Genomic DNA, 71,764 nt, shown 5'->3' with positions numbered 1-71,764 from the left:
GAAACGCTTCATACCAAAAACTATGAATTTTTCGAAGATACTGAACTTGCTTATACTACTTACAACCAACATTTACACATTGAAAGATCTCCAGCAAACCCCAAAATGAGATCTTATCGAGACTAATAGGTTAAAGGATACCAAAACAGAGAGAACATTGTGTGAAATGCTGAACAAAACAGGATGCTATATAAATCCACTTTCCTTTCCTCACCTCTTGTGATGAAACCTCACCTTCAACAAGAACTGCATCTTAACCTGTCCAAGATAAGAACCGCCAGTTCAGTCACACTAACTTGCCACATGGACATGCTCTAAAAGAGCACAATTATATAAAAAGCAGATCAATATTGTTGAAGGAAAAATTATTTAGTATATAGTCTGCCCAACTCCCAAGCATTGTTAAATACATATCAATTTAAGAACAACAATAGATAATAAAGTGAATATATAACTATTAAATTATGTTTAGAAATTAGAATATAAAATTGAATAAAAAAGGCACAAATTAAAACAGTAATATAAACTTGATAATGAAATATATATATATATATACACATACACACACACACAACACACATATATATATATATATATTATTAATATTATATAAAATAATGAATTTAATTTTTTTTTTAAATCTTAAACAAAGTGAGATTAAGAAAATCATAAAGTAATTAAATTGGTAATTGAGAAAAATAAAATTCAAATTCGGGTATTCTTGTAAATAAACAAATATAATGGGATATTTATACGTTCCACCATGGCAACACCTACCCCTACCCCACGTGATGGCACAATGCACATTCCAATGTCCCACCACCTGCCCCACTAATAGTCATCTGACTCATCTCACTTTACCCATTATGAAAACTCTCCAGATGCAATCTTTGAGCTTTGAGAGAGCTTCTTCATCCACCATAGCTTGAAAACTCTCCAAGATGCAAGCTTTGAAGAACCTTCTTTGTCCACACGTGATAGCACAACTCATTTCTTGAAAGTGAATATGCAGGTCATTTAGTTTGTTGCCCTTTAAAAAAAAAGAATTCGTGTGAAGGCACTTGCACCCGCGTCACACCCCGCACGAGAGTTGGACACGGGTGCGGCAACCAGATTGCCACACCCATGCCTCCCAGATGAAGAGATCAGGCAGGAGGGAAAGAAAGAAAGGAGAAATGGAAGGCATTCGTAAGAAGAGGTTAGCAAAGAAAGAAGGGGTTGAGAATTGAGTTGGCAATGAGTGGTTAGCAAATTGGGAACCACGCTTTCTGTTAGTGCACTGAAAATGCAACAGTGCGTTGAAAATGTAACAGATATGTAGATTAGAATGTTTATTAAATTTCTATTACTAAGTTTAAATTTCTCTGGCTTATTTTGATTGCTGTTGTGTGGGGAACAGTGGTTGTTGTGGTTGATGGTGGGTTGATATTGGTGTTGTTGCATGGTGTGTGCAGCCAATAGCAAAGAGATAAGATGGGGTCTGAATCTGTTGATGCTGGAGCTTTGACAGTCTATTTGGTGGCCAGTTGAATGCAGCGGTGGTGAATTTTGGTAGTGATGTAGGACAAGAGGGAACAAGCAAAATCAGTTTTAAAACTACTGGGTCAGATCTGGGCAGCGCTGAGATTTTGAGGATTAGGGTCAGGCTTCTATTAGGAAAAGGCTGGAAATAACAAGGATTACTAGGGTTTCTAACCAGTAAAAAGAATAGTGGGCTTTGTGGATGAAACAAAGGGGAAAAACCAAGATATGGGTTGCTGCTCTCAGGCTGTGCACAGTAACCCATGAACAGTGATGGCACTGTTTAAGGGTTATTTTAGAGCTATTTGATAGATGAGTGGCTTAATGGGTTTTAAAGCTTGGGATTTTTGTGGTTTAATGGGTGTCAAATTTGCATCACATCTAGGGTTTCCTTGGCATCACACCTCGGAGAAGGTTGCATCACACAAACCTCTAACAAGCTTCATAGCTCTTCTTAAAATATAAAACCTTATTTATATTCTATAGAAAGCATTACATGTTTTTAATAGAAGACTAACACCTATTCCTAGTAGAACTTGAACTTCTTAAAACCCTAATAAGAGTTGGACTCCTTGGCCTTTTATTACTAAACTCAACTAAATAACTAAACTTAAATAAAACCCAAAATAAGACCTAATGGACCATTAGTACAGCCCATGTCCAGAATTTATTAAATTACAAAATTTCCTGACACTTAAAAATAAATAAAACTGAGATTGACCCACTGCCCGCATCAGGTTGCTTTGGTGGTTATGGAGATTGGTCAGTTTATTTGGTGGTATGTGTCTGTGGTTGTGGATGGTGGGTTGAGCTTGGTGTGGTTGCAAGGTGTGTGGCAGCCAATAGAAAAGAGATAAGATGGGGTTTGAGTATGTTGATGCTGGAATTTGATGGTCCTTTTGGTGACCAGTTGAAGGCAGCAATGGCAAATTATGGTTGATTTGGTGGTTTTGGAGATTGATTGGTCTATTTGGTGGTATGTTTGGAGATTGTGGTTGCTGGCACTTGTTTGGATGCCGCAATAATGCTGGAAAGAAATATCTTTTTGAGTTTTTTTAATTGATTTAATTTTTCAATTTTAGAGAATTATTTAATTTTTTAAGGGTTTTTTTTTTTTTTTCTGCTATTCAATTGATCTGACATTTTAAATGACATGACATATTTTAATTGGCCCTGCCAGCACATATTACAGGCTTAAATGGAATTTTACTGTTACATTATTAACGGGATGGTCAGAAGGATGCCATTAAAAACAGTGTAAAACTGAGTTGAAGGATTAAAATAAATAAAAAAATTTAATTATGGACCAAAATCAAAACTACCACAAACATTAAGGGAGTAATTTACATTAGCAATTCGCCACCATGGATCAGTGTAAATAAAAATGAATTGCTAGTTTGCCAAACCAGTGATGGGGAAATGAGAAATATAAAAGCAGATAACTTACCTGAGCTGTATTGTAAACAATGTACTCATTGTACATCAGCTCAGATGCCTTGACCTTTGATGGCACAGGTTTGCCACAAGGGACAACAATGTCATCTCTCCACTTCACATATTCTGACTCCAGAGGTATATTCTTGCCAAGTCCTTTTGTAGAGTGCTTTCCTTCAGGAGGTTTATCCATATACTGAATGAAAATAGGAAAGATTGTGAGAAGGGTGAAAGTCGCTAGAGAAATAACAAGTTTAATGTATCTGTGTGGGCTGATTTTTTTTCCCCAACAAACCATATTGGAAAAGTTATGGGAGAATGAAAGTGTGTCCAAAAGTATACTGCAGCTATGTACGCTAGGTTATGATATTGCACATGCACATTTGAGTGAGTTCGTTCACATCAAATTATCACTTCACTATGTAAAACACTCTTAAATATTCAAACTTAAAATCATGTATTTTGGACTCACTTTGGCCTTTTTGAGCTCATAGATCTCCCCCAGAGCAACTTCACTAAGAAGCATTAGGCCAACAGGATTTTTCTTATCAGTAAAGCAATACTGAGCACTCTTACTGACAAGGTCAGCAAAGTAAACCCCTTTGCCAAACTGCAAAGCAAAATGAAGAAAGTAAGGCTGGCAGAAAAGTAGGTCAATATATCACATGTGCATGTAAATATAAATACATGTATGCACACAGAGAGAGAGAGAGATAACCATATAGCCAGTAGCTGGGGCTTCAGGAGGGGCTATTCTCAGTCCTTGGCTAATTATTCCCACAAAATTTGTCAACCGAGAACCTGCCAAAAACAAAATGTTTAGAATCTTTAAATTTACTTCTACCTCTAATTTGACTTTCCCAACACTCCAATAGAATCCCACAAACCTCGATCTAGAACAAACTTTCAAGAAAATACTGTCACTCACAAGTCAGAGCAAAGAACTACTATTAATCAGCACTGTAACTTACCATGCCATAGGAGCATTCTGTTTTTAAGCTTCTCTCGGTATGGAGCAAACTTATCAAATTCCCCTTCTCTCTCAAGTGAGAAAACTTCTTCCAGTTCAAGTGACCATTCCTGATGATATTACCAGTTTCCAGAATTAATTTGTCAAAATGAAAAAGAATCCAAGAAATAAACAAGAAGTCATCACCAGCCCAGTGAGCGTCAGTGCCCAAAGTATACCCACCGTATGTGTAGGGGCATGAGTAGTAAGGAGATACTTCTCAATCAGCCGATAATCTTCACTATCATGAGGAAGTGGAGCAACATCACAATGGAGCTTCATATACTTTTCATCTAGGGAGTCATCATTATCAGCATCAAAACCTACTAATCTGGAAGCTATTTCAATATCCTGGAGAGCTTCTAACATTTTAACCTACCATGGAACAAAAACAGCGTACTAAGCATAAGTCCTTGTACTGAATGTGGAAAATGAACGAGTGACTTGCATGTGCATCGCGTTACTCAGGCATCAAGAATAAAAAATTCCTCTGTTCCATAAAATGCATGAACAATAATGAAATTCCATCTCATTGTTTTTTCAACCATTTTGGAGATGGTGCAAAAGAAAATACTCTTTCCTACAGAGCTTCCCAGCTCCCAAAAAAAAAAAAAAAGAGCGATACCCTGTGCACAATGCCCCCCACTTTTGCATGCAGTAAAGTGGTCATCTGTAGGAGATTGTATGTGTTGACAAACAGAGTTAACAGCAAATGCCAAATCAGGTGGGTCTAGGAGAGGTGATTGGTAGGCAGCCTTACCCCCAACTTCTCAACTCAAACTTTTGTCATTAAGGTCAACTCTAGACAGAATGACTATGAATCTGAACTGAATTTTAAAATGATTTCGGAATCTGTCCTATTTCAGACCATCTCATGTCCAACCAATTTGAAATTTTCAGCATAAATTTTCCACTCCATTTTCTTCACCCTGCTTCAAAGTTCAAACCACGGCCAAAAGTGATGCTGAACCAAGAATTCATAACCACTTCGAACCAAGTAATAATTTGGCATTTATTGGTTTTTATCAATACACACTTCCATTCCTAGACCTTCCTTGATTTCCATTTCCATTTCCATTTCTTCATTGTGTGTTTCAAATAAAACAACATCCATCTTTTAATTTCAGGGTACAACCTAGTTTGTGTATACTAGGTTTCAGAGGTCTTCCAAGTCATGAAATATTCTTACAATATTCTTATCTAATACAATTGACATGATAAATGAAGAAAACATGTAAATAGGTAAAGGGAAATGTCTTCCTCTATTATTTACTAATTGCTCATACTATCAAAATCAACTAAAAATATTTGAATATAGAAGATTGACAGAGATTCTTCAGAATGATGCTGTTAGCTTTAACAAGAAAAGGGTAAGAGCTTATTACATCAGATAACATGCCACCTAAAAATAGTAAATTTTTAGATATAAATACAACAGGGTTAGCAAAATAATAATAATAATAATAATAATCCATCATTTATGTGAGTTAAAATCATCTCTAATTAAAGAGACAAGTAGATTGAGAATATGCAAAAAGCCAAAAGCATGATAGATGCTCCATGCTGGATCTTGTACCTTTGACTTAAAATCATCCTCATCTCTAATAATATGTGGATGAATGGAAGGGATCACAGTGAAAAAACGATTGCTGGCATCAACAATCAAGCTTTCCTTGACAGAAGGATTATGAGCATTACTATTTAGTAGATTCTGTATTTCAGTCAATGCCTCAAACCCTGAGGGGAAAAGGAAAATTATAAAGTTAGCAAAATGTTAACATATCCTCTTTTTCTTTTTGTGCATCCTTCTGTACAAGTTAGTTTAAGAACAAAATAGCTACATATCTTAATCGCAAGACAAGATTTTTGACGGTATGTACCCTTTTGGATATTGCTTTTGCTCAGTTTTCCCAATGGCATTTCTGACATATTAATCTCAAATTCCAGCATGGCAGCTCTGTAAGGATTGAGATTTAGCTTTCCAAACATATAAGGTTATGTTTGGTAACAATTTTTGTTTTCTATTTTCAAAAACTTGTTTTTGAGAATATAAAGAAAAAACAATTTTCTTGTATTTTTGAAATAAAAAACATGTTTGGTTAGTTGAAATTAAAAAAAAAAAGTTTTTTGAAGAAAAAAAATAGAAAATATTAAAATATGTTGTTACTAGAATTTAAACTCTAATGCAAACTCATTAAATGAAACAGATTCATTAAATTAAATGCATGTTTTTATTGACTTTTGAAAATTAGAAACTGAAAACAGTCTTTTGCATGTTTTCAGTTTCCTTCACAAATTGAGTTTTGAAAACAGTTTTTGTTTTCTATCTATTTTTGGTTGCCAAACAAGTTTTTTAGTCTCAAAAATAGAAAATTGTTTTTGAAAACAGAAAATAAAAGGAAAAAACAGTTACCAAACATACCCTAAATCTCCAATGAATAAATAATAAAATAATGATCTGCTTATAACCTGTATGTTTCCACATTAAAGAGCATCTTCATCAATTCAACTACAGCAGGAGCAAGTTTGCTCTCTGCATCGTTCTGTCTTTTCTTAGACACCTGTTTGTTAACTCCATAGTCCTACAAATTCCAAATAAATTAATAACTATGAGAAATGACTACTACCAAAGCAAGTACTGGAAAAACATAAAATAAATAAATAAAAATCTTTACAATATCCAATGGGAAAAATCTTCCAGGTTGTTTCTGAAAATTTTGCTTTTTTTCCCATGCCTCCCACGGGTTTCCAGTCTTCTCAAGAAACAAACGTTTGAATTCACGAATTGCATCTGATTTTGACATTTCTTCCAATTTGCTTCCTCCAATTTTTTCATTTCCCACTCGACCCCATTTACGGAACACATAGCAATCTGAACCCTTATCATCTTGGATTATTTGGAGGATGTAATAACTGTACATGGGCAACATATAGAGGAATAACATGCAGAAGTTAAAAGTTAATATAAAAGATTTAAAAGAAGAGAAAATGGCCAATGCAGAAACTTGGAAAGATAACGCAGAAATTTGAGAGTCCAATTTAACAGTGTATATGTCAAACTACAGTAGGATAAGAGGTTGAGGTAAAAATTAGCTCAGCGTGAACCACGCTATTTGAAATTGTCTCAAAGTTCAACACCCCCCCCCACTTTCTCTTCTCTAGTTCCAATGTTTTATAATCACTCAGTGACTTTTCTTTGAGAGATTATATGTTTGCTTGAAAAATTATAGTTTTGGTCACCAACACTATTTATAGTTTCTATTCAATCCCCCCAAGCATATAACGATTTCACTTCCAACTTACCTTTTAATTCTTGTTGGGTTATGGAAATGCTCATTCTCCAAAGTCTTAGAAATAAACATACACTATATATTCAGATAGCAATCCCAAATTACCAATAGAAAATTTCTGGGTCATCCCCTAACTAAACTATGATCCTAACTACATGGAGCTGTAGTACTATGAAATATTGCTGCATTCACACAAAATATCCCAATAAAAATGATGCTGTATATTTCTGCCCAACTTTGCATACATTTGATTTTAAGCCAGGATAAATCATAGCTCTTATTTGAAAAAGAGAGAAATAAAATCATTAAAGAGCTTCAAAAGAAAGATGGAATAAAACAAATGTCAAATTACAATTTTGGTCCCTCTACATTTGTCACAGTTTCAATTTCATCCTGCTACATTTAATTGTGTCAATTTCGTCCTTCAACTTCAAAATCAAGGTCTCTCAACTATTAGTTGTGACAATTTCATCCCTTAAAATTTCAAAATCAAGTCACTTAATTTTGAAAGTTAAGGGACACGCTTAATAGTTGAGGGACAAAATTGAAACTACCCCTAATTGTTGCAGGACCAAAAGTGTAGTCTGACCTAAAATAATATTACCTGTTAACACCAGTTGATAAGTCAGACATACTCAATGTCGTATTATAGATGCTTTTCCCATCCTCAAGTATGTGACCTGTGTCTTGCAGGCCAGAAGATTCATGCACAGCACTTCGCCCTTTTACTTTGACAGTGACCATGCTAGAGGCCTCACCAATGGCTTCAACTTTGTACAAATCAAATGGAAGCTTCTTTTGTCTTTTGATGCAATCAGCCAGATAATCCTCCCGAACAATTGGTAACTTCATCCTCCTGTTAATGATACCATTCCAAGTCAAATGAAAATGAATCAAAGAAGACAAATATTAAAGACCCACAATTTGAGTCAGCTTTACCTTGCCTTCCTCGTCTCAGCATTTTGATCATCCAGCACTCCATTCACAACTAAGCAGTTAGTATCTGCAATTTAAATTGTTAAGCAAAACAACTAAAACAATGTATCATTACATCCATAACTTTGAAGACACAAGACTTTAAACTTAAGGTTCAGTTGAGACACAATACTATTAAGAGTAAGATTCAGTTCATGGATTATATACCTTTCTTGATCTTGGTATGAACAAGTCCACCTGCCCCCTCAATTTTTCTCTTAAATTCCTCCTGCAAAATTCTCCATCATGAGATTAGCTCACTACTAAATTATTTACCACAGATTTTGAAACCACTCTCGACATGATTTCAGTAAAAGTGTATAACATCAACAACAACAACAACAACAAAAAGTGGAATGAAATCCTAGTTGATTGGTTTGGGAAACATTCTTTAGATGTATGGAATCTGGTGCCAGCATGCTTGACATGGATAGTGTGGATGGAACAAAATAGTCTTACGTTTGAGGACCTTGAGAGAACCCTTGATCAATAAAAATCCTTGTTGATTCATACTTTGTTTGATTGGTCTTGAGCATGGGGAATCACAGATCGTATATCCATTTTTAAGCTCCCATGCTCTTTTAAATCTTTTCTTTAATCTTCTTGTAATTTTTTATTTTAGTTCAGCATCGTGAACACAGTATTTTTCGTCATCAATAAAACCTATACTGATTATCAAAAAAAATGGAAGGAAAAAATCATACCATGGATTCCTTAGGTATTCCAGATACAGCAACCCTTAAGTCTCCCAAACTTTCACTCTTTGTTGATTGGGATGGGCTGTTAGTAGCTTGACTTCCAGAAGGATTGTTGGATGATGATGTAGGCAATATCCGAACAGGTTTGGTACCCTTTTGTGATCTAAACCACTGCACACAATTGAGTACTTATGTCACAATTTGGGTACTTTAAAACATGACAAGAATACAAGTTGAATACCTTGCTGAGATATTGATTATTGGTTTCTTCCGGGACTTTCCACTTCCCTTTCAGACGTTCAGGTTCACGAGTAGAGTAAGAACACTTGCTCCATGCTGATAAGAACCCACGGCACCGATACATGCCTCCAGAATAACAAAGAGAACCAGAACAAATTGGGCAGGTCGCAAGTGCTCCAAACATCATCCCATCAGCACTAAATAAGAATTACAACAATCAATATTGTGTCCACGTTAGTAAAAGGGATGAGAGATAGTAATACAAAATAGTGGTAATTATCGCCTTATTAACAAATTACGTATCCTTTTGAACTATTTTCAAATATAAAAAACGGTTTAATAAATGCAAAGTATGACAAACAAAGCAACAGTTTCACTCATTTACGTCGAAACTTATTTATCAGGGTAATAGTCATCTAGAGAACAATAATGATACACTTGGCATACAAGAGGTTAGTGTCAAGACAAAAAATAAAATAAAATAAAATATCTCCTTTGGAGAATTTAGTGATGACATTTCATCAGGAACAGATACACAAATTCATGACAAAATTTGTAGACAATTTGATATATATATATATATACACACACACACACACATATAAGACGCTCAAAGATAGCACAAAAAAAATATATTACCAGCGCTCACGCAAATCAAGTTCTGATCCTGTCAACTCTTGCCCATTGGCTTCAAGCATTTCACGCAACTCTGCTGTTGACACATATTTTTTAAGATCATCTTTCAGAGCCCACAGTTCTTTAGTTTGGGTCTCTAGTTTACTCTCCAAATCAGAAGCTTTTGAATGTTCATTCCTGGAGTCCACAACATTCTCCATACATGCAGCCGTACTTGCTGACATGTCTCCTATAGCCTTGGCAGCCTTTGGCTTCTGATCACCACTAACTTCTTTTTTACGTTTTACGCCAGCTTTGGAAGTTGATTGTTGCAAGAGTTCTTTATTCTCTTGTATCTCAACTTTAGTGCCTGAAAGGACAAGAACAGTGACTCTCATTTCAAAAAAATAAAAAAAAAAAAAAAGGAGTTCTGTGGTTGCTACAGCATTAGAAAACAATCTCCTATAAAATCAAAGTGAACTTCATACCACTCTTTGCAGTAGATGGAACCTTCTTAGTAAGGGCACAGATGACTGCCTGGTCAGAAGCTGAGAGGCTCTCCCATCCAGACAACTTCTCCACTTGAGTAGATGGAGACAGTTCCAAGAAACAGTTGGCATGGTTCCACGTCAGGCCCCTAGCTCCTTGGCCATCAGGCTTGGTGGATATACGAACCTAGGGGTAAAATAATAAAATTATTGACTTAAAAGGAATATTGAAAGCATTATGCATTACTATTCGCAATAATTCAACCATCAAAAAAAAAGGTGAAAACATTCAGTACATAAAAATCTTCGTGACAAATAATCATTGTCACCACCTTTGGCATAGCTATTTTATCTTCAAGTAGCATTTATGCATTACTAGTTACTTTGGCATATATAATCTTATCTTCAGAATTCAGATGCCGATCTAACTCCATGAATTCAACTCTAACATCACTAATATAAATTTTAAAATTTCTTCAAGGACTTCTATAAAATCTTAAAAAGCTCCTTAAATCAGGTTCTTCTTTTTGGACATTAACTACAATTAGACCCAAAAATAATACCTGCTTCATTGTCATTTTTTTTTGCAGTCAACTTCTTCAATTATAAAACCTATATAGCATACCGCATACTTTATAAAATGGTCATGAGAAGTGACCACTTGCAATAGTTTTTGGATTGGTAGCATGGTGGAGCAACTTAGACACATTATTTAAGGACTTTTGAGCGCTATTCACTTGCAAGAAAAAAGGTGCTAAGCCATTAATAACATTACAATAATGTCAGGACAATGAAATGCTATTGGTAAGGACTAATTAAAGAAAAGTAGCAAACATATGCCGATCACCATGTAATAGACACCTATTATGGTAAGTAAGGTAAAATAGGACGCTTTGCTCAAGCCCTTGTCCATCTCACCCATCAAACATCTGCAGATTCCTTGTGCTTCGGTAACAATGCTGACCAATTCAATCTCTGACTCATTTTGGAATACAGAGCAGATTGATAAAAAAGACAATAATTTCATTAATAATTTTTCTCACAAATCTTCTTCTCTAAGTCTTTATCTTATGTTTCAATTTCTAGAAGAAGCAATTATAATTTCCAGATCTTGTTTCCCCCAGAAAATCCCTTGATATCCAGTAAATTCAAATGTCATGCTTGAAAATATCTTCTGAAAATAGAAACATACAGAGAAAATTAACAAACAACCTCTCCTTTCATAATCTTCTGGCTGCAGTGCTTGCAGGTAGCACGAGAAGTTTGTGAAACTTCAATACCATATTGTGCAGTAGGGACAGCACTTGTATCCGGGGTTGAGGGTCCACCACCCTCAACATACTTTCTGATCTTCTGCTGATCTTCCCAACGAAGCAACTCAATGCCTTCAACATCATCAATACTAAGAGCCAAATAACGCATAGCAGTTAAGTTAATTACTGCATCTATCTGATTTACTTGATGGAAATGGTGATAAATAATACAAGCATACATACGATTTTATCTGCTTTGCTTTCTTCAGTATGCAACTAGCATGATTCCACATCTGATTCAGAAAACAAAAAACATATCAAAGTTGTATTGTATACATCCATAAATATGTGGGGTTGATATGGAAAGTAAAAGATTCCAATATAAAGACATGAGCCTTGTAGCTTAGCGGCATAGTATGATCTCCTTTATTAGGAGAACGAGGGTTCAAATCCCCCATCCCATTGTTGTAACCATTGAATTATCAAAGAAATCTGAAAACATACAAACATGAATCATCATAGAAGCCCAGAACTGAACTAGTTATAGAACTTCAAAGTAATTGAGAAAAGCTAATCCTACCACACCATGAAAGATTCTAAATCTAATTTACTTTCTTTCTGATGCGTTCTTTGAGTTGAATGTAGATGGAAAACATAACTAAAAGTTGTAGCAGGTTGTTAAAAAGTCGAGGGATGTGTACCCATGATCAGCTTTGTTTTTTTGATCGTACACCTCTAAACAACGGAACATTATAGATACTATTTTCTTTAACCAAACCAAAATGACTTTGAAAATGAAAATGGGGATCACTTTGAAGTCCAACCTAGGAAGTACGGACACTTCATTTAGGGAGCCGTACCCGGTGTTATACGAGCCGTTTCATGTTATAATTTTTCAGAAATTGCTCGTGTCGCTGTGCTTCCTAGAGTCCAACTTATAAATTTTCCCATATAATGGCATTGGCTTGGTTTGGTACCCAAAAAATAAAGATACCCTCTAAGTGTCATGAATCAATAATTAATCGAAATTGCTTAACACATAGCCAGTGTCAGTGATCATTAAGATAAAAATAAAACAAAAATGAAAACCAGTTCACATATAAAAAATGAAAAGTATAATATATACAAGAACCAAAAATCAAAATTGTAAAAGATGGAAAACAACACAACAGCCAACAGCAATAGAAAGTAGAAAAACGAAAGCAAGGTAGAAGAAATGAGAATGTGGTTGAAAAAATGAGAAGGAAAATTAGTAAAAATAAGAAAAGTCCACGATCAGAAACGAAATAGCATAATATTTAAAGCGAAAACCCTAAATATTTGATAAGGAAGCAAAAGACAGAAAGAAAATGTGAGAAGATGAAAAATGATAATTACGGGCATGAAGCCGTCGAATTGGGTGGCTTGGACCATTTTGCCGAGGCGGAGGACCTCTTTGTCGATGGGAGTCTTGCATGTCTTGCACGACGATCGTGATGACTTCGCGTATTCCGCTTTCCATGCCTTCTGAACTCCTAGGCTCGCCATTCACACTCTCACTTCTCACTCTCTCTCTCTCTCTCTCTCTCGTTTCACAAATGTTCTATTCTATTCTATACTCTTCAATTCCAGGTAGTGGGGCCCACATTATTATTATCTTTTCAAAAAGAAAAACCATTTGGGAGCTTCACACACACACACCGACGCGTGAGTAATTTACGCTTTTTTCCTATCGTTTGCTGTGCCAGCCTTCAAAGCAGTATCACACGCCTTTTTTTTTTCTCTTTGGCCGAATAGCATGATTAGTATCACACGCCTTTATTAAAAACTTTTTTGAGAATCTTATTAAGCCAAAGTTTCAAAAAAAAAAAAACAAATTAAAAGTAAATTTAATCATTTATTTTTACACAATATGTTTCTTGATGTAACTTCAATCATTTTTGCTCATTTATTTTTTATTATTTATTGTAATTTTCAATTTTATTTATTATATTTTTTTAATCCATGTATTATATTAGCATAGTACTTAAAAAAGGAAAAAATGTACGGCGACAGAATCTAGTGTAACGGACCGGGCTGTTCATTGTTTATGGGCTGAAAAATAGACGAGCCTATTGTGTGCAAGACCTGTTGAAGACGGATCCGTAATGAACGGATGGAGTATAGACGGACTGACTGGCCATGGATCGGCCAGAAACTCTTGATAGGAATACTTACGACACACACCATAGAATCCTAAACAGAATCCTAATGCAAGGAGGATTCCAGAGATTACATATATTGATGAAGATCTTCTCTATAAGGAAAAGACTTGTCTACCACGTTTTGGACTCCTAAAGATGATTTCTACAAGGAAAGGACTTCGACTCCAAGTAAAAGATGTCAACTTTCGACTACTATAAAAACCCCAATACCCTCACAAGTCAACGTACTCGTAATTAACCCCTCTCTAACACTCTAGAGTTGTAACAAGTTCTAACTTGACCTTCAGAGGGTATTTGGCCGGCACCACACCGATGCTCCCTATAAGGTCTTCTCCTTCTTTTTTTTGTGCAGGTGTCGTTTCGAGTGTACAAATATCGTATGACTCACTGGTGATATTTTCGGCTTCATCAGTTGGCGTCGTCTATAGGGAAGAAGAGTAATCGGTCGTTGCTTTATCCCTGAGACAAAAGAGTTGCATGGTGCTCATTCGCTTGATGGCAACTACTAACGATATCCAAGAAGAGGAACCACCCACAACCGCCCTCGAGAGACAGTCCGAACTCTTACCGCGGCCATGGAGCATCTCACCAAGCAAAACCACGACTTAGAAGAACAGTTGCGTCAGAAAAACGCAGCACAAAACAACCAAATAAAGGACCAGGAAGGTACCAGTGCCATGCGAAGAGATCGAGAGGGGCCTGAAGGCAGCAATGCCCCAAGTAAGCCAGAACGGCAAAACATGAGCCTCCCATCCCTCGTGAATACGGCTCCACCTCTTATTTTCGCGAAAATGCAGGCAATGAAGGAACAGATGGAGGTCATGATGAATGCCCTTAAGGGACGAGTGTCCAACGATCTTGACAACCTAGTCAACCGAACCGACTCTCTATTCACCGCGCCTGTCAATTCCTTTCCCCTACCGTATAAGTTCTGAATGCCACAGATAGAGAGTTATGATGGAGTCAAGGATCCTCTAGATCACCTGGAGACCTTCAAGAACTTGATACATCTTTAAGGAATACCAGACGAAATCATGTGCAGGGCCTTCCCTACAACGCCGAAGGGTCCCACGAGAATATGGTTCAGTCGACTGACACCAAACTCCATCAGCACTTTCAAAGAGTTAAGTGCACAGTTCACTTCACACTTCATAGGGGGGCACAGGTACAAGAAATCCACGGCATGCTTGATAAGCATCAGGTAAAGAGAGGACGAGACGTTGAGATCCTACATAACTCGCTTCAATAAAGAAACACTTTCGATCGATGAAGCCGTCGACAAGATATTGGTAGCAGCCTTCACAAACGGGTTGCAAAAGGGTAAGTTCTTGTTCTCACTATACAAAAACGACCCCAAGACCATGTCAGAAGTACTCTATAGGGCCACTAAGTACATGAACGTAGAAGACGCACTACTGGCCCGAGAAGAAAAACCCAGGAAGAGAGAGCGACAGGGAGATGCATGACAGGATCAAAGGCAGAAGAGACCAAGGACAGGAGACAGAAGGGACAAAAGGCGTCCTAATAGACCAAGTCCTGATATAGATCAAGGATAAGGGGGCACTGACGTTTCCAGGGAAGTTGAAGAGCGATCCAAACAAGCGACCTAGAGACAAGTATTGCCGCTTCCACCGTTATCACGGTCATGACACGGCTGATTGCTACAATTTAAAGCAACAAATCGAGACCCTCATCAAACAAGGGAAGTTGCAAAAATTCATCAGCAAAGAAAAAATGGAACCTAATCACCAAAAGCAGGCCCCCCGATGGGATAATGAGCGTCCTAAACCCCCCATCGGAGACATAAGGATGATTGTAGGGGGAACCACGACTACTGGCTCCTTCAAAAAAGCTCGAAAGATATACCTTATGATGGTTCAGAACATCCGGCTAGTAGGCTTTGTACCTAAGGTAGCACGGAGGGAAAGCCACATCATTGGGTTCTCCGAAGAAGACACAAGAAGACTCCACCACCCACACGACGACGCACTAGTTGTCAGTGTACGCGTAGGGGACTACAATGTTCACCGAGTGTTGGTCAACAACGGCAGCTCGGCTAATATCCTATACTATCCAGCATTCCAGCAAATGGGGATTGACAGAACGCGATTGATACCAACGAACACTCCGCTGGTCGGTTTTGGAAGAACAAGTGTGTTCCCATTAGGCTCGATCATAGTCTCAGTGACGGTGGGCGATTATCTACGACAGATCACAAAGGACGTAACATTCCTTGTGGTAGACTGCTTGTCTGCTTACAATGGTATTCTCGAACAACCCACACTTAACTCGTGGAAAGCGGCAACATTGACATACCATCTAATGATCAAGTTTCCTATGGATTATTGGATTGGGGAGTTGCAAGGAGACCAGGTGGCCGCCCAATGCTACATTGCCATGCTAGAAATGGAAGATCACCAACAGACCATGTGTATAGAAGAGCAACGGACCATAGTAGAGTCGGTTGAAGAATTAGAAGAGATAGCACTCGATGAATCAAAGCCTAAGCAGACGACTAGGATAGGGACATTAGCCAGCCAGCCAGTACGTTAAGCCCTTATAGCATTCCTCAAGAGGAACCAAGACGTATTCGCATGGAGCCACGAGGACATGCCCGGGATTGATCCCTCAGTCATGGTTCACAAGCTTAACATGAACCCTGCATCCTCACCCGTCCGATAGAAAAAGCAAGTGTTCGCTAAGGAACAAGATAGAGTGATAGCGGAAGAGGTCAGGAAACTACTAGAAGCAGATTTCATTGGAGAAGTATATTACCCAAACTGGTTGGCAAACGTAGTCATGGTCAAGAAGGCTAACGGGAAGTGGCGAATATGCGTCGATTTCACGGACCTCAACAGGGCATGCCTAAAGGACAGTTACCCCCTCCCGCGGATAGATACTCTGGTCGACTCAACGGCCAGACACCAGCTCCTAAGCTTCATGGACGCCTTTTTGGGCTACAATCAAATCGAGATGAAGGAAGCTGATCAAGAGAAAACTTCTTTTGTCACCAACCAAGGACTTTTTTGCTACAAGGTGATGCCATTGGGACTCAAGAACGCGGGGGCGACGTACCAGAGACTAATGAACAAAATGTTCGCACACTAGATTGGAAGGAATGTACAAGTCTACGTTGATGACATGTTGGTCAAGAGCCTGTGCGAAAATGACCACCTAAATGACCTCCAAGAGATGTTCGACACCCTTCGGTTATACAACATGAAGCTAAATCCAAGTAAGTGCGTGTTCGGAGTAACGGCGGGGAAATTCTTGGGATTCATGGTATCGCAAAGAGGTATCGAGGTCAACCCGGAAAAGATACGGCTATCATGGAGTTAGAACCACCGAGGACGGTGAAAAAGGTGCAAAACTTGAATGGCAAAATTGCAGCCTTGAACAGGTTCGTCTCTAGAGCAACGGACAAATGTCTACCATTCTTCTGCACCTTAAAAAAATCATTCGAGTGGACGGACGAGTGTCAAAAGGCATTTGAAGACCTAAAAAAATACCTTGCCTCTCCACCATTGCTCAGCCCATCCAAACCAGGGGAAGAACTCTACATGTACCTAGAAGTTTCGCAAGCAGCGGTAAGCGCGGCCTTAGTAAGAGAAGAGGAAGGATTTCAACGACCCATTTATTTCATAAGTAAGGGTTTCCGAGGGGCAGAAGAAAGGTACCCCAGATGGAAAAGTTGGCCTTCACACTGGTAATTGCAGCCTGAAAACTCAAGCCATACTTTCAGGCCCATACCATCATAGTCTTGACGGATCAGCCCTTAAAAAGAGCCATGAACAGCCCTGAAGTTGCCGGACGAATGGCTCTGTGGGCAATAGAGCTAAGCGAGTTTGACATACAGTACCGCCCACGAACTGCAATAAAGGGGCAAGCAGTGGTAGACTTTATCGCCGAATACACTTAATTGGAAGACAAGGGGGCAGACGCCATCAGAAAATGGAGCATCCACACGGACAGATCTTCAAACAGGCAAGTTGGAGGTACTGGTGTGGTAATCCAAACCCCTGATGGAGATAAAATCGAGTGCATGATTCAGCTGGACTTCCCAACGACCAACAACGAGGCCGAGTATGAAGCGTTGGTGGCAGGATTAGACCTCGCAAAGGCAGCAAGTGCTAAAAACATGGTCGTACATTGCGATTCTCAGGTAATAACAAGTCAGATTAACGGTATCTACAAGTGCAAAAATGGAAGGATGAAAAAGTACCTGGAAGAAGTCAAGAATCGAATTGGCAACCTCAAAGTCAGATTCATCAAAATCCCAAGGGAAGAGAATGAATGTGTCGATCGTCTGGCAAAAGCAACCTCAGCAGAATTTATGATAGTCCCTGATCAGGTATTATCGTTTGTCCAAATTTCCTCAATTATTAACGACGGAACAAAAGTGCAGGAGGTGAATTTTGAAAACAATTGGACTACGCCATTAATAGAATACTTAAAGATGGGCACACTACCAAACGAAAAAGACGCAGCCAGAAAACTGAAAGTCCAAGCCTCGCGATTTGTGCTGATCAATGATGTCTTATACAAAAGGGGATTCTCACGACCGTACCTGAGATGTTTGGGCCACGAGGAAGCAGACTACGTAATGAGAGAAGTCCACGAGGGTATCTGTGGAAACCATTCAAGGGCACAGTCCTTAGCACACAAGCTATCGGGTGGAGAACCATTCAACATCGTTTCAGCTAGCATATGGAAGTGATGTTATCATCCCAGCAGAGGTAGGGCTTACAAGCTATCGGGTGGAGAACTACAATGAGGATAAGAACGAAGAGGCCTTGTGGTTTCAGCTAGACTTAGTGGACGAGGCAGAGCAGAGGGTGGCGCGATACCATAGCCTCATGGCAAAGTACTACAACTCCAATGTCAGACATAGAGACTTCTGGATGAGGGATCTTGTGCTATGTAAGGTAATAGGAGCTACAAGAGATCCTACACAAGGAAAGCTCGGCTCAAACTAGGAAGGACCATATAGGATCTCATCATGGTAAAGGAAAGGGACCTACCACCTTGAAACTCTGGATGGACAGAAACTTCAACACCCATGGAACACAGAGGACCTACGAAAATACTACCAGTAGAGGCAACCCGAAGAGCATTGATGCTCTCCCAGTCCCCAGTTTGTTGCTGAATTTTTTATTTAAATAATTATTTCTGTTATTTAGTTTTACTATCGCTAGCTTTTACTTCGAACAGTTCTTTCTACAAATGCCTATTTAAGCCCAAGGGGGGCAGGTACTTTTTTAGAAAAAATGCATGGTTTCTTTTTAATTTATAAGAGGAATATTCAGACACGACTACGTTTTTTCTACTGAAAAATTCTAAGTCTCATGGAGGACAGATATAATTTAGTCCACAAAATGGATGGACCATCCCAAGAGGGTGATAACTAAGTCCCATGGAGGACGGATATAATTTAGTCCCCAAGATGGACGAATCATCCCAAGAGGATGAAAATTACAAAGTCCCTTGGAGGACGGATATAATTTAGTCCCTAAGATGAACGGATCATCCCAAGAGGATGAAATTTTTAAAGTCCCATAAGGGACGGATATAATTTAGTCCCCAAGATGGACGGACCATCCCAAAAGGGTGATAACTAAGTCCCATGGAGGACAGATATAATTTAGTCCACAAAATGGACGGACCACCCCAAGAGGGTGATAACTAAGTCCCATGGAGGACGAATATAATTTAGTCTTCAAGATGGACGGATCATCCCAAGAGTATGAAAATTACAAAGTCCCTTGGAGGATGGATATAATTTAGTCCCCAAGATAGACGAATCATCCCAAAATGATAAAAATTTCAAAGTCCCATAAGGGACGGATATAATTTAGTCTCCAAGATGGACGGACCATCCCAAGAGGGTGATAACTAAGTCCTATGGAGGACGGATATAATTTAATCCACAAAATGGACGGACCATCCCAAGAGGGTGATAACTCTAGGTCCAAAAAGTGGACGGACCATCCCAAGGGGATGAATTAACAAAGTCCAAAAATGAACAGAAATAAATAAAGATCCGCCAAGTGGACAGTCCATCACATGAGAATAGAAACACTGTCCAAAAGCGGACAGGTAACTGTTGGCCCAATATGGATGGCTCATCCCAACGGGATGAAAGATTCCAAATCCACATGGTCGACAAATATAAATAAAGTCCACAAAGTGGACAGGCCATCCCTTATGGATGAACGTTCTAAATCTGCAAAGTGGACGGACCATAAATTAAACAGATATATCCAAAAAGTGGACAAAGCTCCGCGAACGAAGTATCCAAAGAGTAAACAGATTAATCGAAACAAAGACAAGTATTGATAATAATAATAAAAAGAGCCCGTGAAGGGAAGATGTCTACATGATCCAAAAAGCACACGACGGAGTAATAACATATTGTCCTCTAAATATTCTTACATACATTTAAAATAAAAAAAATAAAAAAAAAAAACACAAGTTATTACAAATTATCAACGGGCGTATCTTTCTCCTCGTTGTGACGGGCCTGATCATCCTTAGGATTGCTTTCAACGACCATCTGGTCAACAGGATCTTCACAGATAGGGGGTTCTCACCAAAAAGATCGTCTGTATCATCTAATTGGACGGGTTGGACGGATGTTTGCTCAGGGGCAGTAATGGCGACAGTTGACAAGTCCATCTCTAGATTCAAGGTTTTCACCTAACGAATGGCATCGTCAAAACCATCGTTATATGCAAGGCTCAGCTCTGTAATTAGGGCGTCGAAGTCACGATACTCCCGTATCGCGACCTCCTTAGCCTGACGGACTTCCTTGTCTTTCTCCTCCAGAGCTTTCTTCAGACGCTCCGTCAACTTGATACATTCATCCCTAACCGTTTCAGCCATTTTTAGTTTCTGCTCTTAGATGACCTTCCAGGTCTTCAACTCGAGCAGCTCGTCCTCCGTCACCTTGGCCTTCTCACATATACGGCCTAGGGTCGTATCATGGTTGAGACACTGTCCCATCATCCCTTTTATCATTATCATGGCCTGGAAGAAAATATAAGTTAAGCTTAAAAGGAAAAAGAGTAGGAGGAAAGGACGAACGATATGACGACGGATGAGTTACCTGTGCAATGCTGAAAAAGGTCGTCTCTCCCATCGCCTCCGTCGAGTAGTTACTCAAGTCCTCATAGTTCTCGGTAGTTATGATGGACGAGAGCCTCTTGAGGGCGTATTTGGAGTCCTCACAGAGTAGAACGGGCGGTTTCTTTTACTGGTGGACGGACCTATCATTAGGCCCTTACCGGCCCCATGCTTCACGGGGGTGACTGTCTTAGCCCCCCCGGCCATCAAGCCAACGACAGGCTCCAAAGGAACCTTGGGCTTTTTGGGTGCACGGTCACCCTTTGACGGTTGCTTCCTTTTAAGTATTTGCTTACTAGAGCCCATCCCCATAGGGTCCGCTCCGGCTTCTTTGTTTTTGGTAGCTTGTAATCTGATAGCTGCTCTCTTTTTAGCGGCGTCCATCTCTGAAGAGGTAGACGGGTGTCAATAAAAAAAAAATATTGAACAAGGAAGAACGACGAACTTACGTTGACGGGTGCGCTCTTCGTACTTAATTGCCACTGGAGTTGGCTCAAGCTCGTCGCAGTACCAATGGATGGTGTTGAGGTTGACAAGTTTGGCCCAAGTTTGTTCCTCTGGTTTAGACTTAGCAAAAAATTTCTCAAGGAAACTGAACTCCTCGAGAGTGACTTGTGGACGCCGTCGGACTGTACAAAAGAAGACAGACATTCAAAACACAATAAGTATTAAATAAACTTATAATAATTGCTATATGACGGGTTCATACCAGATGGGTTTAATACGCCCCAAATCGTGTCGACAGGCATGTGATCTGTTTCCCCTGGATAACACATCCAACTGTCTCCCTCAATGAAAAAATAACGGTTCTTCCAATCTCTATTAGAATCTGGGGTTTCATAGATCACTTTCAAGACGGGGCTCCTAGGAACGAAACTATACATCCCCCTTGATTTATCTATCTCGTCTGGACGGTAGCAATGGAGGAATTCTCGTACCGTCAGCCTTCTCCTACCGTCTTTCATTGCTCTGTACAGGACCTCCATTGCTATGAAGACTCTCCAGGCATTTGGGAATATCTGGCTGACGGATAAGCCTAGGTATTTGAGGAGTACATGGTGCAGGGAACTCAGAGGAAACCTGAGGCCTGCCTTGAGCATTTGTTTGTACACCCCAATACCGTCTACTCCTTCATAGTAACATTTTTCTGACTTGTAGGGCAGACAAATAAGGATGTAGTCTGGGATTTGGTAACGGGCCCTAAGGGTATTAAAATGAGGTTCTTTGGTGGTGGATATAAAGGCATTCACTGTCCATTTTGGAAGCATGATGAACTCCCTAAGTCCATCAACTCCCACGACAGATCTAACTATTTGATCTTCTTCATCAGCGGAACCCTCCTCTATCTCAACCATCTCCATATCCTCATTTGTTGAGGACGGGGAAGATGAAGACGGACTACTTTCACTCAGATCGTCTTGGTCTTTACGACTTGACAGATATACCTCTTCGTAGTCCGCCCCGTCACGGACGACCAACTAATTACTTGACCACTAGACATGGCCTACATGTAATGACAAAACCTAAGACTCTAACGGGTTTGGAAATAGTGACGGGGCATAAAGTCTAAAATATATATATATATATATATATAACACCAAAAAGTAAATGAGAATTAAAAAGAAGATGAATAAAAGATTACTTACCAAGAATATGGAATGAGCAAACGAAATTGTAGATGACAGGTGCAGGAGCTGAACGGAGTGGTCTCTGACAGGTATGACGGACGTGCTCTGACAATTTTTATCAGTAAAAAGTAGAAAAATGAAGGGCGGAAGGCGTGTTATTTATAGAAGAGGTGCACAGAAGACGAAGCGACACCTCGTTCTAAAACAACAGCCATTGAAAGAGTGACACGCGGCACAGGTCATAAATGGGTTCCTGCTAAACCTGTCAGGGTACGAAGATAAGCTCACAGAGTTATGTATCATGGTCACTTACCTGAGACTTTGAACCGTTACCCCATGGGTCCGTTTGCTTGTGAATGACGGACCCATCGGGTGAGGGGGCAACTGAAAGAGGAAAAAATGTACGGCGACAGAACCTAGTGTAACGGACCGGGCTGTTCATTGTTTATGGGCTGAAAAATAGATGAGCCTATTGTGTGCAAGACCTGTTGAAGACGGATCCGTAATGAACAGATGGAGTATAGACGGACTGATTGGCCATGGATCGGCCAGAAACTCTTGATAGGAATACTTGCGACACACACCATAGAATCCTAAACAGAATCCTAATGCAAGGAGGATTCTAGAGATTACGTATATTGATAAAGATCTTCTCTATAAGGAAAAGACTTGTCCACCACGTTTTGGACTCCTAAAGATGATTTCTACAAGGAAAGGACTTCAACTCCAAGTAAAAGAGGTCAACTTTCGACTACTATAAAAACCCCAATACCCTCACAAGTTAAGATACACGTAATTAACCCCTCTCTAGCACTCTAGAGTTGTAACAAGTTCTAACTTGACCTTCGGAGGGTATTTGGCCGGCACCACACTGGTGCTCCCTGTAAGGTCTTCTCCTTTTTTTGTTGTGCAGGTGTCGTTTCGAGTGTGCAAATATCGTATGACTCACTGGTGATATTTTCGGCTTCATCAGTACTACTACGATGAGTTTTTTTAAGTTAGTAAAAATAACATCAATCATGCAAAAAGGGCCTTAAACCATCTCGATGAATAGGTTTAATCAGGAAAAGAACAGATATTTATAGGCCCATCTCACTTACAATAAACCGACTCTTTTTTTTTTTTTTTTTTTTTGAGTTGTGGGTCAAACAATTAATATTATTGTTTACAAAACAAAAATCCTGACAAGAAGAGGAATTAAGAGAAGCAAATTAATATGGCAAAAAAGGTAATAAAATCTAGCGCCTTAACTAAAGAGTGATGGAGAGCGTCAATGATATTGAGGGAGTTCCCTTCAAATACAACAAAAGAAAGGCAATGTTTGGATGGCCAATTTAATGGTTAAGAGGGCATCATGAACTTCACCAATGAGAGGGTCTTGTCACTTGTGGAGGCAACCATAGAGGAGTCGGCAAAATTAACCTTTTTGAAGTCATTTTTGCAAACACCAACAATAGAGAATCCAGGTCTTGTGGCTATGTCAAAGTTGATCTTTATCCAACCTATACAAGGGGCAGCTATTTGGTGGAGATAGGGGGCTTCAAGATGCTCTTTGTTTTGAGTTCTCCAAATATTATCAATAAGAATAATAACAATAAAGTAAATTCTTGACAATCCTCAACTAGAATATTTAGGGAATTAGAAAGATTTATTAGAGTTCAAGTACATAATAAGAAAGTGGTGATGGGTGAAAGGGCAATGAATGAGTAGGTGCTCTAGGGATTTTGTTGGATAGTTACAAAGAACTCAATTGATGTCATTTTGTGGCTGCCTCCTATTCAAAGCCTCTTTTGTGGGTAAAGCATCCCATACAATTTTCCTTAAAAAGGAGTTGAAGTCTCTCATGGATCTTTAACTTCCAAAGATGCTTTCACTCTTGAGAAGTCAGGGGGGATGGTCGCTGGAAACTATCTGATTGGGCAAAAATGGTATGCCGATTTGACAATGAAATTACCTTGGTTACTAGGGGTCCAAGCTAGGGATTTAGGTTGGTTTAAGCTTTTAGCCTAATGGCACTTACCCTTTCCCTTATCTTTTGTCATATACCCTTTCCCTTAGCTTCAGGCATATATTCCTTGGGACATAATAACTTGCAAGAAAGGTACTCATTTTCTCACATAAAGACCAAACAATACAATAAACTATTTTCCAAATAACCAATACTGTTAACGAAATTTTCTTTCTAATTTGTCTTTCTACCAACATACCACCACCTAGGGCTCAAAAAAAAATAAATAAATACCACCACCTACTTGTTTTATCTAGATCAAATCATTGCCACCTAAACCACCATTTATCAAGCTTAACAAGGATAACAGACTAACAGTACAATCGGTAACCTAAAACCTATAGGTCTTAGGAGCGATACTCAAGAATTACCAAGGAAATTGGATTAGAAATTACCAAGGAGTTTGGATGAGAAGATTTTCTCTCAATTTTGGGTTTGTAGCACTTGGGCAATTTTTGGGTAGTTCAATATGGACTAACTTTGGCTTCATATGACTGGAAGTGGATTACACTATTGTTCTAATTTTAATAACCACTAACCCCCCATCTCTCTTCCTTTTTCTTTCTTTTCCATTTTTTTTTTCTGGGATAATTTGATAGATACAATAAGGATGAGGGATTGGAACCACAAATGTCTTGTTGGAAGCATAAAGAAGTGCTAACCAGTCGAGTTACAGAACTCTTTTTTTTTGTTGATACATGATAGAAATTTTACTCTACCCTAATCTAAATGTATATGTATGTGAAGCTCCCTCCTGGAGACTTAAACCCTGACCCTTACTCCTTACACCCCACAAACACCACAAACACTTATACTTATGAAGTGACCATCACACCAAAGATATGCGGTGATGAGTTACAGAACTCTTAGCACCACATCTCACTTCTTAGTACTTATTTTGTATGCTCTTGTTATTGACTACTGGGCCAAAATATCAACACCCGTTTTTGGTCTACAACTACAAGTATACAATGGGACATTGCGCTAGTTAATAATTTTATTTATAATCAGTGTCCAATTTTTGTATTCCAAACTTTCGTTTGGGATTTGAGGGGCTACATGTTGCCATGTCACCTCCTTCCCTAGGTTTGTAATCTTGAGACTTTCTGCTAAGAGTTATTAACTTATTTGTTAAAACAAGTTTAAGTATAATTGTGTTCATAAAAAGTAAGTTTTTAAAAACGCTACACAAGTAAATAAATTTACGATTTTAAAAAATAAAAGTTGTTGGAAACGCACTTGCCATCTCTTCATTGCCTACTTGAGGATTTGAATTCATGTTGACAACTGCACCCAGGGGAAAAATTGAAATGGGACAGGGCATATTAAAAAAAAAATGAGAAACTGAATTTCAAGAATTGATCCCGAAAAGGAGCTGCAATGTTATGTTATGTTATGTTTTATATATATCGCACATATCCACGAGTACATGGACAGTGGGGAAGTAACAGCATTAGAAACTACCTGAAAACATAACTACATACTTGATCAAATTAAGAACATTATCAAAGACAACTTATACAATACACAGACAAGTGACAACCCATAGTGCCCTTCTTTCACTAGATGCCTTGTCTAAAACTCTACTATATTAGCTAATACTACATAAGAAAAAATCTCTCTACATCAGTTTTCTTTACCATTGTTTCGCTAAACACTGCAGTAATAAAATTCTAAAACATTCCCAGAATCATTCACGAAGCTCCCTTCCTAGTCAAGTCTTCAACTCCTGATGCAACCATTACGATAATTTGACACATACCTAAATACTTGTTTCCTTCAACTACATCTCACAACATTCATTCCGGATTCCAACTCCATTTACTCGACAAAGTTTTCATGATAGCTCAACAATCTTCTGTCGCTTTTCTGATTGAGATACATCTTTGCTCATAGAATGGTCTTGGCTAGACTTTGATCTTTTAAGATTCACAGGAAGGCATGCTTCACCATCATCATCATCACTATCATTATCACTGCTATCTTCTGAATCTGTCCCGCTATTGCTAGCAGCCAATGGAATCACAGGGTGACAACCAGCAATTGCAGATTCAGCAGCAGCAACAGCCTCAGGGGTATGAAGATCAGCAATACCAAGCATCAAATCCTTATGTTAAGAAGCACTGAAAAGATCAGTTATGATATCGTTGATTGCAAAGTTAATTAGGCAGAAAGAGAACACTTACCATTTCAATGATTTCAGATTCATTTCCAGTGAGCACTTCAATATCATAGTTCTCAGAATTGTCCTGCATTTTAGTTATAGATATACACAGGTTAGAAGTAAATAGAAAATTTTTAAAAAAAATTTAAAAAAAAAAAAAAGGGAAGAGAAAGCATGAATTAGAGATTAAAGGAGAATCTATGTAATTCAATTAAACATAAAATATCAAAACACAACCTTTGCACCATCTTGAAGCCTTTCATTAGCTTCTGATATCACTCCTAAGAAGTCTTTAACTTTTCCCAAAACTGCAGCAAAGGCAAACAAATTAAGCACAAATTATTAAAGAAGCGTCACTGTCTCATTCCCTTCAGTTTCTTTTTCAAAAAATAAAATCCCCTATTGCAGGTTGTTGCAAAATTCATATTTTCATGAAATATCAAGTACAATGTAGAAAGTGAAAGTTTGGTGCTGAGCAGCTCACCATTCCTATGATTATTTGAATAATGCCTGTAATGTTTTAACTTATCCTTCAAACTGTATAACAACGGTTAACATTCTTAAAGGAATGGGGAGGTAAAGCTTAAAAGCCCAAAAAGGAGCAGGTAGCTGGCTCACCAATTTGTCTGACAGCACTAACAACAATAACAAAACTTAGTCCCAAAATTTTGGGGTCAGCTATGAATCACAACAGACGAATCAAGGTTGGCCACACATATTCTTCTCCATCATTCTATCTATCTAAAATAATACTCTCTACACCTTCTTTATTAACATGTCCTTTTTTACTATGAACAACCCAAAACAACAATCACAAAAAATCAACACATGCATATGACAGTAAAATTTATGCATAATGCTCCATCAAAACTAGAAAGAGATCTAGTGATGAAAACTCTATTAGGACCAATTTGGAATTTGCAAGGAATATCTTCTTTGTTCATCAATTCACCAATTTAAAGAACTTAACAATTATGTTTTGCTTGTAACAAGAGAGACCCCATGTTATCCTCTAGAATCATCTTAACAGTAGTAAACAAAGTTCTAACAAACGTCATACATTATGGAAAATTTAATAAGAATAGTTGTCTTCAATGTAATCATAGCTTTTGGTTAACGCTAAGCCATTACAAACACGTGCGTGTTAAAAAAAAAAAATTACGAGTCTATAAGGATGTTATGTAAACAAATCTCTTACATGTTTTGCTTGTTATTTGTCTTCAACAGATAAGAAAAGAGCCCATTGTATAAGGATATCAAAGGACCAAGAATTATCGGCGCCACAAGTGACAAGCCAAAGCAAATAACTCAATTTATGTCTATCTGTCAAAACAAGCTCATTCCAACTTCACTAAGGCAGAATTTGTTTACATAACAGTAAACTGAGCAAGGGATAACGGTTCCACATTCAAACAAGACAAGTGATTTACAAGGACGATTTGAGTAGAGTATCAAGTAAATAAACAATTACCCAATACTTATTTTCATTTTTTTTAACAAAAACCAATGGCCTAGAAAACCATTTTGGGGCAATAGTGCTGACTTTGCAAAAGCAGATAAATAAAGTGTAAACAAACAAAAGAACGAAACATAATGTAATTCAGTTTCATAATGCATTCTAATAATAAATTCAGAAGAGAAAGATGGGTAGTGGGGTACCTTGACTTTTGGGTACAGGGGCAGTAAGAGGCTTTGCATCAGGAATGGGTATCTGGGGTTGAGGAAACGAGTCTTTTTTGCAAACAAGAAGTGTAGACTCTGCACAAAATATTATACATCATATAAAATAAAAACAGTCCAACACATATAAAAAGGCACCAAAGAGAAAGAGAGAAACCTAAGGCTAAGGGTGAGGTAGAAGGATTGTTGTGCTTGTGCTCCAAGTGAAGAAGGTCTTTGCTTGTATTCCCCATATCTCTCTCTCTCCCTCTATACCATCCAGCACCTAACGGTGTAGTTTCAAAGAAGAGGGTTTTCCTAAGAAGATTTCTTTTATCTATTTTAAAATAAGGGTTCTTCTCAAAAATAAAATAAGGGTCACAACAACAGTGCCCAAACCCATCAACCCGCCCCCGACCCGTTTGATATTATAGTCGATTCTATGGCCAAATGGGCCATATATAAAAATAATAATAAAAAACAGTTTTTTTTTGGGACCGTTTTACTTTTGTTTAACTTCTTAGTTTTTGCTATTATTTAATACATATTCTTAAATTAAATTTAAATTATACTCCATATTTAAACTTTCCATTAAATTTGTGTAATAATTAAAATAAAAATTTCTAATAATATCATAATTATTAAATTTTCATATTTTTAAAAAAATGACAGATTTTCTGCAAAATTGGTTGTAGTCTTAAGTTACAATCTTACTCGATATCTTTTTATTGGAGATGAAAATATATCTTTTTATTTGACAAATATGCCATTAGATTATATCTTCTTCTTATATTCTCCATACTTGCAAAATTTATTAAAAAAAATTAAAGATTAATAGTTATGTCATTAATAAATTGTTTAAAGTATAAGTTTTTGTAGTTTAAAATTATGCATAATCTTATATATCATATAATAAATTATATCCGATTGATACAAAACTTGACATGTGTATTAAGAGCGTAAAGAACATGCAATTCAACTGTTAGATTTTCAAAATATGTAATAATATTTATTTTATTAAGTAAGGTTGTAGCCAATTTTGTAAAACTTTGTCCTTTAAAAAATAAAAACTATTAATAGCTAGCATAATTATCATATTTCATTTTTATATAAATAATAAAAGAGAGGAAAAATCATAGTTTGTTAAATTTTACTGTCGATTGCACGGGTTACTGATTTAAAATCAAGTGTAACTTTTGAGCTGACATCATCATATTGTGTCATGTTAGCTTTTCAGACCTCACACTTTTACAAATTACATATCATTATAATAATTTATATTATTTTAATTGATTTTAATTTCTACTTTATATTTAAATAAAATTTTCTAATAATGTACACAATTATGTTCATTTAGTTTACACTTTTGTTCAAATAATGTATACTCTTTATAGGGGTCTTTTTTGTTATATTGAGCTGGGCTGCCTCTTGCGGTATTAGGCCCAAATGTTCTAAGTAAGGGAGTTGAGACTGATCCAACTGCAACTCAACTTGGTCCGGCTTGTGCGCAAATTATGTCTTGTCTGTCAGGAACATGTTTACGGTAGGCAGAACTATTTTAGATGAGTTATGGCAGGCAGACATGATAATAATTAAAAAAAAAAAAAAAGAATACTTCGGCTTCTTAACTAAAGTAAACAATTAATCCTTAATTTAAAAGAGATAATCACAATAATGATAATTATTTTATTAAAGACAGTAAGTTAATAAGTGGTCAACACTTGCGTTAATCAAGAGAAGAATGAAATCAGAGCAAATCCAGTTCGCAGGACTAAGACCAGAGAAGGAAGAATACTTCTTCTCAACACAATCAACCTCCGAGGGAAAATCCTGCCGTGGAAGTTAATTACTTCGAGGGAAGCGGATCTGAATGGTTGGTGCCCGAAGGAAAACCCCTTTTTCTTGCTTTTAGCAAAAAGCAGGATTTTGAGAGGAAGAGAGGGAAATCAACCTACTAGTGCATGCCTGCCGGTCTAAATTTCTGTTTTTTCCTTTCTTCTTTCTTTGTTTTTAGTTTTTTCTCTTATCTTTTCTTTCTTTTCTTTTACACTTGTTTTCTATTTTGTGATTCCTCAGAGACGATTCTTGCTATCCTCTTTCTGGGCACGGCAAGGGTCTCCTTATATAGTGCCTACCGTGACTGGATTTTACTATTTTAGCCATTAACCACCTTTGTCTGATCTAGGTGTACTTGCCGATCACCATTGGTCCGTATGTGTGCCACTCCCCATTTCTAGACAAAGGAAAGCTGTTTTATTTATTAGTCTGTCATGGCACCCTTTCCTGTCACGATGTGGGTACTCTCTCTCTCTATCCCTCATGGCGTGCACCTAGTAGTTCCAACTCAACCTTGCTTCTTTTGGGTGGTATGTCATCCCAACAGGATGTACCTCCCAAAAGAGCCTGAGCAGGAACCGCAGAATAGGTTTTCCCTTCTCCTTACCGCCGAACCATGCCCTCTTACCTCTGACCTATGATCCCACCATGTCTCATATTGGCTGGGCACAAGCTGGTGGTGCCTGGGCCTTGCATGTGCCTCTCTTTCATGTATGTCCAAAATCTACCTACTGCTCATGCATTCGCTACGATCTGGAGGCTTGCTTGCACAATCTATCGTCCTTCTTTGACCTTTTTATGTGGGTTGCTTTATGATTTCCCACTCCTCTTAGGTGCTGGGCTTTGCTTGATATTGGGCTTTGCCTTCTTTCAGTCTATTTTATGATTTGCCATCATTTCCTGCCATATCACTCTGTCATTCCTGCTGTAATGACTCAATCCTACTGGGTCTCTTCAGGCCTGCCTTTTATTCTTTTCCCAGTGGCTTAGCATGGCCATGGATTTTCTTACTTATGGGCTCTTGTGTCCCTTTTGTTTTCTCTTGGGCGTCCTTGGCCCATTTGCTTTTCTTGGGCTTGCTCGGCCCTTTTCCTAACTCTGTGTTCCCATGAGCTTTTACTAACTTCATTAGGCTTCCTTGCCCTAATTACCTCATACTCATCTTTGGGGTTCGTGAGCTTGCCATCATCTCTTACTCTCTTTGCTTGCATTGCTTTGGTCCTACTGCGATCCATTCTCACTTTTCTACATCATGCACTGCCCATGAGTTGGCTATTTGCTATTTCTCTCTTTCCAGGCTCCTTTGAGCCTATTTGCTTCCTCAAGACCCATTTATTTATTTTATGGACATGTGGTCCATTATTCCTACCGCTCAGGCTTAATGGTTCTTTTTTTCTATCTATTTACCAACTTCTTTTCAGCCTGTGTTGCTGGGCTCCCTCTTTCTTTTTGGCTTCCAAAATGACCATCAACATTCTTTTTTATAAAATGTATACAATTTTGTATATTCAATTAACATAATTTTTCAAAGAATCTATACTATTCTTTATATTCCATATTTACAATTTTTCATTCAATGTACATAATTATGTACATTCAATGTATATCAAATTTCAAAGAATGTAACCAATTTTGTATAACAATTATAAGGACCAGGTTTGAACTCGTAATCCACTGCGTGGATGGACTCAAGCCCAAAACAATAAATTTATAGATAGTGGGTTGAAAAACTGGGTTTTAGTTGATCAAACAAATATTGGAATAGATTCAGATGATAAGAGAATGAAAAGAAATAGAGTTGTATTGAAGAAAAATAGTCTTCGGCAAGGTCTGAGATGCACTATTCTTGTATATTATTTTCAAATTGGGTTACAAATTTGGTTCCTGAATGCTACAGTGTTTCTTCTTCTAATTTCCGATCCCCATCCTATGAAAAATATCTCCCCTTATATAATTCCTTCTAAAGTATATTGATCCTACACTTGTTGATTACCTGAGTCACCACTTGAATGCTTGTCCCATTAGACACCTTCTCTGGTTGTGTATGCCTTTGGCGCAGCCAATTTTGCACTGTTCAGGGATCTCCTTCACATTAATGTAGCTAGGAAGTTAGCTGTAGATCATTAAATGTAGTGATAGCAGCTTTCTTCCTAAGATATTTTAGGACTTCTCCCTGTCTAATGTGTCTGCAATGTCTATTCGTACCGAGAGAATTTCCTAGGAGGTTCTTTGGTGTTGGAAGGCTACTTCTCCTGACCTCGGTTTTAGTTAGTCGAGGAGACATTTATCCTCAACTAATCCCTTTAAGCCCTTATGGCTGAGATCAACTTTTTTATTTGCTAACACAATCTCTCCAGATGGAGGCTCTTCCCCCTTGGATAAGACATTATCCTCGGCTTGGGCCATAGGCCCAATGGACAAATATATAATGAACTTCTGGGCCTAATATCCCTACAACAATGTATACAAATTTTCAAAAAATAGACTTTTACATTCTCAATAATTTGTGAAAAAAAAATTCACACATAAATTGTGTATGTGTGTGTATATATATATTTTTTAATTGTGTATATTGGTTATATAAAATTATGTTTCTTTGAAAATTATGTACTTTTAATGTACAAAATTTTACTTTCTTTAAAAAAGTTATGTACATTGAATGTATATAATTGCTTAAAATTTAAATAAATAAATAAATTGTGCAATTTTTTTTGAAAATTTGGATATTGAACGTACAATTTTATAGTCTTAGTAATTTGTAAAGAAAAAAAATGATCATATATAAAAATAAAAAAAATTGTGTAGGTTGAATATCTAGACTTATTTATATAATTATTTACATAAGAGCATAATGGTAATTTACTTTTTATCTTTCTACTTTTTCATTTGCTATACCAATACACATGAATAAAATGATTTTATATAAGGGCATACAAAAATCAAACATCTCTCCATGGCCTTAGGTAACAAAAGGACAAAGCTTAACCAAGATTATCACTCACAAGAACAAAATAAATTTACCAACAAAAAATACATTCAGAAGCACTCATCTAAACCACCATGACAGAAAAAGTAAAAGTAGAGAGTTTGGAATCCATTTGCTAACGTGAACGGACAGAGACGCTGGTTTAGCTAAAACTCACTGGCTAGGTTTTTCAGTTTTATGCATTAGAGAGTTTGAAAAAATACAGTAAATATATAGTTTTATTCATCAATAGGTGCCCTTATTTATTGTGAGAAACCATAGTAAAGACAGGTTGCTACAGCATCTATTGATTCTATTTCATCATGATAATTGCAAATTTGCAGTGCAATACTCTCTTAAATTCTTTAGACCTTTTCTTCAGCTACTTATGTGCTTATTCACATCAGGTAGCTCTTTTGCAAATATTTACATTACTAATAATAATAGGGTCCAATTAATGCACATCGGGTGCTTTTAGGGTATTTGCTGATAGACCATTTTAATAAACTTTTGATACAATTTTTATGAGGAATATAAAAACATGTCAAACAAGTAGTTACTTTTTGTTACTTTTTTTAACTTTCTCATAAAAAGTTTTTAAAGCTATTTTCTAAAAAACTGTCAAACAAGTAGTTACTTTTTGTTACTTTTTTTCTTTTCTCATAAAAAGATTTTAAAACTATTTTGTAAATCAATGCCTCTAGGGCATCCGTTTACATTTCCATTAAATATATATATATATATTCTTTTGACCTTAAGAAGGTTACAATCGGCTGTCTATAAGAGATGAAACAACAGTGCCAACAAATGGTGTCTTTAACTCCCAAGAAACAATCAAAAACGCTATTAAGCTATAAAGTACTGTCAACAAACCAATTCAAGGTTCACAAGCATGTTCTTACATAGAGTCCCAAGTAGAGAAGTGATACACTTACGAACTCAGATCAGTTCACTGAGTATGGTCATAAATTAGCAGAACAATGCAACAGAGGTCAAGATTGTGTAATTCTCTAACTTTCCTACTTCTTTCCTCACTTATTTCCTTCCCAAAACTTCATGCTTGCTCATCATTATATCATTCTTTTTCATATTGCAGCTCATTCTTCAAATATGTGCATAGATGCAATGACTACTTTGTCAAAAATTGTAATAATTTAATGCACAAGGGGAGCTTGCATGAAAAGGTACTGCAAAGATAATAGTTGTCAGTCACTTTTGAAAACAGACCAATGTTTTAAATATATTTCAAATCTATAGAGTATACCTCAAATGATTTTCCTAATCTTTCAAACTCAAGCATGCTTAGAGCAACTTCACAACTTTGTGAGACAATAGGCTCAGGGTCCTTTGCAAATTCCTCAAGAAGTGCTATACTTTGGTCATCTACAAATGTGCAAAACACAAGAACTTAATTAAATGACCCAAAAGTGACACTAATACTATATCACACTCACAAAGTATATTATCAAAAAACTGGTCCAATATTGGGCTACAAAACGTTTCCTGGCCCAGCTGTACCTACTGCCTCAGCAATAACAATCTATAGATTGCCTCTAGAGTCCCACCAGGAACTGTGTAAAATGGATGAGGTGGGGGGCTTAGCATATTGGCAAGGTGCAGGAGTAGACACCAACAAAAAAGGATTGGTGATAGGAACACTTGTTAAACTGGTTAGCACAATAGTGAGAACAAATGAGGAAGGGTGCTAAAATATGCCATGAGTTTCTAGACACAAGAAGAATAGTGAATCCTGGTGTTTCAAGAAAAGAACTCTAAATTCAAATAAGAAAAAGATATTTCATGAAACAAATTCTAAATCTTAAATAAAGGTCAACAATTTCCACATCTTTCCCGAATCTCATCCGACCTTAATCAATTTTGTACATTTTTAATCATTACTACACATTACTTAACGGTACAAGCATTTCATGTTAACAACCCAGAAAACATCTCTTCTACAACACTGACACACCTCTTTTTATCTTTTTTTTATTTTCCTGAGAGCAGACATACCTTGTTTCTTGATATATATATATATATAACAACTAATCAACTAGATTGAAATCAGGGAAACTTTTTCATGGGAAACACATGCAGGTGTATTCGATACAATGCTCAACCAAAAACAAGCCCTACTTAGTTTCTGAAAAATGTCCAGTTCTTAAAGCACTGTGATAATAGAAGTCACATGGCACACTCACGGATTAATATCAAGTGGTCATACCTGCAATGGAACCAAGAGCTTCAGCAGCTTCATGTCTAACCATGGCGTGCTCATTCAAATCCCTGAGTATATTGGAAAGTGCAGCTGAAGCAGCTTTGTTTTGCAGTTGGCCCAATACATAGGCTACCTGAAAATTACAGTAAATAGCAACATTACCAACTTTTGAAAAATGAAGAAACACCCAGAAGTGGGAGCAGATTCATGTCAGACAAGCTGTAAACAACTCTGTGCCAGACTAGGCATAAATCCCCCCCCCCCCCCCTCTTTTCTCTTTCCTCTATTTAGAAAGAGGAAAAAGTTGAGACAAATGACTTTGGGTACAGCACTTGTCACAAAATCGGTAAATCCTCATAAATAATCTTCATCAATTCTCCTGGAAAAATCATCTAACCAAACTTTTTTTTCCTTAATAAGATGTCCTATTTTAGATTTTAAAAAACTAAACCCAGCAACTCTATTACGGTATTACCTCCCCCATCGATATGTGAAAATATTGACCTCCAAGTTATTATCATAAATGACTAGTTAAGAATCCTCAGCAATGCTTAAATTTTCAAAGGAGCATAGACCTAAACTGTTAATTACAATTTTCACATCATCTTCAATAAGAAGCTTCTCATAGCCATTTTAACTAGCTAAGATTAACACATTTCTTAAAGCCATACTGTAAAAGAAAACCATATGAAAATTAACCATACAGATGTAAGAAACACTGACATTGCCAGAAACCAAATGTAACTATTAACATTTTCATTACACAAATCAAATCAATAAAAATACTAAAAAGATAAGAGGATACTAAACAAACCTCATGTTTCAATAGAGCACTTTTTGAATGCAAAGAATCAATTATTGCAGAAACAGCATCATCTCCACCATGATTTCGAAGTGCGAAGAGAGCTGCATACCTCTCATACATGCCTTTTTCTTCATCCAGAAGTACCTCCCTGAAGTTAATTAGAGCCAATTCATAAACCTAGCACAATAGGCACAAGTAAAAATACATCTAGCCATAGCCAACAACGAAATAAACCTTAGTTGATCTACGGAAGAACAAGAAGAAGCTGGTGCAGCAGGATCAACTGACATAAAAGGTGATCTTCCTTCCGTGGAAGATTCACCATTTCCGCCATCACCCCTTAATTGCTCAATTCGGTTGAGAGCCAATTCACATGTTTCCCGCACCTCCTGAGCTGGGTCCGAGACCAAACTATTCTTCAAAACAAGAACATTACTCTCCAACCCAATTGCACCCAATGCTTCCGCCGCCTACACAATTATAATAAGATTACACACTTTAGAAATAACTTAGGTATAGTTCTTAAGGTACTGCACATTAATTCCCCGGTTAAAATTTGATGTAGCTATGTGTTTGAATTTAATTGGGGACTCAAAATTCTAAAAGGAAAGAGTTGGAATTTACTTCATGGCGAACAATGGGATGCAAAGAGAGATCATTGAGTAGTGCCATCAAAGCCGGGATAGCTTCGGCATCTTGCATTTGACCCAATGCAAATGCAGCCTCATGTGCTAACAAATTTGATGAATCTCTTGTAGCTGTAAAACGGGTTTAAAGTTCAAACCCACATACATAGCTATGGTGTAAAACCAATACAATTCTATACATTAGCATAAAAATAAATAAACAAATAACTCTAAGTTCATATCATATCAAACACTAAGTAAATAAAGAAATTGAAGCAAACCCATGTACCAAAATCTCAAAAGAACACAAATTTTAGCATTTGAGACGCTAACCTCGGATAAGGGCGTTGCGAGGGGCGGGGCCTTTAAGGTTACGGAGAGAGAAGAGGACTCTGAACCGCTCCGAAATCGGCTGGGTCGGGTCGCCCAACCGTTCACAGAGGAATTTCTCCATTTCGGGTGAGCATCCGAATCCGTTGTTGTTGCTAACTTCGTCTACAGAACCCATGAATTCGCTTCGCAGACCCTCTCGTCCCGACTCGCACCAAGTTTCTGGAATTGAATGCTCTGGAAACAAATTAAAACCCTCCAAAAGCAAAACCCCCTAATTTATTAACTATTTGGAAAAATTACAAAATTTAGACCTTGTTTTTTCAATTTTTTGAATTTAGTCCACAACCTTATTGACATGGTCAAATAGAATAATAATATATATATATATATATATATTTAATGTAAACATCAACAGCTAATTACAACACAGTGTCAGATTTAAAAAACAAACCCAAATTAAAATTTTCACACGAAATCAGCTTTTAGGTTGATACATCACATTTTTTCATCAAAAGAGTGGCGACATAAACTAATAGCTTGTTTGAATGGATGATGAATATAAGATAGTAGAGTAAAGGGAAGGAGAGTAAGGGCATGTTTGGTAGACTGTAATAGGCATCGTAATGTAATAGTTATTCCTATGATTTAGTTATTCTTTAGGGTACGTTTGGTACACTGAATAAAGATTACGACAGGAATTGTAATCTTTATTACTAGTAATAAAGTGTGTTGTAATATAATAACTAAACATATTCATTAGTTTGGTTGTAACTTATAACATTAGAATGAAACTTAACATTTATTTTAGGAAATACCTTACTCATACAATTATATCTCCTTAAAAATTGTTATTTTTAAATTTAATAGAGATATGTGCTATTTTTTATGATTTTTTTTTTTTTATAATTGTTAGATGTATATGGAAAGTTTGTTTATTTGGAAATATATTAAGTATAAAAATTATTACACTTACTAAAGAATAACTAATACCACCTTTTAAAGAGGAATAGTTATTCCTCATTTTGAAGAATAGCTATTCATAAGGAATGACTATTCCTTGTAATAAAAATATAACCAAACTAAAGAATAACTAAATCATAGGAATAATTATTACATTACAACGCCTATCATAGTCTACCAAACATGCCCTTAGAGTATGTTTGGTACACTGAATGAGAATTACGACAGGAATTGTAATCCTTATTACTAGGAATAAAATGTGTTGTAATGTGATAACTAAACTTATTTATTAGTTTGGTTGTGAGTTATAACATTAGAATGAAACTTAATATTTATTTTAGGAAATTTTTTACTCATACAATTATATTTCCTTAAAAATTGTTATTTTTAAATTTAAAAGAGATATGTGTTATTTTTTATGATTTTTTATTTTTTTTAATTGTTAGATGTATATGGAAAGTTTGTTTACTTGGAAACATATTAAGTTTTGAAATTATTGTACTTATTAAGGAATAGCTAATACAATCTTTTAAAGATGAATAGTTATTTCTCATTTTGAAGAATAGTTATTCATAAAGAATGATTATTCATTGTAATAAAAATATAACCAAATTAAAGAATAATTAAATTATAGGAATAACTATTACATTACAGCTCCTATTACAGTCTACCAAATATGCCCTTAGTTTGGTTATGTTTTTATTACAAGGAATAATAATTCCTTATGAATAGCTATTCTTCAAAATAAGGAATAAATATTCCTCTTTAAAAGGTTGCATTAGTTATTTCTTAGTAAGTGTAATAATTTCAAAACTTAATATTTTCTCAAATAAACAAACTTTTCATATACATCTAACAATTATAAAAATAAAAAATCATAAAAAATAACATATATCTCTCTTAAATTTAAAAATAACAATTTTTAAGGAGATATAATTGTATGAGTAAGAAATTTCCTAAAATAAATGTTAGGTTTCATTCTAATATTATAACTCATAACCAAACTAATGAATAGATTTAGTTATTACATTACAACACATTTTATTCATAGTAATAAAGATTACAATTCCTGTTGTAATCCTCATTCAGTGTAACAAACGTACCTAAAATAAATGTTAGGTTTCATTCTAATATTATAACTCATAACCAAACTAATGAATAGATTTAGTTATTACATTACAACACATTTTATTCATAGTAATAAAGATTACAATTCCTGTTGTAATCCTCATTCAGTGTAACAAACGTACCCTAAGGGTACGTTTGTTACACTGAATGAGGATTACAACAGGAATTGTAATCTTTATTACTATGAATAAAATGTGTTGTAATGTAATAACTAAATCTATTCATTAGTTTGGTTATGAGTTATAATATTAGAATGAAACAATTCCTGTTGTAATCCTCATTCAGTGTAACAAACGTACCTTAGGGTACGTTTGTTACACTGAATGAGGATTACAACAGGAATTGTAATCTTTATTACTATGAATAAAATGTGTTGTAATGTAATAACTAAATCTATTCATTAGTTTGGTTATGAGTTATAATATTAGAATGAAACCTAACATTTATTTTAGGAAATTTCTTACTCATACAATTATATCTCCTTAAAAATTGTTATTTTTAAATTTAAGAGAGATATATGTTATTTTTTATGATTTTTTATTTTTATAATTGTTAGATGTATATGGAAAGTTTGTTTATTTGGAAATTTATTAAGTTTTGAAATTATTGCTCTTACTAAGGAATAGCTAATACAACCTTTTATAGATGAATAGTTATTCCTCATTTTGAAGAATAGACATTCATAAGGAATGATTATTCCTTGTAATAAAAACATAACCAAACTAAATAATAACAAAACCATAAGAATAACTCTTACATTACAATGCCTATTACAGTCTACCAAACATACCCTAAGTTTTTTTTTTTTTTTTTTTAAAGTAGGGAGGAAGAGTAAGTTAAATTACCTTATTTGGATGTTTTTTAAGGGAGGAGAAGGAGGGATTTGAAGGGGTTCTAACTACTTCTAACCCCTCATTTTTAATTCCTCCAAAAGAGAGAGATCTGAAGGGAGAGTAGAGCATAGAAATGTTTGACCAAATTAGTTACCAAATTTACCCTTATCATATTAACAAAATTACAAACTATGAAAATGCTAATTATTCCTCTCTCCCTTACTTAATTTTAAAAACATCCAAACAAGGTGGAGGATAACTATTCACATCTACTCTCCTCTTTACTGCTCTCCTCCCATCTACTCTCATCTCCCTCTAAACTTTCAAACATAGCATAAATTGATACTATCACTAAAAATATTAAAGATCAAATTGACATTACAGACTTAAAAGATAAGGACAAACTTGATAATTTATCCTATTTATTTTGAGTAATGCTAAAGATACAAATTTTTTTACAAATTGTTGATGTGGTGAGTAATTATTGGTAAATGAAAAAGTAATATTAATTGTAGGCATAAATGAAAACTAATAAAAAGTTGGTCAGATCAACATTTTGTAAAAATGTTGTAAAATAGTTTTTGGTTGTAGCATTACTCATTTATTTTTATTGAGTAACATTAACCATAAGTCAATTGTTAGTAAACCATTTTATAAAAATTTTGATACAATTTTTATGAAAAAAAAAAAAAAAACTGTTAATTAGTACTATGTCATACTCAATTTTGGTGAATGGAGAGCTTATGGGAGATATTAGGCCATCAAGATGACTAAGACAAGGGGACCCTTTGTCTCCTTATCTTTTCTTGTTATGCTCGGAAGGGTTGAATAAGATGCTTCAAAAGGCAATTTCTGATGATTGTCTAAAAGGCTTCTCTTTATGTAAAAGGGGTCCAAAAATCTCATATTTATTTTTTGCAAATGATAACCTGTTGTTTTGCAGAGCTTCTTTGTTAGATTTATAGGTAGTTCAAAATATTCTATCTTTGTATGAAAACGCCTTAGGCCAACAACTTAACCATGAGAAGACGACCATCTTTTTCAGCAAGGCAGTGAATGAAGAAACAAGGCCTTAATCTCCAATTATTTAAAAGTACCTGAGGTGAAAGAATACAAAAAATACCTTGGCTTACCAGAGAAAAAAAAAAAAAACTTAACCATATGAAAGAAAGAGTGTGGTGTAAACTCCAAGGTTGGAAAGAGAAGCTTTTGTCCCAAGCAGGTAGAGAGATTTTGCTCAAAGCGATGGTGCAAGAGATTCCCACATTTGCCCTGAGCTGTTTCGAATTACCTGTGGACCTTTGTGATGAGATAGAAGCGTTAATCCAAAAATTATTTTGGGGGCAAAAGGGTGAACAAAGGAAAATTCATTGGAAAAAATGGGAGGTTCTATGTAAGCCTAAATCTAAAGGTGGGTTGGGTTTCAAAGATTTGGGGAAATTTAATGATGCAATGTTAGTGAAATAGGTTTGGAGATTACTAAAGGACCAAAACTCCCTATTTTTTCAGGTTTTCAAAGCAAAATATTTTCCTACAGGGTCGATTTTTGCAGCTTCAGCAGCCAGGGGTTCCTATGCTTGGCAAAGCATCCTTAAAGCATGAAAGTTGATTTTGATGGGTATGCAGTGGAGACTAGGGGATGGGAAAAGTATAGATATTTACAATGATAACTGGCTGCCAAGGAAGGGGTCTGTCAAAATTGTTTCTCCACATGTGCCTATTCTACAAAGAGCACTGGTAGCTGCCCTTATCAATTCAGACACAAGGACTTGGGACCAGAACTTGCTGAATCAACACTTCTTGAGTTTTGAGGCAAACATTATCAAAGCCATCCCACTGTGTTGGACTAATTAGAACAACTGTCTAATGTGGCCGGCCTGCAAAAATGGTGAGTACTCAGTTAAAATAGGTTATTAGCTTCTTTGTAAGGTTGAAAACATTAGTGCTACATCAAGCTCAACACACATCGAATTAGGAACAGATCTGGAAATGTATTTGGAAGCTCTACATTCCAAATAAAATAAAAATTTTCCTATGGCGAATCTATTCAAACGCATTACCTACAAAGGAAAATTTGAAGAAGAGAAAGATCCTAGATGATGCAAAATGCAAGTGCATGTCTCTCGGTCTAGGAGAATACATTCCATGCTATTTGGGGTTGGAGATGCTCCATCACATTTGGACTCCCTGTTTTAGCTGGATCCGAATAGAGCATCCTCGTGTTCAAGTTGTACAGGAGCTAATTCACTTGGTTGGGCAATGAATTCACAGGTTATTAGCTTCTTTGTAAGGTTGAAAACATTAGTGCTTCATCAAGCCTAGACACACTGAATCAGGAACAGTTCTGGAAATGTATTTGGAAGCTCTTCATTCCGAATAAAATAAAAATTTTCCTATGGCAAGTCTATTCAAACGCATTACCTACAAAGGAAAATTTGAAGAAGAGAAAGATCCTAGATGATGCAAAATGCAATGCATATCTCTCGGTCTAGGAGAATACATTCCATGCTATTTGCGGTTGTGAGATGCTCCATCACATTTGGGTCCCTTGTTTTAGATGGATTCGAATAGAGCATCCTCGTGTTCAAGATGTACAAGAGCTAATTCACGTGGTTGGGCGGCTAATTCACAGTTTAGAGTTGTTTGCGGTGGTGGCTTGGTTTATTTGGAACCATAGGAACTGTTTTAAGGTTGAAAGAGAAGGGGTTGGCCACGGACAACATTTTTGAAGCGACAAGAACATACCTCTCGGATTTTCAACTGAAGATTTCAAAGACCACAACAAAGCCATCCATGGGAAATATAAAATGGAGACCCCTGCGAGTGCAACATATAAAACAAATTATGATGGTGCAATGTTCACTGAACTGGGGGAGGCAGGTATTGGGGTTGAAGTTCGTGATGCTACGGGAGAGGTGATTGCTGCATTATCTGAAAAAATTCACCTACTTGGGCTCGGTGGAACTACTGGAGGCAGTAGCTGCAAGAAGAGTTGCAAAATTTACTATTGAGTTGGGTATATCTTTTTCTGAATTTGAAGGTGATTCTGAGGTTGTGTGCTGTGCGTTAAGGGCAGCGAAATGGGGTCATCCCTCACTTGGCCAGATTGTCAAAGACACTTTGTCTATTGTTGGTTTGCTTAGAACTTTTTCTTTTTCTCATACTAGGCAACAAGGAAATTGTATAGCCTATGCTTTGGCCAAGAGAGCAATAATTTCTTTTCCTTTACTAGTGTGGATGAAGTATGTTCCATCCGACATTCATTAGCTTGTTATATTGGATTCTCCAACATCTTAATAAAATTGCGAGGTGTTGATTCTCTTTTTTTTTTTTTTTTTTTTTTTTCTGTGAAAAAAAATTTATTGTTTTCATTTCTTTTCTTTGCATTCGTTAAATTCTTTCCATTTTTATTTTATTTAAATTACTGTGTGCTAATATAAACAAAGAGGGATTAGGACCTCAAGCGAAAAACCAGCAACATCTTTTCTCTTCCTGTGGGACGCACCTATCAAAAATTCCATTTCCCGAATCTACCCTATAGCCGCAAACGCAATACATACATATTTACCTCGTGACGTGTCAGTTTAATTGTAATGTAATGTATATCTCTGGACTCTAGTTATACTGATATGAATCCACCCTCCCAAAACTCTTCAAAAAAATTCAGATCTGAATTTATCTCTCTCTCTCTCTGTATATATATATAACAGCAATTACGAGATCGAATAGCTCCGTTACGAGTATTCAAAGAAACAGAAAGAGTCGGCCATAGAAACTGTGATCCTTTCTCTCTCTCTCTCTCTCTCTCTCTCTAACTCTCAAGTCTCAACCATGAATGCCAGAAGGTTAGCTCTATTTCTATTTCTAACTCTTTATTATTAATCTGATTAAGTAAGGTTTATGCATAATAGATCTGATCATCTGCTTAGACTTTTCATGTCTGTACAAATTACGTGTGTGAAATTTGCTGTGATTTCTTGGAAATGTTATCTCTGTTTAGTCCTTGAAACGCAAACAGCGATCAGTGTGGTTTTTCAATTGGATTGGCTTTCTATGGTTTTCTGGTTGTGTATTTTGCTTTTCTTGGTTGTCTTGTCTTTTACTATTATCAATCTTAGCTCTTAGGGTTTTGGAGTTGGCTTCAGAGCATTATTATGACTTAGAAAACTAATTCAGTGATTGGATTACTTTTTTATGCTGATTATAGGATTATTTTGGTGAAATTCTGTTATAGTTGTTCACTTGTTTGTTTCCGAATAGTATTACTATTAACAATAAACCCGAAGGGATTGTTGTAGTGATTCTTAGGCCTCGTGTGATCCATGAGGTTTCTGCTTGGTAGTTACCCGGTGTGTGGGAATGGGGGCTGCACAATCGGGGAATTAGTTTGGTACTCTTAAGATCTCTAGATACCCACATAAAAAGAGTTTATTGATAAAGTTCGATGAAATTTCAGTTGCTTGATTGGTGTTTAGTTTAGAGTATAGACCGCGATGTTAAATAGTTTAGGTAATTCCATCTAGATGTTGTTGGTGTTGGGTAGGCTTGTTAAATCACACGTTTACCGACATGGTGTCATTATGATCTAGGTGGGTACTCTCTCAGCTTGTTTATGGGAGCATATTGACTGCAATGGATGATTATGCAATCCCTGTAATGCAATGTGACCAACTAGACTACTGATAAAGGGACGAATAATTGAAAAAATAATAAAATAAAAATCGATGGCACCTCATAAGCTGAGCTATCAAACCGCAGCACAAACATGTCTCACTTAAACGGATCTAACTTTTCCTTGTAGCCAAACAACCCAAATCATTAAATCTCCATACCCATCTGCCAGCCTTCTCAGCTCCACTTGGCCACTATGAACCCTGCCTCTCTCTCTTCAATGCACGGTAAATACAAAAGTAACAAAACCACACCTCTATCTCTCTCTCTCTCTCTCTGAAACCTCCCTTTCTCTCTCTAAATCATCTTTCTTGGTGGACCTAGGGATGCGAGCGAAATGGTGCAGGTGGCATTGTTGTGTTTTTATTATTATTATTATTATTATTATTATTGGGGTTTGACAGCTCAACTGATTTGGTGGCAATGTTGTTTTTATTTATTGATTATTATTTGTCGCTTTATCATTGGTCTAGTTGATCACATTGCAGGATTGCGTATTCACCCCATTGTGGGTGATATGCTTCCTCATGTTTATCTGGTGTGTTTATATTTAGAAATGGGGGAATGTATCTATGTTGGTCACATTGTGGCAAATTTTTTTTGGATTGAACTTATTATGAATAGTGAATCAGATTTGGGCCATGCCTCTTGTCACACACTGAAACCAACAATCCAGGATCAGTTGGAGGGAACTTTACATCGTTAGCCTCTGCCAGAATGTCAAGCTAGCAAGAATATGAGCCTCCAACAGATCAACATACCATTACTTGAGGTGGTGTGCACTGTTAGAATAAAACACACAAGTTCCTACCTAAGAGCACCTCTACACCACACACACGCGCACTCTCTCTCTCTCTCTGAGAGAGAGAGAGAGAGAGAGAGAGAGAGAGAGAGAGCTCTGTGGTGTGTTCTGATGGGGTCTGATATTAACACCCTTATAAAAAAATGGTTAAAAAACAGTCGGGATATTTACTACCCGATTAAATCCACTAGGAGTTAATAACCAGCAAACTGCCACGAAGTAAGACAACTCAAGGTTTTCCTTTTAATAATAGAACTCAAGGGTCTCACTTTGGGTTGGGTCAAGCTGGGCGGCCAAGCCCACTGATTAGTGCTCAATTGGGCTGGGTCAGCCTGACTCTTAACAACTATGATGCATCTTGAACACTTACGTTATCTGGGTATATAAAATGTAACATGATCTTTTTGACAATATGCTCTGATGCAGCAATGAGCTAAAGGTTAAGTTACCATCTGTCGAGTGATTTTAAGTTCTGAAAACTTCTAACTTTATATCTTCAATGCCAGTATCTGCAAGCAAGTGTCTTATGGTTTTAAAGGCCTTGATATTGGTTTCTAGTTTTTTAAATAGTTTTTAAGTTGTCTTTAATTTTACAAGTTATTGTTGATTTTGTAAGGAGGGGCAGGTTTATAATTTTCTACAACTACTGCCAGTAAGGGCGTATTGGTAGTTGAGTAAAGTCTAAAATTTTCTAAGGGATTCTAATTTTCATGTCTTTATTTATTTGAGTCAAGTTAGTCTTTATTTGGGTTTTATTAGGTCTTTGGTTCACTACTTTAGTTTATGAGTTATAATGCTACTTGTACAAGAAAGAGTCATCAATCAGTACACTCAAATCACTCAATATACAAAATTAAAGCCGTCCTCCCCATGACTAACCCCAAGGTTATAACTTTTCCTATCCTAAAGTCCACCAAAAACATAGGTAGGCAGATGTCTGAACTTTTCCTATGTTTTCCATTTATATGTTTTTTGAAATTCCATAGAGCATGCTAAAGGCTGCAGTCATCACCATTAAAATATATCTTGACCATATGGAGAAGAATATTCTCTGGGGATTATAGGCTGCTTCTTAAAGGTATAGTGGCTTTAGTGATATGAATTAAGTTTTGTTGGCCATTCACAAGCAAAAGTTTCCAACTAGACGGTCACTAGTTGATGGATGAGTGACTTTTTCTCAGAAAATATTTTAGCACTAATGGTAGTCAAATGAACTGTGTTCTAAACATGTTAGAAGCATGGGACCTGAACATCAAGGTCCTTGACATTGAGGAAATGGGCAAGAGCTCAATATTTTAGTTTTATGTTGGGATACTGATTCCTTAAAATTACCTAGCAAAAATTAATCCAATTTCTCCTTAGCTCACTGAGGTTGGTCAAGTTGCAGATGCCTTTCTCAGGATTTTTCAAGACTTAGTCTTATAATAGACATGAAGTCCCTGATAAAATATAAAAAAATAGAACAGTGAACAGAAAGTCACAAGTTGAAATTTTAAACAATGCTTATAAGTTTTGCAAAAAAATCAACTGTTAATTTTAAAGGTAGCATACATTGTTGGCTTAGACACAAATATATTGTATGATCAAACTCATGTTGATGATCCATCAACTATATTATTCATTTTTTTTCTCTCTAATACTGGGCCAGCTGTATATTATTATTCGATTAATGCTTCAATTATATAATGCTCAGGGCATTTAGTTCCAGAAATATGGGTGGGGATGAGGTCTTAGGTTCAGGATCCATTCTTGTGCAACTTAACCCAAAAAAAAAAAAAAAAAGTGAAAGAAATCCTAGAAATTGATTTTTTTTTTTTTAAATCAATTTGTATCACAATATATTCTCAAATTTAACTCGAAGGTTACTTTAAATGCTGTGCTACATGAATTGTATTGGATAATGCCTTTTAACCTTGAATTCATAATATAAATCTGGACTATCATTATACGATCACAAATATATGGTTCATACTCCAAACTATGCTCTCTCTCTCTCTCTGTCTCTCTCAAAATTTGGTATATGTCAAGATATAAGGCATTACTGGCAACCAAAGGGTCAAATGTGTATTGTAGGTGTAAACCCTATTTTGCTTTTACTTTGGTTGTTTATATTCTTGTATGTGAAAAAACAGCGTGTATCAGGGTGTTCAAGGTTTGTTTGATACATCTCGAAGAGCGTCTGTTTTCTAAATGACATGTTTCCTTAAAACTTCTTAGGACTTTAAATAATATTTAATAACATATTCAATGAGAAGTATTGGTGCTTGATGAATACAAAATAGTTATGGCTCTCTGACAGATGAATTCATGCTACATGGATCTCAATACAATTTCGTAGTATCTCAAAGTGCTGGGTAAATGGGTACTTTTTATATATTTTCCTCCTAGCGAATTTCTGATCTCTATCGATTTTTTCCATGTAAGAAAACTTATATGGTTGAAGTATATCATCTGTTTATTTTGGCCCTGATGATAAGATCCGTTTGTGTGCAGAGACTACCGTAACAATAAAGCCGCTCTTTTTGATGGAATTGAGGAGGGTGGCATCAGGGCCTCGTCATCTTACTCTTCCCATGAAATTGATGAGCATGATAATGAAAGAGCAGTAGATGGATTGCAAGATAGAGTCATTTTGCTGAAGAGAGTAAGTTTTTATTGGCCCTTAAGCTGAATTATCTGAGTGTAGTTGTGGGAGTTCCTGACTGGCCTGCATGTGCTTTGTTATATGGTCAAAGAATGGACTAGAGCTTTTTTGTTGTTTCTTTCAGTCTGTTTATGAGGAGATGGAAAGGGGGGTAAAATGGAAATTTGGAATTGTTCTTGTAACTCCAAAAATTTGGTGGTGGTCCTCCATCTTTGCATTAAACCCAATGGAGCATCTTCCAAAAAAAATTACTCTTCTAGATAGTCTCAGGATGCTATTAAACTATTATTGGAGGATGCCTTCTCCAGTCGTTGACTTCAATATCTTACTGAACATCTGTAATTTTTAAATCTCCAGCAACTATTTAGAATTGAAGCTTAAGTGAGAATTAACAGAACAATGTTTAACTCTATACATTCTTGGGTCCTATAGATTTCATGCTTTGTAAGCTTGAATATCATCCAAGCAAGTTTGAATGCATGTTTTGAGAAACAGACATTCGATTTTAATGCATGTTACTTTCAGCTGTCAGGTGATATAAATGAAGAGGTGGAAAGTCATAATCGAATGCTGGACAGAATGGTATGTGTGTGGCATTTGTAGGTCCATCTTCACTTTGATTTTTCTATTTCTAGTCTCTCTTTCTCTGTGTATGATGTGGCATTCTTTCTTTCAGGGCAACGATATGGATTCATCAAGGGGAGTCTTGTCTGGAACCATGGATCGTTTCAAAACGGTAATTAAAATAAATAACATCTTCCTATTCCAATAAATACCAATCTCTCTACAGTTTATCATCTTTTCTTCTCCTTTGTGGTCTTTTCAATATGGTCAATTTATGTTAGGATAAACACCTGTTGCTTCATGGCTGTTCTGATGAGCTTATTTTACATTTTAGGTATTTGAGACCAAGTCAAGCCGGAGAATGTTTACACTTGTGGCATCATTTGTTGTCATTTTCCTTGTCATATACTATCTCACTAGGTAATCGATCTGTGATGGATTTGATACAAGCTTCTAGCTTTATGTTAGAACTGGGAAGACTCATTTTCACTTCATTGCTGTGATCAATGTTACTTCCTGCCTGTAAGATATTCTGGCATGTCCATGTAAAGATATTTTCATGTATCAAATGTGTCTTGAACCAATGGGATGGTTAGCAGTTAATATGTGTTTGCATCATAATCTTTCTACATCTTCTTTGTTTCTTCTCTTGCATGTTTTGATCGGAATTGACGGTGGTTTTAATCTTTTACTGTTACCAATTACCATAACATGCTCATCTACAAAGTTGAGTGAACCTTTCTGATTATTGTGAAATGAGTAGCTGACAAAATTAGCAGGCTCTTGAAGCTTTGGCTTGGTAGAATTATCCTTGGTATTATAGTGATTCTGGAGGGTGGAATTCGTTTGTTCTGCCTCTCTGGAACCTGTTTTTTTTTACCAGTACATTCACAGTTATGATGTGGCTGCTCCTTTGTTTGAAATCCTTGATTTGAGCAAAAGAGCTCCAAAACCTACTGCTATATGACTTTGTGGAGAAATCAAATATCAAAGACTTTGCCTTTAAAAAAGAACTAGAAATGAGAGGAAAAACTATGTTTCTCCTCTTGCCTTAAGTGATGAACATGATGCATAAGTCCCTAAGTTAAAATTTTGAGTTTTTGACTAGCAAGTGTGTTTGGATTTTGGATTAGCTTTTGGTAAAAAAAGACTTCGAAAACCTGCTACACATAAGCAAATAAGTTAAGAGGTTAACATTATATTTGTCTTGCCAGAACTCGGAGGTACTTTTGGGTTTATTGATTGGAGCAATTGAAAGTTGCAATACCTCTATATTGCAAGCTGGTGGAATTCTTGGCAAAACCTTCCTTAAGACCAAAGTCAGGAAGTAGGAGTAGGACAAATTGGAATGGTATCTGGATCCATCGGTTCATCCCTATTCGATGTTTGTATCAAAATGTAATAGTTGATATCTCCCTGACACTTGTAAAGGGTCCAAGTCCAAGATGATAGAAAATAATACATGGAGAACGGACCAGCTGCTTTGTTTTTTACTGGTTCTGCGTGACAAATGTCCCAAGTCTACTTGGCAATTACATATTAATCGTAGACATCTGGGAAAATCTTGATCAGTCATTCTCATTGCTCAATAAACTCCATACTCCTAATGCGTCTGAGAGTTTTCTTCTTGACATGGGTCATGTGGCAAAATTTCTGAGTCCCAACAAACTGCATTGATTATTGCTTCGCATAATAGAGTAGTAATTTAAAAAAATGAGTTGGCTATGACTAATTACTTACTATTATATTTTTTTTCAAATTAAAGAAGAAAAGCAAAAAAACTAACAAGCTTACTATAAATAATTTATCTATTGGCGGAGAAATCTAAGTTATATCCTACAACTAATTACTTAGAGCATTAGCATTTGGGTATGCAAAAAAAAATTTATTTTACATCCTCAAACACTACTTTATCTATTTTACCAATTCATTTTATAACTCACCTTACATCATAGTTTTTATTTTTACATACAATTCAATAAAATAATATAAACTACCTAATAAAATAATATAAAGCATTATTCTCTCTCTTTTTCCTTTTCACACACAATCACAACATTCTTTTTTTTTTTTTTGAACTTCAAAAAACCAGCAAGAGCTGAAACAAACATACAAGGATCTGCAGAAGTAGAAACAAATAAAACTAAGCACAGCCATACATTAGTGAGCAGAGCCCAAAAAAGGAAGAGAGAACAACATATCATCACGCAGAATTTGCAGAATGCATTGGGGAGGGGTTCCTTTCCAAACTTTAGTTTGGCCAGAAAGTTTTGCTTCTCTAGCCAATGAGTGAGCAGCTTTGTTGCCGTCGCGTTTCAGGTGGTGGAAGGTGCAGTGACTAAATAAGCATGAAGCCGACATGATGTCCTCAAGGATGTGCCAAGCTCGCCCCCAGACTCATGAGAGGATAAGGCAAGGATAATGGACAACGCATCAGATTCAAAAATGGCTTGACTTATCTGCAACTCCAGCGCAAAAAGCACCCCATTGAGGAGCGCGAAAGCTTCAGTAACTTCAGCATTGAGGCTCATGGGGAGGACTTTGCTAAGGGCCCCAATCACAGTCCTAGAGGAGTCCCTAATGATAACACCAATGCCGGAGCAACCACCCCCCTCATTCGTCGCTCCATTAACATTAATCTTATGGAACCCAGGTGGCGGTGTAGCCCAAAGAAGGCTCGCATGGGAGAGGGGAGGAAGATGATCTTGCCGAGCAACGTTAAAGTCAAACAAGGCCCTTCTCGCAGACTCCCAGACCTGAGATGGTGGGATAGCTGCATCATTGTGAAAGGCCTGATTCCTATTTCCCCAGATAGACTAAGCCACCATAAAAAATAAGTCTAAGTCATGAAGCTTTCCCAAATCAATAAACTTGGCAGCAATGTTCATAATGTCATCATTAGTGGAGGTCAAGTTCAAAGGGCAGTCCAGCCAGGCAGCCCAAGTACATTTAGCGTGAGTACAAAGGAAGAGAGCATGTTGGATGGATTCTAATTCCTTGTCGCAAAGCAGACAGAACTCAGATGAGTTTAGGCCTCTACACCGGAGAGCAAGCATAGTTGGAAGACCATTATTACATACACGCCAAGCGAAGATCCAGACTTTTGGAGGAACGTTAAGGTGCCAAATTTTTTTCCAGAAAGGGGGTTGGGAATGCACAGTGGTACTTTCACCCATGCAGTCAGCCTCAGCAATTCTCATTGCAATATAATAAGCACTCTTCACAGAGAAAGAACCCCTTTTGTTGCCCAGCCAAATGAGCTAATCATCAGGGAGGTTATAGCTGATAGGAATCTTGAGAATTGAATCGGCTTCAAAAGGCAGGAAGATAGACCTCACCAAATCGGATTTCCACCACTTTGTGTCCTCATCAATGAGAGAGGCGACCATAGGGAAATTGCCAAACTCCACCGGAGGCGAGATCACCTTAAAGGTGGTCGGTGTTGGAAGCCATCTATCATCCCAAATGTGGATCCGCCTACCGTTCTCCACTCTCCATCTAGTGCCTTCCTTAAGAATCCCCAGACTATTATGAATGCTTCGCCAAGCATAGCTAGGATTGCTTCCCATCTTTGCGCTTAGTATATCATCAAAGGGAAAATATTTAGCTTTGAAAACTCGAGCAACTAAAGAGTTTGGATTTGTGAGGATCCTCCACCCTTGTTTTGCAACTATTCATGGGTTGCAATTTTTTTTAAGTTTACAAACCTGGATAGATTGGCTTTTGGGGTAGCTTGGGTTCTAAAATAGCAATTTGGGGTCCCCAGTGCTAGTGCTCGTATAATTTATTCACTGGCGGAGAAATCTAAGTTTATACCCAATAACAAAAATAATTCCTAAACAACAAAAATAATTCCTAAACATTAAGTTTTAAAAAATTGCAATATGATTTATTTAATGCACCAGCCGGGAATCGAACCCGGGTCTGTACCGTGGCAGGGTACTATATATTTTACCACTAGACCACTGGTGCTTGTTAGTATTGTCTTGGATTTTAAAATACTTATAGAGATTAATGTTATTGACAAAAATACGTTCCAACGACGCACTCACGTGATTATAAAATTCCCAAGCGAAAGCATATGGACATTGACATCTCTCAACGTATCATTAATATTCACAAAACGTAAGTCACAAATTTTTTTCTTCAATATTTTATAGGAAAAAGTTAACCGATATTTTAAGAGTATTGGTTTGTGATATAATTTTTGAAAGTTTTTATGAAAAAAAAAAGTTTGTGATATAATTTTTGAAAGTTTTTATGAAAAAAAAATAAATTTTTTTATTTTTTTATATTTTTCATAAAAATGTGTCAAAAATTTTCTAAAATGGTTTATTAACAATTGTCTTAAAGTCCATCAAAATGGTCCTAAGGTCTATCAGAAATTGAAAAAAAAAAAAAACAATTGTCCTAAGGTCCATAAAAAATTGGAAAAAAAAAAAATTTTGTCCTAAGGTCCATCAAAAATTGAAATTTTTTTTTCCTAAGTTCCATAAAAAATTGAAAAAAAAAAAATTGTCCTAAGGTCCATAAAAAAAAAAAAGTCCTAAAATATCCATTAATATGACCCATGACCCCATTTTATAATTATAAGGGAAAGAAAATTATTTGTATTAAAACATTTATTTTGATCAAAATGGGTCCAAGCCTGGTTTTTGATCCGTTCAGCCCGTCGCTTGAGGACTAATGAAGACAAATGAGAAAAACATGGTCAAAGGCTCATAATGAAAATCCATGCAACCGCTCCGTAAAGTGAGTTTTCAATCGTTCAAGGACTAAGTCCACAATTATTTTGTGTACTTTTAGTATACCACAGACACGCACACAAAAAAAAAAAAGAAAAAAAAAAGAAGAAAGTCCACAGTTATATATGATGTGCAAGCATGCATGCATGGCATGACAAATGCTGTATAACCGTTATTCCAAGACAAGGTCAAGGCTTATTGCTGTAATCTTACCTGCTCTTATATCCTGGATAGTGCTCTGTCCCTTTCGTTAATTAGCTTAGGTTCGAATATTTAAAGAAGAACAATAAAAAAAGAAAAGAAATAGAAAGCTTAGGTTTAGCCCCGGCTAAAAGCATAGCTTCAGGGATGGAGCCAAGACTTTATGAACCAAATTATATATGAAGATTTTTAAATGTAAACTAGTATTTAGTTAGTATTAACAAAATATTAAATAGAAAATGCTAAAGTTTTAACCAATTATATTTAAAGTTTACAAATTAATGAGACAATAAACTAATCGTGATGTGGCATAATTAATATTTATTTAGTATTAATATAGTATCAACTAGGAAAATTCTAAATCAGCAACTAATTATGCTATTTAGCATTGCCAATAAGGAAGAAAAAGATCCAAACCTTTAACCTTGAAGTCTCAAATAATGAACAAACAAAGTCAAACAACTTAATGAACAACACAAGTTGTTTGATTAAAACCAAGTAATTAACAAATATATTTTGAAGTTTACAAAAGTAAAAAACAATACATACCCAGACACACTCGATCTCATGGTGCATGCATCACAGAAATGGAATGCCTACTCTATTGTTGGGTTTTTTTTTTTTTTTTTTTTTAATAAATTTTTTAAGGGGCCAAGTATAACTATCATNTAAATTTTTTTTTTTTATATTTTTCATAAAAATGTGTCAAAAATTTTCTAAAATGGTTTATTAACAATTGTCTTAAAGTCCATCAAAATGGTCCTAAGGTCTATCAGAAATTGAAAAAAAAAAAAAACAATTGTCCTAAGGTCCATAAAAAATTGGAAAAAAAAAAAATTTTGTCCTAAGGTCCATCAAAAATTGAAATTTTTTTTTCCTAAGTTCCATAAAAAATTGAAAAAAAAAAAATTGTCCTAAGGTCCATAAAAAAAAAAAAGTCCTAAAATATCCATTAATATGACCCATGACCCCATTTTATAATTATAAGGGAAAGAAAATTATTTGTATTAAAACATTTATTTTGATCAAAATGGGTCCAAGCCTGGTTTTTGATCCGTTCAGCCCGTCGCTTGAGGACTAATGAAGACAAATGAGAAAAACATGGTCAAAGGCTCATAATGAAAATCCATGCAACCGCTCCGTAAAGTGAGTTTTCAATCGTTCAAGGACTAAGTCCACAATTATTTTGTGTACTTTTAGTATACCACAGACACGCACACAAAAAAAAAAAAAGAAAAAAAAAAAGAAGAAAGTCCACAGTTATATATGATGTGCAAGCATGCATGCATGGCATGACAAATGCTGTATAACCGTTATTCCAAGACAAGGTCAAGGCTTATTGCTGTAATCTTACCTGCTCTTATATCCTGGATAGTGCTCTGTCCCTTTCGTTAATTAGCTTAGGTTCGAATATTTAAAGAAGAACAATAAAAAAAGAAAAGAAATAGAAAGCTTAGGTTTAGCCCCGGCTAAAAGCATAGCTTCAGGGATGGAGCCAAGACTTTATGAACCAAATTATATATGAAGATTTTTAAATAGTTTTTAAGGGGCCAAGTATAACTATCATTAAAAATTGTACACACACACACACACATATATATATATATATATATTCATATTAAACTTGTTAATAAACACATTATATTTTTTTGAGAGAGCTTCAACTTATGATGTTCGCTCCTAATGACAACTCTCTATCATCAGACCAAGACATCAATCAGTTTTTAGTGCAGATGGAAATTGAATCTCAGATCTTTTATACAACTATCAGAGATTTTACCAGTTAAGCTAACTGTAATCCACTTCATAAACACATTATTATATGTAAGCTTGACATGTCTAATGTTAAAGTCTAAACTTGTGCTTAATTTTGACTTGTTTGCTAGTGAAATGAATATAAATAAGTTTTTTTCCCCCCTAAATCTAGGTTGGATTTGTTTTTTCCAAAACAATCTAAGTTCAAATTGTTTATAAAATTGGTTCATTTATTATAAGAGTCTAATATGTAATAGTTAGCTTGAAACTTGGAAGAACACATATATAATTAGCTGGTTTAATTAACTTTTTCTTTTGATGGAGACATACCATATATAGGCTTGGTCTTTGCTCTAGGTTTGGCCACGGCCACCTTTCACTCATTTGCACGCAGCTTGCAAGTGATTTAAATTATAGCTTTCATGCATGTCATTTTATACGTCCTCAATCCTTGAGTTGAGAGTTTCATAAAAAGTAGAACAGACATATTTAGGTTCTGTTGGGTACATGTGTTTAAATATATGTTTTTATTTTTTAAATAACATTACATATATTTCTATACACTTTTTTACTTATACTTATTTTCAAAAAATATAAACAATGTTACTAGAATAACGTTACCAAATGGACCCTTATTTGCTCCAACTCTCACTTCCGATTGAGATACGCTCACAAAATTATGCTAGGCTCTACATGCAATTGTTCAATTATGCGCACAGTGCTTGCAATAATTTAGAAGGGCAGAGCTCATGAACACGTGTCTGTATTTTAATGTGTCCAATTTATTAATGCTCTGGACACAAGTTATGTCTAATTTAAATAGCCTTGACTGAAATATAGGGTATTGTTCAAGTCATAGATAATGTATATTACTTTATGGGTCATGCTAATAGGTGCCTTTAAGGTAATAGTTAACAATCCATTTTAGGAAATTTTTGATATCACTTTTATGAGAAATTGAAAAAAGCTGTCAAAATATTAATTTCTTTTATTATCTTTTCTCATAAAAAAAAAAATGATTGTTAATCATTACCCTAAGGACATCTATTAGCATTTTCCTTACTTTATACATTCTTCAATCAATAATAATTTCGTATTCATCTCTCTCTCTCTCTCTATATATAACCAAAATCTTTGAAACTCTCACAATTTTCTACATTAGCACAATATTTAAATAAAATTATCATTTTATTTAAATAAAATTATTTTTGTTTAATCCAAATTTAACAAGGAGTAAAACTCTATCTCTCTAACAAGTTTAACTTAAACTTAAACTCATCATTATCATTACCGAAACATCTGAAACTCTTACAATTTTTCATGTCAGTACAATATTTAAATAAAATTATCATTTTATTTAAATAAAATTATTTTTGTTTAGTACAAACTTAACAAGGAGTGAAAACTATATCTTTCTAACAAGTCTAACTTAATCTCAAACTTATCATTATCATTTTTTTTAAACAAATTATTTTTATTTAATCCAAACTTAATAAGGAGTGAAACTCTATCTCTCTAACAAGTCCAATTTAAACTCAAACTCAAACATTGATAATTTATTTCCAAATTTGCGAAGTTAATCATGAATACTATAAAAGTAAAGCAAACTCCAATTTTATTTTTATTTTTTAAAGCCGAGTAGAGGTATGAGCTTTTCTTATATTATTTTCTTATCCTCTACTTTGTTAAAAAAAAAAGAAAAAAAGTTTATTTTATGGTTTTTCATGTATTTTTTAAATAGTAATTTTCGTACATGATCGAACCACCAAACTCTCTTTAGCTGTTTTTTACAAGATAAAAAAACTTACAATAATTGAAATTATTCTTTCAAATGTAACCATCTTTCTCTTATATTTTTTTATTATTTAGTTATATATATATATATATATATTTTTTGTTTTGTTTCAATAATTTCTATTCAGTAAGAGAAATCCTGTACATGTTGTGAGGTCTTGATGCCAATATAATTGAGAAGTTCTACGCCATTAGGTATTGAGCAAACGATTCTTAAAAAAAGATATTGAGCAAACCAATGTCATCATCTTTCTCTATACTTTATATAGGACTCAACACTTACAAAGTTATTATAACGACACTTTTCTTTAGAATTATATATAACTGCCAGTCTTAGCATCGCCTGATCTACTTGAGTACCAATATTTCATATTTCAAACGTAAATTATGTGGATAGATTAAAAAAAAAAAAAAAAACTTCATTAATTTGTCTATCAATTGTGATATCTATTCGACACAAGAATATATATACTCATGAATCTAATTTTTTTTTGAATAAGAAGTCCTAAATTTTCTAACCTCTTTTGTGTGTGTTTGAGGATTTTTAGAGGAATATAATGAAAAGGAATGATGAATTTCCATAATTCCCATGTTTATGAGTTTTGTTCAAAAGAGTGTGGGGTCATTTCTTTATTTTTTTCAAACAGTAAATTGCATTTTTCTTTCCTCAATTTGGGGGCATACACGATTTTAGTTACTCAATATTTTTAGTGTTAAGTTCTTTTAGTTTTGTAAGTGTAACAATTTAGTTATGCGATCAGCTTTCCATCCTAAGGGGCATCTACATTAGCTAACTGCTAGCCGCATTGCAAAATTTGGAAAGGAAGTTGACAGCAGAATTAAATTGATGCACTTCTAAAATTTGAAAGGCTAAAGTAGAACACTTGAAAATTGAAGAACCAAAATTGCACATGCTTCATATTTAAGAGACGAAATTACAAAAAATGCACTTTACCTAAAAAGAAGAAAAATAGAGGAAAAACAAACTAAATGGGAAATTGGGAATGAAATGAAAAGGAAAGAATAAAATCATATGCTCCTTTTGTTTGAATGTTTTAGATAAAGAGAGGAATAGAAAAAATTTGACCCTTTTGTACTTCTCTTTTATTTGTATCAGTTGGGGAGATAACACATTGGCAGGATTTCATTACTCAACTAACCACACTAGTCACACATGAACATTCAAACAAATCTCTTTCTTTATGTGTGAATCTTTTACTAAGTCAATAATAGCACTTTGGTTAATCACCTTGAATAAAAGCTTTTTGTTAAGGATCCAAATCCAAGGGTTATACATTGCCATTTCTAATAAAGTGCCATTTACTCAACTATGAGCGATGTGAACATGAGAATTTTTCTTACACAACTTTGGGAGTCACTCACGCCTTGTTGGGAAGGTAACACACATTGGAGAGATTCTAATTCATGGGTTAATAATAATATAATTTATAGGAACACCCCTTTATCCAAAAGCTTAAGTCAATGAGTTTCTGCCTTATATTAGTCACTTATTCTTATCATCCAATATGGGACTTCACTAAACTAACTATACTACCCACATGTGCTAAGAGCTTTGTAACTCAATTGGTTAACACCTCCCTGTGTGTTCATGAAATTCAGGGTTCAATTTCTCCTATGTTATAATTATCGAATTTAGAATAATTTTTTTTTTAAAAAAAATCACACTACTCACACTTGAATATTCAAATTAAACAATATCTTTTACCAAAATTGACCTCTTCAAACACCACCACATCCCCCCCNTTTTTGTTTTGTTTCAATAATTTCTATGCAGTGAATCATTTGATTTTTTAATATTTTTTAGTTTTTCAAAAATTTTAATATCTGAATTTTTGAGTTATTTTTTTTGCAGTATCTAAAACTGTCTGATAAATTTTTTGTAAGCTATTGCATATTTAAGCAATGACTTCTTCATCAAATTGTAACACAAATTGAAGTTATAAAAGAGTGGATCATACAATGGTGTAGTTTCTTAAATTTTTTATAAAATTATTTTAATCTATCTCATAAATATGTAGGTTTTCGTGCATAGCACGGGTTAGCAACTAGTAGTTTATAATAAAGAAAGAAAAGTGTGCCTTGTATACACAATACCAATTTATTTTTTTGAGAAGAATATAATACCAATTTGGTTCAATTAAATTAATTTTCTAATCTTGTCTATAGTGTAAATAAACAAGACCATACCATGCCACCTTAACAAGGGTGAGGTTTGGGTCCCATGCCCAGTTGCACTGGACCTAAGCCTCACCCCTTAACAAAGTAGATAAGGATGCTAGCCATTTTAGTACTGTGTGCTAGGTAGTTGGGAAGCCGATCAATTTATAATCTGTATTAATTTCATGAGCTTGATGGAATTGGACTGTTTTCCTTGTCATGTTTGAAAATGGTGAGGCTATAAAAACAGCTGAGCGTTGTAAAAACATCAAGCAGAGAAGCCTTGACTTTACAAAAATTAACTGCAAACGAAAATTAATCTTTGCCGAACTTCCTCCATTAATTATATATAGTTAGACAAATTCAAGATATATTGAACGTGAGCTTCAACTGCAACTCGCTGAACTCCACTGTAAGATGTGTCATCCTTGATTTTTCAGGCTTTTCAATGTTTTATTTCATTTAATTAGACATTTGATTTTTTTTTTTGATCCTTACCTTGTCCAAAAGGGAAAAACAAATTTGAATAAATAAGAAATTAGTAAAGCTGGTGTAAACATAGGTTAAATAAAATAACTATCATTAAAAATTGTACATATTTCTCAATGGGCCATTTTTATGCTTGATTGCAAATGCTATATTATGGACAATACATCTTATGCACTTGTTGGACACAGAAATTTGTGCAACCATCTGATATCACTTGTGATCAGTAAGAGAAATACCCCCCCCCAAAACAAAAAAAGAAATGTGATTTCAATTAATGAAAAGAACCCGGCCAGTATTTTACCCACTGAACAGAATGTTGATAGGGTAATGAAGCTGGACACCATTCACCCATTTGACTTTAAAAGTCTTCCAAATTGGGGAAGAATGATGAATTTCCACCATTTTCTTTCATTCCATTCTCCCAATTTTCACCCTTCCAAAGTTATAAAAAAGAAAGGAAATGATAAAATGCAATTGTTTTTATATGCATGCCTGAGTCTAAATTGTGTAGAATTCAAAGATTCCCCTTATTAAATGAGTAAAATGTTTATTTTTATCTTTCAACTTATAAAAGATACCCAAAAAAAAAAAGTATGATCATATATGATAGTCAAGTCACGCGTTTCTTTCTTTCATTCATTTATTTGGCTTAAACATCCAAGCAATGAAAATTAAAATAACCCTCTATTTGATTTCATTCTCTCTTAATTTATGCATTAATTTGGTTGGACTCATTTTTAAACTCCCGAACACACTCAATTTAGTGCAAAATAGTCATGGAATAATCCCTAGATAGCTTTGTTTGCACCCTTTTGATCCCTTAATTTAAGAGTCTTGTCCATTGGTTGAAGAGAACTAACTACGACTTCCATGAAATCATACCTTTCAATTGGCATGCTTTCAAGACACAAGAATTCAAGATGCATGCATGTCCGTTGGTTTATCTCATGGGGCATGCCTTTTGACACCGTGAGAGTGTCTTTTTACCCTGGTTTTCACAACATTCATTTCCATTGACTGTGTGGGTTTACAAATTACAGCTAGTTATCTTTCCACACTCATAGAAGCCCTGAAAAAGAAAAATGCCGAAAGATGCACATGTATTACCTAGTGGTACTAAAGCTCTGAATTACATTTACGTTTAAAAAAAATCAAAGGCAGTTAGCTTCTGTGAAGACTTTAATTTCCATGAATTTATAGGCTTTTGAAAGATGAATAATACTTTTAATAAGGGAACACAAGATAGTGACAATGAAATCCCAGTAGAGAGCAATACAAATGCATGCCGTATTAATTGATCTCAGGCTCTGGAGTCTGGATACCATTAAAGGGTTTTCAAGACTGTTAAAAAGAAAAGCTCTTTTAGTGGAAATCCTATTATTAAATTTAATTTGTAAGTAGAGTTAGATCTAAAATTATCCCTATAAATTTTAGTTTCAAACCCAGGAATTAATGTCCATAAGCATGCAGTCACACACACACACACACACACACATATATATATATAATGGGTTCCTCTTTTGAAAGAGAAGTGACCATATATAATGAATGACCAAACAGTTTGTACTAGAGAACTGACAACATAAATGCGTCCATTTAAAGGAATTGTTTTCGAGACTAATTAAGTTAATGCTCATGAAGCTTGTCACAAATAGTTTGAATTTTCACAGAGAATCGATCTAGTTCACATTTTGAGACATGAGCAAAGAATTATATATAGGCTTCCTTGGCGGATTGATCTTCAAGTTAGCATTAGCCCCGTTTCTTATGCTAGCTATAGCTATGAAGCTAAGTTTTCTAGAAGATCACTGAATATAACATGGGAAAATAGCTGACAAGTAATTCAAGTAAGCCCAATAATTTCTTGCTAAAAATGGTAATAAACTAACAATAGTACTCTAGTAAGTGTAACTTGTTCGAGATCATGAAAGATTTCAATCCATTAGGCATGAAACTGTATACAAGTATTATTTAGCTTGACATAAGAAAAACATGTATTAGGGAAAAAGGGATAATTAAGAAAAAAAGAAAAGAAAAAAGAAAAAAAGAAGGGTGGTAGAGAGAAGACTTATATATATAAGAACATATTATATATGTAGAACCCTAAATTAATTTAGGGCTTTAACATTAGGAAGGAAAAACAGTACCTTGGATATAATATTTATGGCTAGGAAAAAGAGTACTTGCATAATTTTGGCTTGAAATCCAAGTGGGAGTATTTCTTTGCACCTCCTTGCATGCCTTCCAATCAATTGCCAAAATGGTAAGCCTCAAATCACATAGTAACATATATATTTAGAGTGGAGAAATACGATTAATAACTTCTCCCCCATTTTCCGAGGAATGAAAATTCTGAAATATATGTAAGGTATATTCCAGAGCTGTACAACGCAAGATATAATATACTCCATAAAAGCTCTTTATCGAATCTCAATAAAATACTATGGATAATGACCAAGTCGAAGCTCCAAGTCCAATTCATCATCTTCTTCACTGCCATCTTCTCTTCTTTTCTCTCTATCATGTTCCACTACTACATGGGTTGGTCCAACTTGCAAGCTTAGACTTCTTCGCCAGTCCTCTTCAAACAGATTTGGATGCAGTGGATTATTTTGTACATGATCAGTATGTTGTGTATTTGGGGGTCTCATATGCCATGCAGATACCGGAAAAGTTACTTGAGAACTTACTTGTACCTCAGGAGCTGTGGAATTATAATGTGGTGGATAGCTTTGAATTGATGTGTATGATCTAAGATTCACATAGTTTTCATCAGCTTTGCTTGAGACTGAAGGAACTGAACTAGGCCTTGTTTTGACTCTATCCTTCCTATGAATATTCATGTGACCACCCAAGGCTTGTGCTGTAGTGAACCCTCTCTTGCAATACACACACTCATAGGATCTGCCAGTGCCCATATCATCAATTTGCACAGACCGATCACTTTCTTCACTTGAGCTCTTTGAGTCTTCTTGGCAATTGTATTCCATGGTGAAAATTTTTCAAAAAACAAAGAGTTGTTTAATTTTTTTTTTTGAGGAGGATATGAGAAAGAAAATCAAGAGGTTCTTATAGAGAAGAAGAGGGGAGGAGGGTATGAGAGAAGAGACAAAGAAAGGACATAGGCATTACCTATGAGTGTTAGAGTGTAGAAGTTGTGAGGAAGAAAAGTCTTTAGAAGTTTGCTGAGAGAGCCATTCGGTTAGCCGGCTATAGATTCGTCTGTAGCAGACAGTTTTTATTATATGCATTTTTTTTTCAATGCTTTGTCTCTCATTAGAGCTCTAGTAGCTTTCATCTAGGTTTCTTAACACGGTCTTTAGGTTTGGCATCTCTCTCTCTCTTTCTACGTTTATTTATAATATATTTACCACACAATAAAGACAAATATTAACATTAGGTAAACCTGTTCACATTGGGGACTAACACTTCTATGGTTATGAAAACCACCAATTACAGTGAGTGTCACCTTGGCGTATGGAGTACTTCAAAAACTGTCATGAGAAGCAATGAAAATAATCTAAAAGCATTCTTCTAGCATTTTTTTACAGCTTTCACCTCCTTCCAAATAATTGATTCTAGACAAGTGGTGTTCATTAATTACAAAGTGGTCAAAGTAAAATTTTGAATACGAATAAAGAACTCCCATAACTAGCATCATCTATGATTACATTTGATCAAGATTCAAGTGAGCTACAAGACTCGGCAATAGTAAATAAACTTTTGTGTATCTTTTGAGTGATACACTAAGAGTATTGCAAATTTTTACCACACAAAATGAATCACAAAAAAGTAGTTTAGATTTTTATTTATTATATTGTTGGACTGACACTAATCATATTGCACTGTCACATCAATTTGTAAATATTTTTATAGTAAAACTAGTATGTAACTAGGCATGGAAATAAACTGAGTTGTTTATGAACCACCTGAACTTGACTTTAGAAAACTTGTTTATGTTCATTTATAGCAAACGAGTCAGGTTCAAACATAATAATTAATGTATTAGTGAATAAGCTTGTGAGTATAAGACTCAATTTATATATATATATATATATATACACACACGCGCGTGTGTGTTTAAACATTAAATTATAATTATATAGACTTGATGTCGAATTGTGTAAGCTTGTAAATAAGTTACTAAGCATATCAAATTAGAATTTATAATTTAGTAATAGAAATTATAAGTTTATTAATGAAATTTATGTATAATTTTAAAAAAATACAAGGTTGGTAAATCTAATTTTATAGGTTTATAAACAAAAATCATTTTGACTAATTCAAATAATATAATTTCAACTATAAATTTTTTATTAATTATTAGTTTAGATTTGTTAATGGATAAAAAAATTTAGTTATATTGTTTATTATATTTGGAAAAAGAATAAGTTAATTAAATAACTCGTTAACAAATTAATTTGAGTTTGTCTAAGAATAAAATAAATTAAGATTGAATATATAATCTAGTTTATTGACAAGCATGAGTTTGGCTCTTGGCCAAAATAAATTGAAATGAATAATTCTAAACTTATAATACTTGGCTTAGTTTGACTTGTATATGATAATGCTAATAGTAGTTTTAGCTTTTTTTTTTTTTTTTTTTTTTTGGGTTCCTCTCTTTTATCCCCAAGTTTTAAAATGCATCTATGTGGTGACCCAAAACTTGGTCAAAATTTCATTAAAGCCACGTACGTAGATGTCCACTTTGTTATGAAAAGAGGTTGACACAAATGGGAGCCTATGTTTTTGTGTTGAGGCAACAATGGAACAAAATAGTTGCAGATAATCACCACAAATGATGTTATAGTTTAGAGCTTAGCTTATCGCATTATGAGGAAATAGGAAAGATGTAGGAACCTTCCTACATGATCTACTATGAGCCAGACACCAGTACGTTAGCTTATACTTGTCCTTAGCTTTTTGAACCATGATTAATGGAAACACATCATCTTTATGTCTATCACAGTCAACATCAAAAATCATAATCATGAGTGTGTTGCCGATAATTCATTTTGCCTTGGAGCTTGTAGTTTTGTTAGCGTCAAAATACAGAAAAGAGATTGGAAAATCTGGAATCCAACAAGGCAACAACTCTGCTTATAACCAACCCAAAAAAAAGAAAAAAGAAAAAAGAAAAAAGGCCAATAATGTGACATAGATTTTTTTTAATAAATAAAAAATGGGGCTTTGGGATATCCCTATTACAGCGCTTTTAAGAGTGCTGTAATAGGGTTCCCTCAGAAGTAAAAGTGTAACGTTTATTACAGATCTTTTAAAACCATTGTAATATAGTCTACTTATAAAGGAAAAGAGTAGAGTCTATGCATAAAGGAAAATAGTAACCCCTATTACAACACTTTCAAAAGTGTTGTAATAGGGTCTGCTTAAAAGGAAAAGAGTAACACCTATTACAGTGCTCTTAAAAGCGCTGAGATAGGGTTTACTCTTTTCCTTCTTTGTAAACCTTGTTATAGCGCTTGCAATAGGGTTTAACTCTCTTCCTTCTAGGTAAACCCTATAGCAGCAGTTTTAGAACTGTCGTAATAGGCTATTTACCAAAATAATAATAATAATAATAATAATAATAATAAAAAATTGAAAATTTAGCCATATAGCGGCACTTGTGAAACGCTGTAATAGGTCCACCTATACTAGCAGTTTTGATAACGTGGGCTTTGACCTGCTGTAATAAGTCGACCTAGAAAACTGCCGCTATAGGAGACCTATAGCAGCAGTTTTGAAAGCCCTGCCTTTGACCTGCTGTAATAGGTTGACCTATTATGGCGGTTTTGGAAAGTGTTGGGAAAAAAATGCTGGTGTAGGACGAGTTTTTGTAGTGGATTTAGCCAAAAAAAAGAAAAAAAAAGGTTTTTGGTGTGGAGTCATTGATCCCATGCCATGTGACGACAATAAATAATATCATATGTACAACCAGGGCTATCATCATAAGCACAACACATTTGTTAAAGCATCACTCTTTGATAATATGAAACAATACTTTGTGCTTGATGTTGATCTTGGCTTTAACAATAACAAGGAAACAGTGTCGTTTGTGTTGGTTTTAAGTGCTAAATCATAGCATTTGAATAACTAAGAAATTAGTCTACTAGTCTTTTTTGACATGTCTAATCACTAGCTTAATTCAACTGTCACGTAAATGTTACACAATATTTTCAAGGTTTAAAAAAACCATTTGTTCAGTTCATTGCCTAGTGTCTTAAATGATGCATATATATATGGTAGGATTGGGGTTCCTTTAGCATGCGCATTGCTGGTGATTAATTGACTGCATAGTTTTGAATATAAAAGAAATCTTATACATTAAGATGTCATATATATATATATATATTAAAACCGAAGCCTTCACCATTTGTTGACTTGCTTCACAATTTTTTACATCATCACTCATATTATTTATTTATTTATTTATGTTTTATTTTTCTTTTTATTTTACGTTTTATATATTAGTAAAAACTTTCATAATACAAGAATATGTTATTAATAGATACAATGAAACGAAAATGGGCAATAAGATATGGTCAAAAAAATTGACAGAAATCAGATTACAATTAGTAATGGGTATAGTACTCCTATTTTCTTAGATGCATGTTTATAATCCTTCATAAAAAGTAAAACAGCAAGAATTATACATACAAAACTCATTAATCCTCAGTGGCAACAGAGTATGCGTACAATGGACGAAAAATCAGATTACAATGAAACCAACCAGAATTGAATAAAATGATTAATGGGTATATATACTTTTCCAAATCAAAACCAAATCCTATTCAAGAGTTGTATAAATCTTGGTCACAAAGGATTTGTGAGCTAGAATGCACAAATACGGGTATGATACATAGGACGATAACTTGAAAAATTAGGATAAGGGGAATACATATATTAATAACTTATTAATTATATTTTAATTTTTAATATTAAATATATTAATGTTAGGCATTTATTTTTTATATGTTGTTAATGGTATATCATTTTAAAAGCAATAATGAATAATAAAGTGAATATTTTTTAAAGATAGTTTCAACCTATATAGCAATAAATTTTACTAATTGAGTTAACTAGAACTTACAATAATAAAGTGAATCTATAGCCATTATATGATGTTTAAAATATAAACCAAGATCCAAAGTGTAAATAAAAGATAATTAGATAATTAATTAGTGTTCAACATTGAAACTAATTTGTAAGAAAAAAAAAATCCTTACAAGTTTGGACTATCTCTCACTGTCAAGAGGTTGGATGTCAAGAGGTTGGATTACAATCTTATCCAAGCTGTATCACGGGCATATCTTCGACATATCAACACTATTTTCTTCAAAAAAAAAAAATTTACGAATATCACATCTCACACACATGCAAAGGAATCTAGTTTTTTTTTTTTTTTTTTTGATTTCCCACAATGTTTCCTCAAAGCTTTCAACCAGATACTAGTTTGATATGTATCAAATACGGATACTTTGAAAAAAAAAAAAAAAAGAGTACCTGTGTATTCTAGTTAATTTGTGAGTCAAAAATAGAGTATCTATGTATCCTAGTTAATTTGTGAGTCATTGACGTTGTAATTGTTTCTCTTCAATGAATTTTCATTGAGACTGCTTTTGTCCTGTAATGATTTTTCCATTAGAAATGTTTTCCTTTAATTTTCTACTTTGTGACCATTTTCTGCGTCACCAAATTTTTTTATTATTATTATTGCTTTGTTAATATCAGAGTTCCATTGGGGATGGCCCCCAAATTTTTTTTTTTAAATATTTTGTATACTGATAAAAAAAACTTTTTATATAAATATAGGGACTCAATTTGGATTGACCCTGAATATGAATGGGTTTTCAGCCCAATCTAGCCCAAACAATAAATTTATAGAGAGTGGGTTAAAGGTTTAGGCGCTGGCCTTCGTTCACCAAGCATGAACTTTCATTTATAAAAAGATACTTGGAGTTTCTATACAACTGGGAGGATGCTCCTCGTGTTAGGATTGGTGCCCTTAAATCCTATTGTAAGATGCTATGTATAATATTAAGTATGACATTGTGTTTGACATTATGTATGACTTAATATTATGCTTTGCTATCCGATGGGCCGAGGCTATCAGGCCCACGGGCCCCACATATATTTTTGTCCTTATCTTCTTATCCTATAATTTCTAAGTTGATAAAAATTTTAATTGATTATAATCAAATTCTTCATCTAATCATTTATTATTAATTTATCTATAATTTCTAATATTAATATTACAATCCAAATTATTCTTCTAATCCTTTTACTATTAATATTAATTTCTAAAAAATCATATCATCATAAATTGCTTTTCATTTAGATGCATAAGGAAAAAAAAATTAAAAATACTACGATTCTTTTTCCAGACCCAATCATTATCATATTCTCATATTATTATTCTTCATAATAATAATTGTACAAGATTTTTTTTCTTCCTTTTATAATATTAATTGTTAATAAATAAACCAAGATTAAATTATATATTATACTTAACACCTTTCCGGTGTATTGCACGGGTTAACGACTAGTTATACATATTTTCGGAGTTTTTGTAGGTTTTATTTATTAATTGTGCTCCTTCTAGAACCAAATGGATAAAATAGAATTTTTAAGTACAATGCAAAATGAACAGTGATGTTTGACTTGTAAATGTATATAGCAATAGTTTCTTATTAGCTTTAACCTTTGATGGAATATTAACATACTAAGTATTTTACTTATATAAAAGTAATGTGTTTGACTATATGGTACTTTAATTTAAATTCTTTTCGCTTTACAGAAAAATTTCAGAAGAAAGATTCCTTGTTACTTATTTTTGTTGCTTGTATTTTTTTTTAAGTCCAAGACCAAATCTCCTTTTCTCATCAGTCTCGCGCACATAAACACATAAGCACTTAGAGATTATAAAATGTTAAAAAGAAGAAAAATAAAATGTTATAGAGAGAGAAAGAAAGGAAGTAATTAAGCATTTACACAATTTACATCAACAGAAGAAGGTCCTTACTTGTTACCTCTTTCTATATTGAGTTATTTGTGATAGTGGACTAAGTATATGGTAAATATAGGAATTCATTAAGCTTAATATGGTAACTCTCAAAGCACGATAGCTTGTGATATTAGAAAACCACATTACCTTGTGGTCTTTTTAGAAAACATGGTCTTCAATTTTATATATAATATAATGAGGCATGCATATAATATTCTAACATATCCTAACATCCCGCTTATACTTAAGGTGAAAGCTTGATGAAAACTGAGTTTGAAAGGAAGATTTTTAATGCAAGGAAGATCTTTGATGCCCATCGAGTGAAACAACTAGAAATGCTTGGAAAATGGAAGAAGAAGAAGTCTGAAATGCGTGATGCATGCATGTGAAAGACTTAGTCTCGTTGGGATATATAGATTCGTTCAAATAGCGTTTGATGTGCTGCTTGAACATATGAAAAACACTAAGACGCTAAAAACAAGTAAGAGTGTCTCTAACATGAGAATTGTGTGGAGTAAGGACATAAGAAAGATAGTAAATCAAGTGCATTGCTAGGACGAAATTGGTACATGAGAGTTCTAAGCACAATTGAGACATGTTGAGATGTCTTTAAAACAGGAAGCGGTGTGTGCACCCATAACGAAGTGGACATGATCGAAATTAATTAAGACAATTCTTGAGGGTGTGTGATACACTTAAATTGCAGTTGAGAGGACCAAATACAAATTGAAGAGTGACGGTATAAATGAGATACCCATGGATCTAGATCTCAAGCGTGGGCTTTGATGTTGCGAAGAAGTGACGAGTTTGATAATAAACAAATAATCTGTCTCTGATACCATGTTAAAAAATGACTAAATAAATAAAAACAAAAACAAATGAACATAAAGAGAGAAAATAAAGAAAGAAAGATTCCAATATATATATATATATATTCTAAATTAATATTTGATTTGAAGAGATAAAGAAGTGGCAATAGATAGGTGTCTTTTCCAAAGAATGAAGAGTTTTTGCAAAGGTTAAAAAGTTTGGAAAATGCTGTGATTATCGAAAGTGGCACAATCTTGTACCACAACTTGCCATGTGACAAATTGTAATTAGTGAAGGTGTATCCCAAATGGCTCACAGATACTCCTTCACCAACCACAACTCGCCACGTAGTGAGTTGTGATATGAAATTGTGCAATTTTTGGTGATCCTAACACAACTCAAAAAATTTACCTGAAAAAATCTGAGGCACTGTTACCAATTAAGTCAATTAGCAATTTCAGTCAGTAAAATAACGGTTTGCTTTACAATTAAGACATGATTTTTTTACTCATGGAAACCGGATTACAGCCTAAGAGGGTCCACATCTTCAGCCACATCACTGTCTGCAACCTCATAATTCAAAAAAAAAAAGAAAAGAAAAGAAAAAGAAAAGAAATTATGTGCATGATATGGCTTTCCTGCCACTAGCTAGCTAAGAACATAGCAACTCTTAAAAACATCTGGATTCAGTCATTACGTTGACAAAGACATCCTAACCATTCCATGCTTATACAATGATAAAGTTTCCATTTGTATCGAAATTGTGCAAAAATTAAGAAACAAAATTAGTATGTTTTAATCTAGCTCTATGATACCTAATCAATAAAATCAATTTCCCATTTCTCACGCGGAACGACAAAGAGGTCCATTGTGCTGAGTTGACATAATTCATTCGATCATTTAACTAAGTTTAAGTTTTCATATTTTATTACCAGTGGAGCTTTTTGCCTTTGGAGTATTGTATACTGCTAGTCATTGAATGCTTCCTTGTATATACAAGAAAATTGGTTCAAAGGTATAATTAGATGTTGGGTTTTTTGACTTAGTCGGCAAGAAAATTGTAAGAGGAAAAGATAAGAAGATATGGACAATGGCTAGAACATGGGAATGACAACAACGCAAGTGTGTTGCAACAACTACTTTCGATTTACCAAATCATTCTGTCTTCTACTTTGATCACATTCTTCACCCAATATTGATGTATGAACCACTATGTAAAACCAATATGGTTGTTTAAGGCTTAGGTACAAAATATGTCTCTAATTCTTTATCTTTATCTCTCACCTAATTGCCTAGGAAATACGTTGATGATATAAAACAAAATTTGGAACCTTTCACAACTGTTTAAGTTTAAAATAATCGTTGTAGTTTTTCATTCTTCTTCTTTTGGATTTACTGGCAATTGAAATGGAGCATTCTTGCACAAAAACCAAGAACACATAGATATGGTCCTCTAATAAAATCACCAATTAGATAACTACGATCTATCTAACTAAAACTTTTATGGCCAATTAAGTTTCTAATTTCTTGTCTTTTCCTCTATTTTTTTCTTGGTAATGATATTGGGTCCTGATAATTAAGGATCATGCTATCTTCATAATAAGGAAAAGAGAACTAGGGAAAAGGAAATTAAGCGGAACAACTTGATTAACACTCACATAGTTCTGGAAAGACGGCAAGCCAGTCAAACCATTTGATCTGACCACCTTCTCTGACCTGTTGGGTCAACTGCAAAATTAAAAAGAGATTAAAAAAAATAATAAATAAAAAAAGAATCCAGTTAATGGGGTTCCATGTGCCTTTAAGATATTTGTTAATGGACAAAAAAAATTTAAAAAATATTTCTTAAACCAATGCTGCCATCCATTCCATAAACTTTTCTATATAAAAAAAAAAAAATCTAATTGCTTTCTTCTCACTCAAATTGGTAATTGAACTGAACAGAATTAGGATGGCCATTGTCAATCTCCTTTTCTAGTCAATTCTTTAAAAATGATTGAATATGAAACATCTTCAAACTGGACGTTAGATAAAATCATTGAAACAATTTTTAAAGGTCCTAAAGAGCTCATTTTTACTTATATATCTGCAAGTTGGCAAAGGATGCTTTGTTGAG

At 35.0% G+C, this 71,764-nt stretch overlaps 6 protein-coding genes and 1 non-coding gene across 7 annotated transcripts in view; 1 reads left to right on the top strand and 6 right to left on the bottom strand.

Moving 5' to 3' along the window:
• Positions 1-13,120, bottom strand: part of LOC111987540 (poly [ADP-ribose] polymerase 1) — a 13,173-nt gene extending 53 nt beyond the window's left edge. The window contains exons 1-20 of the mRNA XM_024019257.2: positions 12,901-13,120; positions 11,767-11,816; positions 11,483-11,672; positions 10,271-10,457; positions 9,807-10,152; positions 9,169-9,364; positions 8,934-9,098; positions 8,398-8,458; positions 8,194-8,257; positions 7,859-8,110; positions 6,640-6,877; positions 6,434-6,546; positions 5,845-5,921; positions 5,541-5,701; positions 4,148-4,339; positions 3,927-4,035; positions 3,674-3,756; positions 3,428-3,565; positions 2,969-3,151; positions 1-258 (exon numbers count right to left, since the gene is read on the bottom strand). The exon at positions 1-258 is cut by the window's left edge and continues 53 nt beyond it. Of these exons, the coding sequence (XP_023875025.2) occupies positions 211-258; positions 2,969-3,151; positions 3,428-3,565; positions 3,674-3,756; positions 3,927-4,035; positions 4,148-4,339; positions 5,541-5,701; positions 5,845-5,921; positions 6,434-6,546; positions 6,640-6,877; positions 7,859-8,110; positions 8,194-8,257; positions 8,398-8,458; positions 8,934-9,098; positions 9,169-9,364; positions 9,807-10,152; positions 10,271-10,457; positions 11,483-11,672; positions 11,767-11,816; positions 12,901-13,050 (3,003 nt within the window). The 5' untranslated portion in view covers positions 13,051-13,120 and the 3' untranslated portion in view covers positions 1-210. The remainder of the gene's footprint in view (positions 259-2,968; positions 3,152-3,427; positions 3,566-3,673; positions 3,757-3,926; positions 4,036-4,147; positions 4,340-5,540; positions 5,702-5,844; positions 5,922-6,433; positions 6,547-6,639; positions 6,878-7,858; positions 8,111-8,193; positions 8,258-8,397; positions 8,459-8,933; positions 9,099-9,168; positions 9,365-9,806; positions 10,153-10,270; positions 10,458-11,482; positions 11,673-11,766; positions 11,817-12,900) is intronic.
• A 12,805-nt stretch (positions 13,121-25,925) lies between these two features.
• LOC111987547 (uncharacterized) lies at positions 25,926-28,634 on the bottom strand. Its single transcript, XM_024019263.2, has 5 exons — positions 28,466-28,634; positions 28,288-28,386; positions 26,866-26,936; positions 26,651-26,713; positions 25,926-26,571 (listed from the first exon to the last, which is right to left on the bottom strand). The coding sequence occupies exons 1-5, from the start codon at positions 28,539-28,541 to the stop codon at positions 26,302-26,304; spliced, it is 579 nt and encodes a 192-aa protein (XP_023875031.1). The 5' UTR covers positions 28,542-28,634; the 3' UTR covers positions 25,926-26,301.
• Positions 28,635-33,917: 5,283 nt separating this feature from the next.
• LOC111987546 (deoxyhypusine hydroxylase) lies at positions 33,918-37,394 on the bottom strand. Its single transcript, XM_024019262.2, has 7 exons — positions 37,071-37,394; positions 36,736-36,869; positions 36,346-36,581; positions 36,121-36,259; positions 35,313-35,439; positions 34,353-34,471; positions 33,918-34,275 (listed from the first exon to the last, which is right to left on the bottom strand). Exons 1-7 carry the CDS (start codon positions 37,243-37,245, stop codon positions 34,243-34,245), a joined length of 963 nt encoding a protein of 320 aa, XP_023875030.1. The 5' UTR covers positions 37,246-37,394; the 3' UTR covers positions 33,918-34,242.
• A 6,157-nt stretch (positions 37,395-43,551) lies between these two features.
• LOC111987536 (bet1-like SNARE 1-1) lies at positions 43,552-49,303 on the top strand. The gene is made up of 5 exons (XM_024019254.2): positions 43,552-43,836; positions 47,958-48,108; positions 48,634-48,690; positions 48,785-48,844; positions 49,007-49,303. Exons 1-5 carry the CDS (start codon positions 43,823-43,825, stop codon positions 49,094-49,096), a joined length of 372 nt encoding a protein of 123 aa, XP_023875022.2. The 5' UTR covers positions 43,552-43,822; the 3' UTR covers positions 49,097-49,303.
• A 1,684-nt stretch (positions 49,304-50,987) lies between these two features.
• Positions 50,988-51,872, bottom strand: LOC136071304 (uncharacterized). Its single transcript, XM_065782402.1, has 2 exons — positions 51,544-51,872; positions 50,988-51,471 (listed from the first exon to the last, which is right to left on the bottom strand). Exons 1-2 carry the CDS (start codon positions 51,870-51,872, stop codon positions 50,988-50,990), a joined length of 813 nt encoding a protein of 270 aa, XP_065638474.1.
• Positions 51,873-52,569: 697 nt separating this feature from the next.
• Positions 52,570-52,644, bottom strand: TRNAG-GCC (transfer RNA glycine (anticodon GCC)). The gene has a single exon. It is a non-coding gene; the product is annotated as a tRNA-Gly (tRNA).
• A 9,036-nt stretch (positions 52,645-61,680) lies between these two features.
• On the bottom strand, positions 61,681-63,158 carry LOC111987537 (transcriptional regulator SUPERMAN). The gene has a single exon (XM_024019255.2). It carries the CDS (start codon positions 62,822-62,824, stop codon positions 62,276-62,278), a length of 549 nt encoding a protein of 182 aa, XP_023875023.1. The 5' UTR covers positions 62,825-63,158; the 3' UTR covers positions 61,681-62,275.
• Between the last annotated feature and the right edge of the window lie 8,606 nt (positions 63,159-71,764).

This window comes from Quercus suber, unplaced genomic scaffold (genome assembly GCF_002906115.3).
Source record: "Quercus suber isolate HL8 unplaced genomic scaffold, Cork oak 2.0 scaffold_301, whole genome shotgun sequence".
Lineage (NCBI taxonomy): Eukaryota > Viridiplantae > Streptophyta > Magnoliopsida > Fagales > Fagaceae > Quercus > Quercus suber.
Note: the sequence above shows the minus strand (reverse complement) of the source record. Positions and strands in the feature narration are given on the sequence as shown.

Excerpts from the sequence above, each read along its gene's own strand:
- LOC111987547 (XM_024019263.2), bottom strand. The coding sequence starts at position 28,541 with ATGGGGAATACAAGCAAAGACCTTCTTCACTTGGAGCACAAGCACAAC. Across the intron at positions 26,937-28,287 it reads CCCTGTACCCAAAAGTCAAG|TTTTGGGAAAAGTTAAAGAC; the intron begins GTACCCCACTAC and ends CCTTTGCTGCAG. Across the intron at positions 26,572-26,650 it reads AATCTGAAATCATTGAAATG|GATTTGATGCTTGGTATTGC; the intron begins GTAAGTGTTCTC and ends TCTTAACATAAG.
- LOC111987546 (XM_024019262.2), bottom strand. The coding sequence starts at position 37,245 with ATGGGTTCTGTAGACGAAGTTAGCAACAACAACGGATTCGGATGCTCA. Across the intron at positions 36,582-36,735 it reads ATCCCATTGTTCGCCATGAA|GCGGCGGAAGCATTGGGTGC; the intron begins GTAAATTCCAAC and ends ATAATTGTGTAG. Across the intron at positions 36,260-36,345 it reads TCTTCCGTAGATCAACTAAG|GGAGGTACTTCTGGATGAAG; the intron begins GTTTATTTCGTT and ends AATTAACTTCAG.
- LOC111987536 (XM_024019254.2), top strand. Across the intron at positions 48,109-48,633 it reads GAGTCATTTTGCTGAAGAGA|CTGTCAGGTGATATAAATGA; the intron begins GTAAGTTTTTAT and ends TGTTACTTTCAG. Across the intron at positions 48,845-49,006 it reads CCATGGATCGTTTCAAAACG|GTATTTGAGACCAAGTCAAG; the intron begins GTAATTAAAATA and ends TTTACATTTTAG.
- LOC136071304 (XM_065782402.1), bottom strand. The coding sequence starts at position 51,872 with ATGAGAATTGCTGAGGCTGACTGCATGGGTGAAAGTACCACTGTGCAT. Across the intron at positions 51,472-51,543 it reads ATTATGAACATTGCTGCCAA|GAATCAGGCCTTTCACAATG; the intron begins GTTTATTGATTT and ends CTGGGGAAATAG.
- LOC111987537 (XM_024019255.2), bottom strand. The coding sequence starts at position 62,824 with ATGGAATACAATTGCCAAGAAGACTCAAAGAGCTCAAGTGAAGAAAGT.